This window comes from Leuresthes tenuis, unplaced genomic scaffold (genome assembly GCF_036924035.1).
Source record: "Leuresthes tenuis unplaced genomic scaffold, fLeuTen1.0.hap1 SCAF_4, whole genome shotgun sequence".
In the NCBI taxonomy this organism is placed as follows: domain Eukaryota; kingdom Metazoa; phylum Chordata; class Actinopteri; order Atheriniformes; family Atherinopsidae; genus Leuresthes; species Leuresthes tenuis.
In genome coordinates this window covers 13,684,585-13,748,261 of record NW_027325358.1, presented here as the reverse complement: position 1 = coordinate 13,748,261, position 63,677 = coordinate 13,684,585, and the positions used below count along the sequence as shown (strand labels likewise).

The following is a 63,677-nucleotide window of genomic DNA, read 5'->3' as shown; positions in this document are numbered from 1 at the left end:
AATTAATTGACTTATCGAAAATGGTGGAAAGAAAATGACATACTTACATGTATCCCTTAGATTTCCTAGCTCCTCAAGGTTTTATCCTGGGTCCTCTGTTTTTTCCCTCACACCAACTGAGATTTCATCTTAGAAGTTCAGTGTAAGCCACACTGTGTGACATGAATCTAATAAACTTGAATGCGACATCTTGTTTGATCCATATAGACTGTCAAATAAAAATACCCTCTTAATTGTATGCTGTGATGCATGGCTGACATTCCTCAACTTTTTTCCTCTTGTCTTACTTGGCATGGTTATGACTACAGCTGGAGGAGATAAGAGTGGACACAAGTCCACTACATTTTGTGGATCTATAATCCCACAATCATTTACAGTAACCACATATGGGTTTGTTCTGTTGTTGACCAATCTATCATTTCATGCTGCCTAAATATTGATTGGTTTGTAAATGTTGCACCACTTACACTGCCAGATGATCATCCTCAAATTTGGACACTGTCAAGACTTTCTCTTAGCTAATATTTAGACACAAAAGAATTGCAGCGTTGTAAGGATCACCATTTTGGAGCCACAACCAAAGATATCACTGCATTTCTTTCATGCTTTGACATCTCCAAACAGTTTATGCCCGACTTGAAATATAATTCTGCTGGACTGTAAACAGAATTATTTTATACTGCTTAGTGTGCAGACATAAACCAGTGGCCAGACGTATAAAACGGTGCACAGATTTACAACTAAAGTCGTGTGTAGCATAGAAAGAGGTTCATACTCATTTTGTGAGATTTACAAATCTGTGCATGAGCATAATAGTCTTTATAAATCTCCGTCTTCATGAAATGTACACTTACATTCTTATCTTTAGCTGTGAATGAAATGAAAAGTGGACACTTGCCAAATTAATTGAAATCACTAAAATTACTGTTATAATTGGCAAATGAAACAATATTAAACATGACAATAAAAACAGCAGCAATGAAAAACTGCCCAGGGTGTAACGTGTCTTATGCCTGATGGCTGCTGGGATAGGTTCAAGGCCCCCCACGACTGAAAAAGTAATAGAGGTTATCGACTTAGTCATGGGTATAGCCAGAGGTTAGAAAGAAATGTTCATGATCTCCAAAATCCTTCAGCAACCACAGAGCAGCAATCCTTATACTAAACATTATGCGTGCCAGAGGACAGAAAAATTGATGGCCTGATGAAATGAAGTACACTCTCAATACTTTTCAGTCGAGTTTATGAGTAGGAAATTAGGTTTGTGTGTAAAATCAATTTTAAAAGAAAAGTTAAAAGATTATTTTCATATTATATATGCATGCTTGTTGAACCTGGTTGTTTTGGTGTGTAGTAGGTTTGAGGTTCTTACATTCTCCTCCCAACTTCTTCCTTTATGATACCGTTTTGTGTGTAGGAACACAGGGCATACATTTGGTTTATGTGTTTTGTATTGTTCATGCATCTGGCTCCAGATGTTTGAGGAAATACTGGTGCAGAATATTGATTTGAGCAGCTATGCTATAATTTACTTGCATGACTTAGCACAACCTATATGAATGATGTTTTTCAAGGGTTCAGCAAGCTCCAGGCTAACATTTAACCAGAGCCTGGCTTAAGGTACGAGGGAGGAAAGTACTCTGAAGAATTCTAATAACTCTACAGGTCTTGTGGAGGAGGTAGAGGGAGGAGATGGATGTACAAAGAGCTGGACTGGTTTTCATCAAAAAATTACCAAAACTCATTTAGTTACTTTACTGTAAAGCTTGTAAGTGCTTATTGTAGTGGTCTGGATGCCAGATTAGGAAATAGTTGGGAATATCTTCCCAATATCTTGGGAAATTTTAGCAAGCAATCTTATTCTATGTTAATATATTAGGATGACTCCAGCTTCCACCCAAAAACATACATGTTAGGTTAATTGGCGAATTAACTTGTCCCTAGAAGTGAGTGTGAGTGTGCATGGTTGTGTGTCTCATTTGTCTTTGTTTGACCCTGTGATGGACTGGAGACATGATAAAGGTGTACCCTGCCTCTCGCCCAATGACAGTTGAGATAGGCCCTCTAAATTGGATTAAGCGGGTATAGAAAATGGATGGATGGATGGACATTAGGACGACTCAGTAATATTGAAACCAGTTTTATAATGCAAAATGTGACCTCAGTGTGTTAGTATGTTGTATAATTTACAAGGCTAATTTACAAGACTACAAGGCTACCAAGCTACCTACTACAGTGTATGGCAAATCCAAAATTTATCCCGAAAGTTTATTATCCTATAAGTGGTCCCAGTAGAGTGCTTGCGTAGAAATCCCTGCGTTAGCTCTCCTATAGCCACAAGTAGCCACATAACAGCACCTATGAGCTAACAGAGCTATAGTACACGTTCGTTCATTCATTCTTCTTAAAGTATTGGTGAAATAAAGACAATGCCTTATTTAGAGGCTGTATCATCCCTGTATCATCACTGCGAGTTATCTAAATAGCTTCCGAAGGACGTCGACTTTCGCCAAACTGTTCTCGGTGAGTAGATAAACGTATTTCATGCCAGAAATAAGGTCTAGGTTTAAAAATACCGGAGTTCCCCTTTAAGCAACACCTATGAAAAAACCCACTAGGAGCAAGGTAGACACAAACCCATTAAGTCCAAGAAATAATCCTCCACCCCTCTGACACAGTCGTGACTCCTCATCTTCCCGAAAAGATGATACACCTCTCTAACTAAAATACATCCGGCAGTACTTATTCTAAAACTCTCCCTTCAGCTTAAAATGCTCAGGTTCCCAAAAGACTCGGTGGTTGTTGGAGTGACCTATTGTGTCAGCCCCACAGAATTCCCCAAACTAAGTTTTCTGATATGCAACATTAAGATTTTTTTTTTTTAGCTTCTCATGTGAGTCCAGCAATATGCAGGTTGCTGCCTTGTTGCATCATGCTGATCTCTCAAGGTTGGGCAGATGCTTTTGGATGGATTTTAGAAAAAGCCCAGAGCCAAGCAAACTCCTCTCCAGTCGTTGATGCATCTGTCTTGCAGCCCATTCCACCCACACTGTCTGATATACAGGATGGGAATGCTGCTCATACATATGGGATCTGTCTGTGTTCCTGTATGTGTCTGAGTTAATATAAATGTGTAGAAAGAAAAGAGAGTGGGAGAAAAGCAAATAGTGATACTGTAAGAATGTGTCAAGAAGAAGGGTAAAGAAAAACAAATGAAGCAAAGAATGTAAGAAAGAAGGAATGAAAGGAAGGAGGAGGAAGGCAGATTAATGTAAATGAAAAAGGAAACAGAAAGAGAAAAAAGTAAAACAAGAAAGGAAAGGGAGAGCGGTCTCAACAAAGTTAGATAAAAGCAAAGGAAGGAAAACATTTTGCAAGTGAGAGAAAAAGGAACGTAATTAATGTAAAAAGAATTCAAGCAGAAACATAAATCAGAAAGTGAAATTTGAAGGAAACAAAATGGGGTAAGCCATATAAAAAAAAGGAAGTAAACAATACCAGAGAGAGCAGATATAAATGCAAAAAGATCAAGAAAGATAAGGACACTAACAATGGTGGAAAGTTGGAGTGAAAGCCAAAAAATGTCAGAATGAGAGATCAGAGAATGTAACAAAACAAAAGAGAAGGTGATGAACAGCTGAAAAAGCCCTGAGGGTAGGCCTACTCCTCCATCACTCTCCTCCTCCTTGTGCATCCAATGGTCCCTAACCTGGAACCTCCTATGGAAGCCCCCAGTGAGGCTGCTGGCCTCGACCCTCTGTTGTCTCCATACTTTCCCTGATGTTTGTACATCATGGGTTCAGTGGGTTCAGCCCAGCTATAAAAGCACCACTCCCCCTTTTTCTCCCCCTGCGGCACAAGCAGGAGTTAGCAGGCCTTGTGTGTCAGGAGGGTGGTGTTGGAGGAGGCCTTCCTGGTTCTCCTCTTCTACATAACTCTGTGTTTTCCACTCCTCTCCTCTCCTGGCTCGTTGGCTGGCTGTGGTAGCGTTTTCGGGCCCAGCCCTGTACCAGACATTCATTTTTCTCCTCTTAGTTTCAAACCACTAACTAACCACTGGCTCCCTGTATCCCCCTCCCCTTCTCCTCCATCTTAGGAATGTCTTATTCACCTCCTCTCTGTGTCTCCACTCTCATTCTTACATGCTAAGAGCTCCCATGCGTTTGGGCCAACATCTGCAAATAAGCAGACAAATGCGCAAACATGCTTGCGGCACACATACCTTTGCCAACATGCCGCCCAATTCACTAAACACACACACAGTTTGACACACAAAAAGCCCCCCATCAGTTTGTGCCGACCACCTGTGAGGGCGCACACACATCCATAAACCTCTCTTTCTTCTCCCTTTCTTTTCCATTATCCTCCTGAGAGCCCAGCGCCGGGGCCTTCGCTTCCAAACCAAACACAGACCAAATTCCAAAAACCCCAGCTCGACAACCCCCCTCTTCGTCTCTCCTTCCCACCCCCTCCATATTCGCCTCTCCCAGTCTCTCTTCTTCTTCTTTTAGGTCTGTGTTTGAGGAAGGAGAAAAATGAAATGCTGACTTCAATGAAAAAGGCTTGGGGTGAGCTGTGAGAGGAAGAAGAGAAGAAAAGGGATAAATTATGATTGTATAGGGGGATCAAGTGCCACGACAGATGAGTGGGGGATCAGAAACTGGGCGTCTTTTCTGTACCAGTGGCCCAAAGATGTGGACTACAATGGAAAGACTGTTTGTTCTTTTTTCTTTCTTTTTAATTTGATGATGTCAAATTTGTGCCAACATAAACATATATATTTTTTACACCTTCAGATCCACAAAATTTAATTTGTGAGCTCCAGAAGTGCTAATTATTAACACCTCCTTATATAAAGACAGCTGGAATGTGTTTTTTAGTTAAACCTCTGACATCTTTGGTCTTCCCTTTGCTATTGCAGTGTATCATCGTGTCATTGTTTACTGAGATCTCCAAGATGTTTGGAAAAAAAGACAGTGGAGCCATATGGATATTGCAAGCAATTCCAAATTATGTGACACAAATCATTAAGCTTTCAGCGGAATTGTCAAACAACAACTGGGGTAGATTTCATGATGGCCAGTTCCTCCATGACTGACAATTGCAATTCAATCAGACTGAAAGCCAGCAAAGTCTCATCAGAAAAGGTGTAGAACATATGTTTTTCTAGATTTAAACATAGCCATTTTACAATCCATGGTTAGAAAGTGGGAGAGGACAGTGTTTCAGTTGACAGTTATTTTATGTAGGGACATGTTGAGTTAAGTGATGGGAGCCACAACCATTGAGATTTAAACTGTCTAGTAAGTGACAGTGTATAGTTTTTCTAACCCTAACCATGTATTTTGTAACATGCAAACCTAAATATGTACATTCATTTTTATCCCTAAGCATTAGCTTTTAACTTCTAATCTTAACCATTTTGGGTTGGAGTAAGTAGTAAGTAATTTATGGGGAAGTACACCCTTAACTAGAATGAGGAACTCCCATTAAAGGCGAAATTGGACACATGGATCCAAACCACAACTTGAATGGCTGGCAGCGGCATACATTCGAGAGGCGGTGATGCTAATCTACCTTTAAAGGAGATATGTTCTGCCCTTTTATCACAAGGTGACACAATTTCCTGAGGTCTTGAAATAATGTCTATGACATGCGGTGGTCAAAATGACACAGAGAGACACTACAACAGCTCCTTTTTCTTCCATTGATTTTGGGGTGGTGGAGTAACCCCCTTAACTCCACTCTGTAAAAAGCAAGATCAAAAGATAATCAATTTCCCAATGAATGCAGCATAACCTGAAATTGAAGGGAGATGGATATAAGTAGGGAGGAGGTTGGGTAATATTTCAGAGTGATGACAGTTTCCCCAAACCTTACTGAATGACACTTTTTCAGTTTTTTTTGTGTGTGGAGGACAATCAAGTGATAAATTAGTTTGGAGTTTATTTACGTCTGCAGCGGTTTCTCTAAGAAGTGCTTGTTGGCTGGGTGGAAAAGTCTAAAGGTGGCTTTACTCTAAAGATCCCCATTGAAATATGTACAAGTTTTTTCAATTGACAACAGAGCTCAAAATGTCTGTTAGTGTTAAATCATTAATAATTCTTCCTGCTTAACTCTCAGCTGACTTTTTTTCCAGCTCATTACTCTGATATTTGATGGAGCTTTTTCCCTTACCCTCCCTCAATGTTTCCCCACTGAAATTGAGAGGAACGGCCTACAGTACAGCTGGGATTGGTTATTATTTACTGGCTTGGAACACACACATAAGCACGCACGCACGCACACACACACACACACACACACACAGTGGAAACAAATTAGGTGAATCTGCTCTGCACATAGGAATGTGAGGCACATGTGTTTGTGTGTTTTAGGTCTGGATGACAGCAGGAATGAAAAAGGGATGCTGAGAAATAAAGAATGAAAATGGAAAAAGAGAATAGAGAAAAAGAGGCAAAACTAACAAAGAAAAAGGAAACAAAAAAGGTACTGATTTAATGGATTTGGGCTACTTTTTGCCTTGTTTGTCTCACCTGACAAGTCAAAAAGCAAATTTGTCCCTTAGCCTCTACGCATCCCTCCACTAACTTCCTCCTTCCTCTCTCTGTCTTTCATTTCCTAAAGTCCCTTCCCATTTTTCATCCTTCCTCTCTACATATTTTTCGGGAAAAGACAAAATGCCTGTGCTCTCTTTTTTTCAGCATGTTTGCACTTCTTTCCCCTCTCTCTCTTCTCCATCTTTAGTCTTCCTCATTCTCTTGCACCTCAGAGGGCGGCTGTGGATGAAAGTGTTGATGGGGTGGGCGGAACCTTTTGCTTCACTGTTGGCGAGGAATTATTGTGAGAGAAAGCAGAGAGAAGAAGTGAAAAGGTCTGCGTTGACCTTCACTGCCAAATGGTGAGATGGTGGTGTTGGAAGGGATTCTGGGTGGAGGTTACAAGTCTAAGTGAGGAGAAGGGGCAGATGTAGATAAATGAAGAGAGAAAGGGAGGAGACTGGGGATGGTCTACTGGTGTGGAATGAATATGAAAGCAATATGATAATCAGAACTATGCTTCTTTTTGTGTAGAGTTTATATTTATGTCCCATTCAAATTAACAACTTATAACCAAAAGTGCAGTGGGAAGCTCTCCTGTGCGTCATTACAATGCCATGTTACTATGGCAGCCCATAAGTAACAAACCAAACTATGGCTCCAGAGAGGGCCTTTGTCTTTATCGTGGTCACTGTATTTTGGAAGTATGTAGGGATATTCAGTTAGTTTTAAGTTTTACACGCTGGACTGTTAATTTGTCTCTCGTGGCTGGGTTGTGCTGCTCCATTGTGATTTGAGGAGGTTAGAAGTCATAAAATGGATTTATAAAGCAGTTTTTTTCAGGATTGTATCCAATATCAGGTTTATACCTTTTCTATGATTAAACTACAATTGATAAAACTTAAAGAAACAAACATCTTGCTCATGTGCTGCCACTTACTTTAAAGTGACATAAACCGAAGGCCTGTGTAAAAATACCTGCTTTTGATTGGCTTGCAGTTAGGGACTCTATAAGGGGTTTTCTCCTGCTCACCATATACGATGCTCATATTTTACTTGTCAGTTTCAATTATTTTAAATGGATTTTGAATTATTACTCGTATATTTGCAAAAAACAAAAACAAACAAACAAACAAATCTACTACCCAATGAGCAAATACAACTTCTTACTGTCAAAAAAAATGGAGCTCAGTCTCCTACTGAGAATGAGGCATTAACACTATTCTACATTGTTTGACAGGCAAACAATGTATTAGTTGTACGGTATATTCTTTTTGTTAAATTTGTAAAAGTTACCAGTTTAAGGGCAGCTGGTGCTACTGGAAAATGGCAGCTGATACATTACTGTGCAGAGAAGAGAACAGTAGACATACCTTCAAAGAAAGAGTGTTAGTGTGTGTGTGGCTGTGCCACTACATATATGACACATTCAGCTATGAAATTCAGCTAACTCTGGTCACCTCCCAAGTAATCACTGCATCCATATTTATCTAACTGGTGTCATATGATAATTTCAACAAATTCCCTGCTACCACCATGTCATGTTGTGATTGTTGTACTTATTTGTCTGATGCTAGATGCCAATGTTGCCTGGCTTTCACACTGTATTGTCCGTTTAAGTTTAGTGTAAGTAGCCTATTCAAATGTTTGCAATGGTCCGACTCCACACCAAGAAACTTTGCTGTTGAGTGTTTTGGTGTAATAGTAAGTGGCTGCTCCAACCCTTTAAAGTTACTTTACTTTTCTCACTTTAGAGACTTTAGTGGCTGTATACAGTCAGGATAAAACGTTTTTCAAGTGCAAAACTAGTCCTTGTCTTGAGAGGTTACTCCCCTGCTCCTCTGCCCCTTACAGCCGCCGACCCTCCCTTTCTAAGTGGTGAAGACGCCAGTGTCAGCGCGAGAGACACTACAGGCTCCACTGGTGGCTATTGCAGACTTACCCTGCAAAGTTGCATCACTTAGCACTGTCGAGACGCAAGAGAGACAGAGAGAGGGAGGGAGGGTAATACTGAGACGAATAATGGGAAAAGTGTGAGAGGAAAGGGTGGGAGCCCATGTCTGACTCCCACAGTTTCTGATTTCTACTTGAGGTTTTCACCCCCTCCTCACTCTCAGTCTTCATGCACCAAACCATTTTTTATGTCCTGAGGGAAGTTCACTGTCCTGAATAATACCACAGAGAGCTTGCTTTGAGTCAGAGCTGACATAATATAAAACAGTAGTTCAACACATTCAGAGGCTGTGAGCAGTCATTACGGTTACATGCACAGTTGAGTTGAGTTCCTGTTACAGCTCAACCTTGCCATTTCACTGGACTGCTGTCCTTGTCGTACACATGCACGGGAGCAGAATCGAATAGTTGTCCAACGCTACGATGCAGTGCACTGTATAAGAAAATATTTAAGACATTTTGTGGGTGTAGCTGAGCTTATACATGTAGGAGTGATTCGATCTCCAACCGCGTTCTCTGGGTGTGTTAATCCTTTTTCTCTGCCATTGTGGCAAAAACCCACCAAATGTCATAATGGCCAATTTTGTTACAATATAAAATGTAGAACATTTTCTTCCTGTCTTCCTGCTTTGCAAAACTTTTTGCCTCACATGATGTTTTTCTTCCATCTCACCTCAGTTTGTGGGGGTTTTGGAGCTCACTGTTAATTCCACCCTGCTTCTCAGCCTCTCTCAATGTCCTCGGAATCTGCTTTTCTGCTCAGCACTAACCATTGTGTCATTTTGTTTTTGTTCACCGCTCCTCAACAGGTGTCCAGTTTCAGCCCAGTCCAGCATTTCTAATGAATACACCTCATCCTTTATGACCAGTTTCCAGTCAGTCTACTTCTCTCTGCCTATGCATGCCTCCAACCCGTGAAAACAAAGCCTCCTGTCATCTTTGCTGTTGCAGCCGCGTTGCGTAATACCTTAAAAGGATGTGGGCTGGAATGATCAAAGGATATAACCCCCCAAAAATATGAACTGATGTCTTTACTAGAAATATATGCTTTTGTACATCTCACCTTCCTCCCTCTGTGTCGTTGCTTGAACAAAACACTCAAATGGACTGCTCCTCCTCAACACCCCTCTCCTCCCTGGAAAATCTCAGCTTTTGCAGATTTCTTACAGCAACTTGTGATAATTTGCCAATTTCTTTTCAATTATTTGTCTAGGGAGACAGAAAAACAGACTGTTAAACACGATGCATCGTTGTGTAAAGTGAGAAGGACTATACACAACACTGCAACTGTGCATGGTCCCAATAATGAGACCAGAAAACTGGAGAGAAATGAAAGAGGGGAGCTCAAAAATGCACTGGAGAATAAAAATGTGAGAGAGAAAAAAGGAGTGGGAGGAGCAGGGAACAGGAGAGGTATGCTCTGCTGGAGGACTAGGAGAGGAAAACCACAGGAAGGAGTGAGAGGGAGGGATGAAGAGAGAGGGGAGTAAAAAAATGACTAGGAGGGAGAGGCCAGATCAGGGCACCATGGAAGCAAATGTTTCCTGTGAGAGGAGGAAAGACTCCATGGTGTGTGTGTGTATGTGTGTGTTTCTGTACGTTGTACCTGGGGGGTAAAAAATGCACTTTAACTTTGTGTATGTGAGTCTGTCAAGAGTGATTTGGTGGCATCATGCGTGTTTTAAGTTTATTAGCACCACTGTATGAAAGTCTCCAGTGCTCAGTAACACACTGTATTTCAATGGGGACTCATGGTCATTTGTGTAGTTTTGAATACTGCTAAAAAAACACAGTTTTAAGAATACGGGTGTGGCCACATCTACAGGGCAATATATTTACTGTGAGAGTACTGACTTTGTATTGCCCTTAATTCACTTGAAAACATTGTAATGAGGACGTTTCTGACTTAAGAAGACAATTTTGCTAATTGTCACTTCTTCAGAGATGCAACTCGAGATAAACAGTCATTAGCGGCTCTTACAAGTATAAAAGGACAATTGTTTGTGACTCTCTTCGAGTGAAGAAGTCCTACTCTTAACATCTGCTTGGAAAATGCACTCTGTGTGACTGTATGTGCACGCCCATGTGCACACTCTCATGCACAAGCACATATGTTTGAGTGCAAGACTGTAAATAGTCAAAGTATGTGTTTTGTTAGGCAGGGGGGGATCCATAAGAGGGTCTGGGCATGTTGCCAAATCACAGGTCATTGAGGAAAAAAAAAGGGGAGGAGCTGCTGCAGGGTTAGGACTCAAGTTGATGTTTGCTGGTGTGACCCTAGTTTGCATGTGTGCCTGGATACATAAGGTCCTGTATGTCCGTGCCTTCACAATTCCTCCAAATAGCTGCATGTATGGGAGCGTGTGTGAGAGAAGTTAGCGAGGTTGCCGTGGAATGAGAAACCAGTGCGGTGAGGTAGCTGGCAGGCCAGCAGCAAGACCTAAACACTGACTTCATTGTGGTTTAGCCTCTGCCTTATATTATGTCGGGGAATTGTGTCAGTGATTGTGGAAGAATTTGTGGCGACAGCGAGTTTAGAAGTTAAAGAGGTGTACATGTAGCTGGAAGGTTGCCGGTTTGAATCCAGCCAGTGAAAGTAAATAAAGGATGCACTCACTGCCAGATGTCATTAAAGAGCTATACAGTGAGACACCCAATTGAGGTTTTGCAGTTGTGTCACAAAACTACTTGCAACCCACGTCTGGCGCCATTTAAGAGTTCCCCCACAGGCAAACACTGAGAGAAAACTACTGTCCAGAAAAACAGATGTCTGAAAAACAGTTTTGGGTGCAAGGTTTTAAGTAAAAAATAAAACTTTTGCAAGATAGGTTTGTCTTTTGGCTGAATAAAACTAGATTCACCTTCTTGTTGGAGATTAGTTAATAAAAGCTATACCTATATCCTGTTTGTGTTTTCAGACATGTGTTGGAGTCAAGTGGGAGTCTTGCACCAATGTACCCAGAACAGCACCTTGCTGTGTGTAATGTAGAACTGACATGGTGCGTCATGCTACTCTTGAAAGCAACAATGTTGTCACACTTATAAAGCCAGAAAACTTACAGTAAGCAATGGTGGTGTTATGAGATTTTACTCTCCAGTAGGCATGGTTCTTTTTTTACTTTTGCTTTTGTTACTTGTCATTAAGGAAAATCCATGTATGTGTGTGGTAAATTGGATCTGCTGGAGGGCTTCTAGTCCTCTGTGATTTGTTTTGTTTGCTAAACAGCTGTGAGTGGTTATTCTGCCATCAACATGGGCTGCTGACATCACATTCCCACCTGTTTCCAGCAAGTGCTCCCTCTCTTCAGTCTGTTTTTAATGTTCAGTAAAAGTCCAAATGTGGTTTCATATGAGGAATCACTGTTTTCTTTTAGGCAGAACCAGCTTAAGCCTTAACCCTTGTGAGGTAGAGGAGGACCCAAAATGCAGGAGCTCAGGAAGAGGCAGGATGAAGGTCAACTGAACAGGAGAAACTGAGGGACACTGCAGGTGCAGGGAGAAGAAAATACACAGTTCAACACTCAAAACTCAAATCCAAAACTTAACTAGAAAAGGAGTCACAAAGAAACCTGTGCTGATTATAAACAAAGGGACAAATGACAAATGAACAACAGGTGAAAGTATTCACCAAGAGAAACCAAGGGTGACTAGTAAAGCTAAAAGCAAACAAGTGAAGTGAACTAGGATCAGATTCTACAGAATAACACAGGAAATGAAAAAACCAGAGGACACAGAATATGGAAACAGGACACCGAACAGGAGTAAAGCAAAGCAATAATAACACTGACACCCAGATAAACTTGAGTAAACTAGAACATATTACCACAGCATGACATTAAGAGACTTAAAAACCACAAGACAAAGTCCAAACCTGTACCCAAAACCCCACAAAACATGATGCTAATAACCCTGCCCTACCAAATTGGTAAAGCAATTTTAATTTTTTTAGACAATTTGGAACTACCTTAACCATCTCTTCCACTTGGCTGAGGTAAGAAAGGATAGAAGAAAGTATATGTTATGCCATTACTTTTGAATTTTTTGGTATATTTACCATAAAGTGTCTCTCCGATCAAGTTTGAAAAAGAAAAAGATGTTGATCTAATTGTTATTGCCTCAAAGAAATGGAAATATGAGTGGCTGAGAGGTGTTTGGAGAAAGAAGCAAAGAAGGACATGGATGTGTAAGGCATAAGCTTCTTGGTGCCGCTGAGAAAAATGTGGAGACATAGAAGTGCTAATTGTCATCTGTCGATTCACTCTTGGATGCAAACTGTGCTGGAGGTTACCCCTTAATGAAGCTTCTTGGCTGCACTTAGAAAATCTGTTCATGAGGTAAAATTCACGTGGATATGTTGTTTTAATGCTCGATGGTGGGCGTGCCCAATGTTTTGGATTGAAGCAAACAAAAATACTTATTTTTTTATAGGATTAAGGATTAAGGATTAAGGTTAATCGGGCAATTTCATTGGCCAACACCTTGGCTTCTGCTTGAGAAGTTGAAATATTCTCAATATTACACCGTAAGTTACACATGCAAAGTGAAGCAAAGGACACAGAATTCAGTCCTGCAACACCTTGTTGAGAGTGAATGAGAAGCGAGACCATTGATGCCTGAAATGTGTACATTTGAGTCCTGCCTTGAATTTATGAATAGAATTGTTGACAAAAGCCATGCCTAATGTAGACCAACCCCACCTGTGGGAATGGGTCTGACATACTGCAGGCAATGCAAAGCAAACTCTTGTTCGTTTTATATGTGGATCAGATGGGGCATAGCAGCAGGTAGAATTCCCTATACTCCCTGACAACACCTCATCAGACATGGTCATAGGCCTTCTCCGAAACCACACTCCTACTTGTCCCCCAGTATCCTTAAAAGCTCACAAATAGAGAAGTCCTGAATAGCTGATGCACCAAGAGTGCAGTTGGCTGCTGGGTTAATGACAATCCCTGTGTTAGCACCAAGTAATTTGATTACAGCGAGATGTTGCTCCACAACAAGATAACAAGCAATGCCTGATAAGACAAAATGCCCTCAATATGGAGCTCGCTACAAAACGAAACATCAGATGAAAACTGACTTAACAGATAAAACTAAGTATATGAGTCACATCAACACAGAGGGACATTATAAAGTATTTCAACAAGACAATAGGCTCAATTATAAGGTTACTTAAAGAGGCTACATGTACTAAACCTCTTTGCTGGAGTTCATTCAATAGCCATGCATGTGTTCTCAGTTTTTGATGATATTTACTCGGGTTTGATCTCTTGATAATCTCTTCTAAAGGAAAGTCGTGAATTTACTTTTGCAAAAGGTGAAACTATACTTTTTAGTTCTGTTTCAGCTTTATGTTATCTGCTCCCAAGTAGCAAAGTGCAACATCCTCACAGTACATAACAGAGGAAATAACTTTAATCAGATTGCTAACGAAACAGATGTTAAGTGATCGGAGCTTTTTGACAAAACTGTGCTCTGTCAACCCTGGCCTTGTGCTAGCTGCCACATTTTGATTTTCAGTCCTGAAAACATCGCCTGTGTTCTTGTAAAGACTAAATGTGTAAGGTCAAAAACGGTGGTTGCTAGACTTGCAGAAACGATATCAAAGTAAACATGACTGTGGGTTTGCAGGGCAGCTCTTAAGTGTGAAACCTCTCGGGTTTTGTGTCAACTTTTCCCAGCAGCTGTCGAGAGTTTCCCAGCAGCAGGTTTTGTCCACTTCACTGCAGATTTTCCTCTCTTTGGTTTCATTCAGTGAGACTTTCTCTTTGAAGCAGATATCTGGGTCTTGAGTCATTTAGTCTAACAAGAACACATGAGATGAGTCACAGACTGGGATAGCTTTTTGTCTCATGCCTCATCCACTGTGTCAAACCATCAGACGTAAAACACCACTGTAAAATCCGACCACCGAAATGCAGAGGAACACAGAAACAAACCAACACCAGGTGACTTCTCTTGAGTTTTTTTTTTTTATCCTTTCAGAAACTGAGCTACAGCTGAAAATGCCAGCAGTGGAGCAAACAGTGCTACATTTTAAGCGTATTAAGAATATGTGTACTAGGACAATACATTGAATTTAGATGATTGTAGAATTATTTTAAAATACTATTTGTATATCTAAACTTTTTGAACATCCACTCTTGAGAGTGTGGTATAATTTTAGATGGGTAGTAGCTCCTAGTTAAGAAAATTGGAAGCTGCATGCTGTTTAACACAGTGAGGTTGTCTCTAACGCAACAAAAACCAACCTCATGTTGCCCAGTTTGACAATGAAACATAATTAGACTAAGAGGTCTGACTGACCCTTTCAGCACCGATACCAGTTGAGAAGGGGTACAAAAACATTGTCATCCCCTGACTGGTCAACGTTCCACTTCTCAAAGTTGTTTTGATAGCTGGTAGCCAGACATATGATTTGATTTGTGAATCAGAACAGCCTCACCTCACTGTGGGGTCAGGGAAATAACTCCTATAGCAGTTAACACCCACGTAAGGCCTGTGGAACCCTGTCAGAGGGAGAGAGAAGAAGGAGTAAGAGGTGCACTTTGCACTGAGTACATTCGTCAAGCCAGAGGATATTCAATTTTTAGTCTTAAAAATCTCCAAAATCCTTAAATAACCTGTCTGATTAAACTAGTGAGCGTTAACCTAGTATGTTAAATGAGTTTAGTTGCTTTATTTTTTAGGTTTTCATGTTTTCTTATGTAGAAAAACAAGAAAAATAAATAAATAAATTGTACCAGTTGGTTAGCCTTGCACTAGAATAGGATTTTCCATTTATCTTAAACAGTGAGCCATTGGGAGGACAAAAATGCAAGACACAGACAGATAAGTCCAAACATAAAAAGAAAACAAAAAGACAAAAATTAAAGTCTAAGCAGTCCAAACAACCAGGTACAACAGGAATGTTCAAGGGTGGGCAAAAGGCTAAAACCAGGAGTGAGCAAGATATACATCATATTTGAAACTAAAAGCATAAAGAATAATTTCAAGCGTTTGACTATGATTAGTAATGTGAGAAAATAAGCAGAAAGAATCAAGTGAAGAGTGTATGGAGGGGTTATGAACTAGCAGGACATGGATGTGGAGCAAAAACAACACAAGAAGAAGAAACTAACAGAGGTGCACAAAATAATTAGAAAACAAAACAGGAAATAAATGATAATCCAAGATCATGACAACATCAAAATCAATTATATTCGGATGCCATCTCACACCTGAATGTGAAAAAGAAATTGCAAAACAGAAATTATAAAATGACTACACAAAAACTGTGATATTGCAAAGATATTGCTTAGTCAAAGACGTCCTTAGAGTGACGCTTTTTGGATATATGGCCCAACGTACCTGTTGTACAGTTTCCTGTGAGACTGGGCTGAAAAAAATAGTACAAGTTGAATTAAGATATCACACTTTTTATCACTCGCTTTAAAAACTAGCTGAACATATTTTGCATGAAACTGTTGGTTGTGTTGTGATGCTATAATGTGTTTTGTTTCTGATATTTTTCCTTATATTGAACCAGACACTGATTTACTCGGTTGGTTAACTTGTTGTTGTCTTCTCAGGTGGGTAATAAGAAGCAGCCACTATGCTGTCACTGGACGAGCCGCTGGACTTAAAGCTTCCCTCCGGACGAACAGGTGGTCCTGTGATATTAGGAAAGAGGTCTTGCTCCTCCTTAATCTGTGGCCCTCTGAGCGCCACACGACCGCGGCTACAGTGTACAACCTTTCCATCACCTCCCCCCTCGCCAGGTAAGAGTTAACCAGGAAACATAGTGTTGTTAGCTGCTGACATATGGACAAGGTCTACTCAGATTCACACATGGCAGTGATAATGCCATGTTGCTTAGATTAAGCCCATCACCATGATAATTCAATAGTGTAATAAGTTGATTCTCTGTTCTCACTTTCCCAGTAACCTAATATTGTAAATCCGATAAATGGAAGGCCTTTTCTCTTCTCAAACAGACATAGATTGTCCCCAGATTAGTCAGTGTTGCCCATAACTAGAGGAGCGTGACACTGACATGAAGTGACCCCAAGGAAAACCACAGCCTACACAGACAGAATGAACAGTTTGACTCCATACTTGACTTAGTTTATGTACTGAGAAATGTCTCACAGTTGTGTTTATGTCAGTCTTCTTCTTTACAGCATGTGTTGCTACATTCCCAGATAATTTCCCCTTTCAGCGATTTTCTTCTGTGTCTGGTAGATGCGCAATATTTTTACTTCATGATGTGATGCTATGTTAGTGTTGAGTGTACATCTCCAGTTAAAAAAAAAGTTAATCCCATAGCTAATATAATTTGAAAAACCTTTTCTTGCACCCTTTCCTTCTGTGAATACTTAAATGACCTGCTATTGCCTCTTGTACAGTTCCTCCCATAATATACACTGCAGACACACCAAGGTATACTTTCCCTATTTTAAAAACGTACCTTAGAAAAATGCACAAATATCTGACATGGGCAGAATGTACCTTCAAACCAAATTAGGAATAGTAATAAAAGTGCCTCCACCTTTGTACACAGTTCTGAGGGAAGTAAGAGAGAAAATCGAGTTTTCTTTAAAAAAAGAAAAAAAAACATTTTAAACCACAATTCCAATTAATTGATAAAGTTGATTTATAATCCAGTGCTCTAACAGGCGTCTGAAGCTCTCTGCAGCCATGTGAGAACCTGCCAGATAGTCGACCATCTAAGCAACTCTTCATTTTATACTGTATGAATCCTACTGGTGGCAGCATCATGCTAAATGGGGGCTTCTCAGCATTAGTAACAGGAGAGCAGCTTCCAGAATGTCACAAACTGGCCATATCCGTGTTTTCAAAGTCCAGAGAGACCTACGCAAGAGGACTCAAAGCTGTATTGGCTGCTGAGGGAAATTTCAAAATACTGAATCAAAGGTTCGAGTGCTTTGGTTATTTAGAGATTTCAGTTCTTATCTTTTTTAAAATAAAAGTTGCGAATATATATATAAAACGATCTTATATTACATTTATGGGAGGTTGGGATAGACTGGTAGCAGAAATGCCATTCTTACTGAACTTCATTACAATGTAAATGTAAGGAAGTTTGCAAAATGTGACAGCATTGGAAGTAACTGTCAATGTATTTAAGATAGATGTATTTAAGAGAGAAAAGGAGAGTATAAAAACACCGGAGAAAGGAAATATTTGAACAACACACATTTGAAGGACAATTAAAGCAAAAAGGATGCACTTGATGCACTAAATGCAAGAATGATGGAAGAATATCAGAACAGCTTCCGGAGAACACTAACCTAATGAAACGAAAAGTAACATCATCACGTTTTTCACTCTAATCTTCAATCTAGATTCCCAGTCTTCCTCTCAAGAACAACCCGGGTCCTGCTTCACTCCTCCAGCTATGGACCTCAGCCTGTCACCCTCCTCCCGCCATGCCTCTTCCCTGTCCCCATCTTCCTCCTCCCCCTCCTCCCCCCTCTCCCTCCTCACCCCTGGAGTCCCCTCACAGCAGCAGCAGCCCTCAACCACATCTCTTCTCCCGGGTGAGTCGACACAGTTAGATTACACTGACACTGAGCTACTTTTCCAATCTGCAACAGTCTGCAGTTGGTGTGGAAATACAACAGTTGCTTGTCATTTTAGACAGGATTTTGATCTTTGACTCTAAATGTTTAATTCCCATTGCACCATGTGATTCCATGAAGCATAAAGTTTTATCACCTATCTGTCTGGTTCAAAGGTCTTGTGAAAAAGAGGCCTACATATTGTTTATAGAAGTTTGTGAGTACTGTTCACGCAGATTGCACTGATGGTAGTCGACTGTTGCAGGGATAGTGAGACGTTTGTTTCGAGGAGTAAAACAAGGCAAAATGTTAGGAAAGTGAGTCATTATTTGTAAATCATAAACTTGCATCATTTCACATTTGCAAAATCAAGCATCTGCTTTGGAATTTCAGTTCAGTCAGTTGGCATGACAACCGGAAATGTTCAGGGCCGACAATGTGGGCTTACATTAACTAATAAAATCCAGTGACACGCTTTGATAAAATTATGATCAATGATCATTTTAGAGAATTAGTTTGAAGACTATAAAATTAGAAAACCTTAATACCTTAATTTTGCTATCCCAAAATAAAGGTATGGTTGACACGTTTTGAACCTTTGTACCTTTTTTGCAAAGAATGTGATAAATGATTACATCACATTGATTCAGCAGATGCTTTTAGTGAAGAAGTGAAGAAGTGGTGACAATGTGCAGTTCATTATCTTGCCCAAGAATATTTTGGCATTTAGACTGAAGAAGTTCAGGGTGGGACCAGCAAGTTTCCAACTGAAGGACAACCCCAGTTTATGTGTTTATGCATATGGCAGATGCTTTTATCCAAAGCGACTTCCATACATATTCCAGTTGGCAGGTAGCGCAAGGGGGTCTTGACTAAGGACCCCGACTGGAGGTAGTACCTTTCATTCAGGATTCAAACCGCGGTCACCCACATGAAAGGTGGCAATCTTACCACTACACTGTCCAGCCGAATGCTAACAAAAATGAACACACAACTTGACGTGCAAAGCCTACAAGAATGAGATTTGAAGTCATGCATGCAAAGCACAACGGATTAACAGGCCTTTGCCTTAACCTACTCTATAAATTGATGCCAAAGTTACATCACACAGCTGGTTGACTTAGTGTACTGCAAAGACTAAAAGCAGGAGAAAGAGCAGCCTGCTGTGTAGCACCTGTAAAACTCACAATGAACATTATACAGTATGAGGTAATTGACTGCAGGCTATACCATAGCTTTGTATTTACACTACAGAGTGTCAAATCTAACTCACAGCAAGAAAAGAGATGGGTATGTTTCTAAAGATATCAAATCATTCCCCTAATGTGTGTCAAACTGTCCTCATATTTCCTTACTGGTGCATCACTGCCACCTCAACCTCACCCAGCCTTTCGCCATCATGTCACGACTCATGTTAAATGGGATAGTAAGATTAAGCTGTTTCATAAAATGCACCTACCTCTCTGTAGGTGTGTCATCATGTAATCAGTTAATCTGGTAAATCTGCGTGACCACAGTCTTCTCAGAGTAATCCAGCCAGGGACTAATTGTGACTGAATGTGCTCACTCTTCTTCAGGGCTGAATTGAATTGGGATCCTGGGAGTGAATCTAATTTGTCTGCTCACAGCCATACAGAGACAGTCTAAATCGAATTCCAGCCTTGCTTATAAGGCAAAACATCAAACACACACTTTAAATCTCAATCTCGATCAAGATGATTCATTTAGCTCTCAAAGTCCCCTTTTTCTAAAATTGTCACAGTCCTTAAACGTTGCCCTGACACCTTTATCAGGTTTAAAGATATATTTTAGACACTTTTTGTCTGTACTAACTCACTTACTGACTAGTGTGAATGAGGATATGTGAATTTGAGCAATTTATCTGTAACTTTTTTTTTTCTTTTTTAGTAAAGACAGTGCTAGGTCAAGCTACATGGTATTAAATAGGGATGCAAAGATGTATCTGACTAATATTGGCCAATATTCTACTAAATGACCAAATAGCATAACCTCAACTGACGGCTGACCAATATTTATCTGATGTGGTCTGGTTGTGTTACATTTAATTTAGTGCAAATTTTGCTGGGAAATGTAAGTACTAGAAAGTTGTTATTTTTTACACAGTAGATCTTTTTATATTAAAGGATATATTACCGGTTGGTATGAAAGAATTAGTCCTCATTCAAAGATATTGTGATGATAGGCTGAAACACAATAAAACTGTTATTTAGTTGATCCTGCACATCTTATTATTTGCCTGACAACATTAAAGGGAAAATAAATGACAAAAACAATCAGTATTGCTCATCAGCCATATTATTAACTTTAAAATTGGTATCAGTATATCCCCAGAATTCACAGTCCAGTATCGAAACAATTTTCAGTAAATCAACAGGTTTAAAATAGGTCTAAGGTCTGACAACATTGACAGCCATCAGATACAACGCGAGACCATAGATTCCACAGAATAATCCATCCCTTTTTATTCTATCATCTTCTCCTGTTACCAGTCATAAGTTATTCTTCTTTTCAGAAAGGTAAAAGCTGAGATGTAAAGGAGTTGCATGTAGTTTTGCCTCTTTTCCTGCCGTTCAGGTATAACTTTGAGCTGTAAACTTAATTTGTTTTTCATGCAAAAAGCTAGTAGATTTACATCCAAACGCGTGTTGTTCTCTGTAACTTCTGGAAATGTTTGAGTTTTAAACAACCCTGTGTCTGACATAAATCCCGATCCTCCTTTACTGAATGTATTCCGCAGTCAAAGTTCCACACTCCATAGTAATGTATTTGCTAAAATTAACCTTTTTACTAAAAAAAGTACAAACTGGTACAACTTCAAACATTTTTATTCATCTCTGTTGATATTTAGGCTAAAGTTCACGTCACTGATAGTTTTCTTTCCTATGCAGAATCACTCTCTGAATGATCTGATATGACCGTAGTGCTGGATTATCTGGCTGTGACCTCTGAAACTCATCTCTTCATCCTCCTCTCTTTTAGGAAGTGGCTCATCATTGGGGTGTTGAAGGTGGAGCTTCCCAACACGTCTACCCGTTTTATCTCCCACTTAGAAGCCCACCAAGGGGCTACAGCTTCCCGTCTTCCATGATCATTAGTCACCATAAAGAGAAGCCAGTTTCCCCTGAGCCCTCCATTGATGGACAGCTGGCCTGCCGTTGGATGAAGGTAAATACAGTTATGAAGGTTCAATGTTTTTTTTTCAAAATGCTGGACAAGTTTTTGCTTGAATGTTGCTTTCTGTCACAAGTTAGTTAAAGTTTAGAGTTATTTTGGAGAGAAGATCTGTAAACGACCTGTCAGGCATCCAACCCATAAACTGTAAAGCTTATGATCCAACACCAACATTTCATTTCTGCTCTGAGAAAATGAGTGTTTGTGGAAAAAGGTTGCAGCTTTTCCATTGACCACTAGGTGGAGGGTTAGGGCAAAGAAACACAGTTAAAGAAAAAGAGACAATTTCATTAGAAACAGGAGCTGCAGTGAATATTATTATTCATTTTTTTATTGTGAATTATTATTTATAATTATTATAATATTATTTTTGTAAATTATATTTGCATCGTATGCTGGATTAAATAAATCTAGATATTTAAATGTGAATAACTCATTGTTTGGAATAAGTAGCACCTGTAATAAGACTGAAAAATGAAGGCTCTGTACATATTCAAGCATTTGCGTGATTATGATCCTGTTTGAAACTAAGGAGACATGGGAGTCCTTTATTATGGCACTGAGCTGTAAGGAAAACAAATGTTCTATTGTCAATGAACTACACCAGCATAGTCACACTTGTAAAGGTTGTTTTTTTTTGTCATCATATCATGTGTCTGCATGCTCACATTCCTGTTATGCAGAGTTTCGAGGGCAGATGAACACCTCACGTTATTTTGTAAAGCTCTTTTACAACAGACCTTCCCAACATATCATAAGATGAGCGGTGTTACTTGCTTTACTTGTTGGTGTATGTCGCATCATTTATACATTGACATTTCAAAGAACAAAATTCAAGTGACGCAAAATGATATACAGTAATTGTTAAAACCCTCATGTTGGCTGTGAGGAATTAAGAAGGGCAGGGCTTCACTGGTGGACAGTGAATGTTAGGAGTTGAGATATGTGTCCTCTTTTTATCATCTCTACCATTTTGTTTTAAGTGTAGTTAATCAAATCAAAGGCTCATTAACAACAGCCTTTGTTCTGATTTACTGTTCAGTGAGATTATGAAGTGAAAAATGATGGACTGTAAAAACTTTGATCAAAAGAAAAGCGTTATGTGTGAAGTTCAATAAACAGTAAAGTTAGTCATTGTATTCATGTAGTTTAATTCAGTGGTTTCAGTTCTCTCTGTGTCTGTTCTCCAGTGCCACCTGCTGTTCGACTCGCTGCAGGATTTGGTCGATCACATCAACGACTTCCACGTCAAGCCAGAGAAGGATTCTGGGTACTGCTGCCAGTGGGAAGGCTGTGCTCGAAACGGAAGGGGGTTCAACGCCAGGTACTGTGTGCACACAATCACTAAAAAATCTAGAGACTTCATAATAAGCTATTTAGCTCTTAAGTACTTGATTTTTATACTTATTTTATATCTATATTTAATAGGCTTCTTAAACCGGGGCCTGAGTCCTAATTTCGAACCATAAACATGTAAATGTGAGCTGGAATGACAATAAAGTTCCTTGAGTCCTTGAATTCGTGTAATGTCCCTTTAGGGAGTTCTGTAAACTCTCCCCTTTTGTTTACACCTTGCAGACTGACTGGCTCCTGCCTTTGAAAGAATTCAGTGTTTTTATTAAGAAAAGTGGATGTTAAACAAAAAACATAACTGATTTATGCACACAATCCAACATGAAGAAAACATCTACTTTACAGTACAAAGAGCTGAACCTAAGAGTATGTTAATTTATTTCAGTAAAAGCTCTATCCTGGTAGTCTCGGGTAATAGTCCACCGTTTCGGTTTAGTAGCCCTGTATGTTAATCCACATTCAAACCTCTAACTATGTAACTAAGCTTATGGTGTGTGTCATTGTTCTCGGGTTTGTTTCATAGGTACAAAATGCTCATTCACATCCGCACACACACCAATGAGAAGCCGCACCATTGTCCCACCTGTAACAAGAGCTTCTCACGCCTGGAAAACCTGAAGATTCACACCCGCTCTCACACAGGTGAGTTCACCATTCAAGACTTCATCACACAGCTTTAACAGGAAACGTTTCATATTACATTCTTTTTCTCTTTAGAAAATTGACTACCTCCACCATATCAGTATCCAAGGCCTGATATGGTTTCTACCTTTTGGTCACAGACCTCCAGTCAAGGCCTATTAAAACACACCACTGAGCGACAAAACTTGAAATGAGCCCAGAAAATGCAACAAGTATTTTCACAAGCAGATCTCAGCTGCTGAAAAGTGATCTTAAAGAGTAAAGTTTGCCAGCTAACATAGCATTCTACAATTTCTATACCCGTTTAATTTGTGACAATAACAGGAAACCTGGGGCTTCAAGGCTCAGCTAGCTGCTTCCTCCCTTCAGCCCTTTTTATTGGCTCTTAGCGCAATGTTACAATGGCTTGAACTTTTGCAGCTGACATTACTGTACTGATGGGATTTGTCAGCCTTTGTTTATTCTAGAGGTATAAACACAACTGTTTCTAACACTGGATGTACAAATAGAAAATAGTGGATGAGTAGATGCAAAATCCTCATATTCATATTTTAATTATTAAGAAGTGTAGATAAGAGGTCAAGTGACTGTTTTGTTGTTGTCAATAATTAATGTTAAAAAGCTATTAAAACTGTACATTGGACCTAGAGTTTCTGGAGAAACAAATTATTTGTTGCTATTGTTAGCCCAATTCTTTCATTGGAAGTCCAAGAACAAGCTGGAGAAGTCTTAAGTTAAACAAAGTATTTATTAGTGGTCACATGTAAAGTATGGCAGCGCTGGACTCGGAGTGACAGAGCTCTCGCAGGAAATCCGTCAGCCTGAGCCCCGATATCCTGTAACATTTATGTTTATTTATGTTCACCTTGTAGGTTGTACTTACACGCGACTGAGTATAATTGGCCAGTTTTTAGTGACATGAGCAGGCCAACCACCGTGTTCGTCATGTTCTTTGGATGTGATCAATAACTTGTGTGTGAGTGAGTGTTGTTTTAGACGTGTATCTAATGTACCAGACCTATCTGACCTGATAGAGACGCTTTATATGACCCAGTTATTTAATCCCGTTATTCCATCATAAAGTCTTGGATCATTCAAGGACATACATTGCATACTATGAGCAGAGTGGAAAAGTACAAAATAGGAACATGGCTTATTTAGAAAAATACAGAATATTAATACATAATTTCTAAGAACAAAGCCAATTATAACACTATATCTGATTATAAACTTACATTTGAACCCTAAAAGCTCTCTTCATTATTAGCAGTGTCCATAATGACTTATTATCAGAGTATTTAATGTTGGTTATTTATGGATTTAAATTCTTGTAGTTATCTTTGTACTGTGTGAATAGGGTGACCAGATTCCAATTCACCAGATGTGAGACAAAGACATGGAGGTAGTCTAAAATAAACATCTCTATTCTGCCCCTTAGCTTGTACATTACTATGGTTTGCCATCTGGTTGATTCAGCGGCACATAACAGACTGCAAATAAAAACTTAACAAATATATCTTATTTAAATGCAACTTTCCCAAGTTATCTCACGTAAGAAAATATAGTTAGCATGGAGATTTCATACTATTTCACATTGCCTCTCAACTTAACACAACTGACTAAAATAGAATCAGGGCTCTCAAGTTTTGAATGAAGGCAAGAGTGAGAATGCTACCCCCCCCCCCCCCCCCCCATTGGAATATTATTATTATTTGTGTTGTTGTTAGTGTTGCTCTGCTCAGACTCATGGGAGATGTGCTTGTTTCCTGCCGTTTCCATAGCGATAGCGGCGCGCCACAGAAATGTTATTATATTTTATTTTATTATATTATATTTTTTTCAGCGTGAGAAATACCATGTGTGAGCGTGAGAACTTGTTGAAATGCGTGTGAGCCCTGATAGAATAGACAGTCACGACTACAATTGTTCTTTCAATTATAGTGCTTTAATAAGGATACGGCTTTCCTGTATTTTCTCTAACTTTACCAGACTCGCCTTGCACTGGTTTCAGGGGTAGATAGTTTCCCAGTCTTTGTTGTAGCTGCATTTTCTTTCCTTAGTTGTACGAGTCGTGCTTTCCTCCTTTTCCGTCCATGTCTCGTGCTGCATGCCAATGGCGTTCTGACCTGATTTGCATTGTTCTTTTGTTGGTGGGCGCGCCCTTAACCTGCGTCCGCGTTCCCATTTCATTGACATGATCAAACAGCCCGCCCCGTCCCCTGATGACAGCCCTCACTGCTTTCTCCACACAGCCATTTGATAAATGCCAAATTATAGAACCCGCATTTCAAAACTGGAGTTTGTCAATAAAAGTGCGGGAAAACGTATGAATTTGCGGGATATTTGAAAAGTAATGAAAACGCGTGACTGTTCCGCACAAAGCGGGACATCTGGTCACCCTAAGTGTGAAGAACACAGGGGAAGTTACAGAGCCTTGTGGGGCTCCAATAGAAATAGTTCAGACAGACCACGTTTATTATCAATTCTTTGTTAATCTCCCAATCGGAAATGAGATAATCTAAGTGATTAAGTGTTAAACAAACATTAACTTTAGGCTTATTCAGGTGCGGATAACTGGTATGACACAAAGTTGGAACAGCGATGTTAACCCGCAACAGAATATGTGAATGATGGGGAAAGAACATCTTTTTATCCCCAGAGATATTAGGTTCACACATTGATAGTCATTATCACACATAGTGTCACTCCCTCCAGGATATAAATGACGTCATAGTTATTTGTTTACTGATGAATTTATTGACTCAAATCTCAAATTCTCATACTTAACACACTTTTACAGCCCCACTAAAAATATGGTTTGCCGACAATTACACCTGCACACACTAACTTATGGCCTTGTGTTATTAGCATCGTGATCATGGTTGCTGTCTGTCAACGCGTGATGTTTGCTTGTTTGCCCTTTTTACTGTTTTTGGTGCACTTAATTAATTGGAACTGTCCACGACATAATAAACTAAAAAGAAATAAATGAAAATAAATAAATAAAATAAACATGCATAAAAATCCACAGGTCAAACTTGCTGGCTGCACACAACCAAGAGGGAATAAATCAGCTTGAACAAAAAAAAAAACTCCTTTGAGAGTCAGTGCAACCCATTTCAACACCTTCAAGTAGTACAAATGTGTTCTGCTTCACATGTATTCTAGGAAGCCACTGTGTCTACACGTGATTCCTACTTAATTTTATTACAGATAACATCAATTGTCTGCTACATAATCACAAAAAAACCCCCAAAAAGTTAAACAATGACCTAAATAATATTTATGGCATTTAAATGTAGGGTTGCCTCTTTTAGGCATTGAACAGATAATTAGGGATTTCCATTGAAGAGCAACTGCATATTCTACCTGTGAGTGTTTAAACATTTTCATTAAAACACCTGAGAGATGAGGACATCAGATCATCAAACGGCAACCACAGATCTGATCAATCTTTATTAAACAGCAACCCCCTGAGTTAAATTTTCAGGGCTTTCTGTCATGTGCAGTGGATAATTGCTTGCCATCTTCCAAACAAACAGTCCAACATGCCATTGTTCACAATGTGCTGTGAGTGCAGTGGTGTGCACATATTTAGATTTCTTTAAATCTCTACATTTTTTAAAAAAGGCAAACATCTTTTTCTGCCTCTCATTCATACATCATGCACATTTGAAACTTAAAAGGGGAAAAAAGGGCAAACAGAACATTTCTTTGTTTTTTTTTTCTCTGGACAAGCAGGATTCTTAAAACTAAGTAACCATGACATTTATGACAAACATTAGCCTGTGTTTGTCTTTTCATTGTGCTTAAATGTTCATGGCATCTTTGTTGATTTAAGCTCTATCAAATAGGTACTTGCTGAATCAGTTACCACTCCTTGAAAAGTCAGCAATAGTGCAACAGGATCTGTGTGACACGGAACAAGTAAATCTTTCCTGGTAACTAGTATACACCCAGTTTGTGCAAATAATTATTCTCTGTTGTGTTATTTAAACAGCAGGTAGCCTTTTAAAGTTTTTTTTTTGTGTGTGTGTGGTGAGCTGCAATTAATCATTTGAGGATTTCTTTTCTTTCATCTCTCTGTCCATCTGAATCTCATCAGCTGCCAATTACATGTTCTACTACAGTGACAGGCCTCATATTTCTCAGTGACTTTGGTTTCATTGGTCAGTCAATACAAGTCTATCTTATTTCTGCTGGTGATAAATCTCGTACGTGATAATTCTTGTATACATATTGGCAAGTTCGGTGTAGCTTGCGCAATCTGATTAAATTGGGAATGGAATTCCATCCTCATAGACGGATGACTTTTTATTCAGTCGATAATTAGTTGTTAGCTCAGTGTGAATAAACTTGTTTGATGTCTTGAGGAAATTGCTTTAATTGAGGAGACACACAACTATTAGGAGATTTGAGGGTAGTGCGGAGGGATACCATCCCCATTGTGAGCAAAATGGCCAACATGCTTGCCTTTTGTTAACCTTCAACCCTCCTGCTACACTATTTAGAAGTGGAGAGAGTGAAGCAGCAGAGAGGTTTGCTTGGTTTCTTATGTCTAATCTGCCTGGCTAATTGTCTCTCTGTCTTACTGAGGTTCGTGCAAGTTGGATTCTATGACCCTGACCCATGTCCCCTGTTGATAAATCCATGGCTAGTCTGTGTTGCTGAAATGTGTTGCTATGTCAAATCAGCAACAATAATGAAACAAACTACAGAAATGAAACAAACCAACAAGGTTTCAACATACTGTGAGAAAATATGCAACTAATTAAAGGCTGATTTGTGCTTAGTTAGCTTTATGACAATGAATAGGATTATTTGTAAAAGAAAATTTATTCATCTTTATAATTTCCCTTTTGATTCAGATTTAATCAGATTTTCAGTTCACTCCCAGTTGGTGCAATTTACCCACCGACTCTGATCAAATTACCCCAATGTCGGGGGCAAACAGAGCCATGAGAAAACTCATTTTGTAAGTCTTTAAGCTGGGAGACAAGGTGGGCATATCACAGCCATCCATCAGCTGTGGTTTCTGCCAGTCGTGGATGCAATAAATCATCATAATACATAAAGTCACAATCAAGAGGGGATATCATTCTATTGCTGGTCTTCCTAACACCATCGGTGCAATGGACTGCAACATGTGTGTGTTAAAGCCCCCTCGCCAGATTCATACCCATACCTCAACCGCAAGCAATATCGCTCCATAAATATCCAACTCATTTGCAACTCCCAGAACCACCAAGTGAGGGCAGTTCCCAGGAGGAGCACACAACTCCTTCATCTTACAGAACAGCTCTGTGGGCATGCGCCTCGAACAAGGAGCAGCTGGTGACGCATGGCTCATTGGTACATATAATTTAATGATCAAGATTTTCTACAACAGTGCCTTTTTATTATGATTTGTTTCATTAGGAGATCAAGGATATGCCCTGCTCCTCTTGTTAATAACATCACTGACCAAACCTCAGACTCACCAGGAGGTTTTATTTAATCAGATGAATGCAGGTAATCGCTCTGCAATCGAGCACACTATAGGGATCTTAAAAGGATGTGTTTGCACACGCCCCTTTGGTCTCATGTCCTTTTATGAGCATTTTGGAGCATTTACTTATGTAAATTAGGGACAGCTGGCACACCCTTTTAATTGACATTTGTCATTCATCAATCTCAAAGGAGCAAAGATACAACAATTCTCGCTTGTCTGAGAACAGGTTCATGAATCTGATGTAGAGTTTTCTTAAGAAACTTCTTAAGAACAACTTGCTTAAGAAGATATCGGTGAATGAGACCCAATGTTAGCATCAATGAAAATCAACCTTCTATGGCTTTGTCCTGTGTAAATTATTCAAATTTTCCTCCCACTGTTTTTATTTCCTTTGTTAACTTGTGTCAGTTTTTTTCTGACGTCACTTTTTGTCTTTTTCTCTAGGGGAAAAACCCTACATTTGCCCATATGAAGGCTGCAGCAAACGCTACTCCAATTCTAGCGACCGCTTCAAGCACACTCGCACCCACTACGTGGACAAGCCTTACTACTGCAAGATGGCAGGCTGCCTGAAGCGCTACACAGATCCCAGCTCATTACGCAAGCACATCAAGGCTCATGGGCACTTTGTTGCCCAGGAGCAAGGTACCTCCAGCAGGCAGGGGATAGGGTTGGGCTTCCCTGGGCACCGGAGTGCCAGTGAACTACCCTCTGTAGGAGGGACACACGTCATCATCCCCGGGGCTGCTGCAGCTCTCCTTGGGGGTCTTGGGAGCTCTTTGCCACTCTCTGCTCTCTGTCACGCCCGAGCCCTAAACCATCACACGGCACCACTCTTCATGGGAGGAGGCAGCATAAGGCCAATTGGCCTTTCAGACTCAACACTGTTACACTTTGGACTCTCAGCCGCCTCAATGGTAAGAGTAGGAGCTGTGGGAAGTCTGGGGCAAATGACAGGAAAGGAGCCAGAGGACGAGCAGGAAGAGGAGGAAGGAGAGGAGGGAAAAGCTTTGAACCTATCTGCAGGGGTAGGGCCCAGACAAAGTGATTCATTGTCTTGGGTGGTTCTTCCTTCAAGGCCACTCTTTCTCAAACCAGCTGTTGTCAGTTAAAAGGTACTGTTAGCAGTGCACGCAACCTGGGAGTGTCTGTGTTTTTACTATTTTCATTTGTGTTCTGTAAACAGGTTGAGCTTAGGTACCTGGTCTGAAATGTCAAGCCAGTGAGAGTTAATTGTACCAGTGCAATCGGAGAGTCTAGTCCTTCTGCTCAGTGTGCTGGTGACCCTTTTGGACAAAGTTACATAATTGAGTATGCACATAGAAGACCTCAGAAGAGGTGTAGGTCTGAAGCATCAACTTATTGGCACTCGTTACTTTTGCTTTCTTCTGGTTTTGGATGACCAAGATGTCATCAGCCAAATACTAAATTAAAAAGCTTCAGATTGGCAGTCCACAGACCAACAGTTGAAGTCACATTAGGCACAACTTCTTCTTTTACACATTCTGTGTTAATATAATGGTAGCATTTAGCTCAAAGCACTGCTACAGCTTAGCAGGACCCATGGCATGGCATTTTGCTCGAATAGAAAACAAAATGTGTGTTTTAAATTAAATGGCCTGTTAATATGCCATTTTTTAAATTTACACCGTGATTTTCCAAATATTTTTCAGTAGATATTTACCAGTAATACATTCGCCAGACCAGTTTATGACCAGTTTTTATGCTTGACAACCCCCACTGATTGCTGTGTGACACAAATTTTTTTTTTTTTCATCTGATAAGATGGGGTACAGCAATTTTGGGGAGCATTGAGTCCACACACAATGTAATTTGACAATGAAGTACACACTGTAGACTTTGTAAAGGTCTACCTTTGTTATCTACATATTTTTCTTTCTTGCAAAGTTAAGAGTTTGTTAAGGTGTGAACATTTGACACCCCCTCCCACCAATTATTGATGTCAAAAGAAAAAGGTATTTAAAATAAAACTGTTTACAAGATATTTATGAGTTTGAAAAGAAAAATGTAAAAGAATTTTGCACATTGTTTTGGATATAGTTTTGCCATGTAAATGAGATTTCTGTTCACCAACTGATGTATGTGATACAGTAAGTGATACACTCTGCTCAATTTCCAAGCCAACAGGAAACAAAGTAATGAGCCCCCTTGAGGAAAACCAAAGGCTGTCGTACATGACAGATTATGACGTAGTAAGCTCACTCATTTATTAGTGGAAGAGTGATCTTAGTGCGGCTCTGTTGTTTATTTTAGCGAAGATTGACTTAGATTTTAATCACTACATTTACAATATTATAACGTGTGATGACGGATAAGAATCCACACAGCTGTGTGGCTGACCATGTGATTTTCAAGTCGCAAGAAGAACAAAAAAGTAGGGCTAAAGTTTACTCTTTTGTTTGCAGTTTATACTTGCTTAATCTTAGCTAATCATCCATAGACAATGATCTCAACTGGATCAGCCCTGCCTTGATGAGTAATGAGTGAGAACAGACTTCAAGCAGGAACAGACAGGTAGACAAAGGTGTGTATTAGTACACATTTGCTTCAGATTGATGTTACAATGCAAATACGGTACAAAAGGAGTCAAATTATAGCTAACCTTCTGGGGTCTGTCAAAGTGACAAAAAAACTGATTTCTTATTTTGTTGACAACAAGTCTGATGAAACCCATTTGCATTGTTGCATGTTACTGTATGTAAGAAATTTTGATAATGCTTTTGGACTTACAATAGCACACCTAGTCAAATTGCTCAGGTTGTGCTGGTAAAATAATAGTTGTTTTGTTTAAGTTACTGTACTGAATGTGTAGATTTATTATTATCATTATTATTATTTCTGGCATATAAAGCAAGTGATTTATGGCACCGGCAGAACTAAAACTTTGTCTAAGACCTCCAGAGGCTTAAAAAGCAGTCTGGGTTATTTTTGAATGGTAAGTGTTTGACAATGGCCACATGTGACCAGTATCTGTGTTGATTTCACTTGTATTCTTGTTTGCACATTGACTTATCCTAACCAGTATTTCAGAGATGTTGAAGTGCCTTGTATTTCAACTGAAATGTATCACACAGTATATGAAAAATATGTATGCAAGTGTAAAGTGTGTAAGTGTACTTTTTGTAACATTTTAAAGTCTGTTAACAACTTGACAACGGATGTTATTTGTACATCAAGGCCACAGCACCTCTTCACAGACATCAGTATTGTTGGTATGACTTTGACGTTTTGTCAATAAACACATGAGAGGAAAATCAACCTCTTCTACCGGCCATTGTATTTGACATCTGAGTGTGTGTGTGTGCTAGTGTGTGGGTAAAATTGATATTTTCAGCTCTTATGGCAGATTTTTTTCTTTTTGTTTATTATTTATTGCAACATTTTTTATAGGATTGTCTGTAATATGAGCAATTTTGTTTCTTTGTGAAAGACCTTCTTAACTTTACATTTGAATTCCGTCTGAGTTCTCTCTAAGTCTTGTCTGTTTCACCCAAACTCTTTGATCCGTTATTAACCAAGTCCTGGTTGGGAGTAACAGCAATGAAAAGAAGAAAACAAGAACAAAAGTCTGCTAAGCAAAAAAAAAAAAAAAAAAACGACCATTTACTTATTTCACTTTCAATGAGAAGCTTGGAGAGCTACCAGCTCGAGGTCAGTGACAGCACACCTCTGCTGACTGAAGACCGCAATCTGAAGATTTTATATTCCCTACACTTTTCACTGAATAGTTTCTGTGCAGAAATGTAAAGGAAAGTCTGGAAAATTGCAACGCACTCTGCTCACAATAAAAAAGACATTTCACTGACCGTAATACCTTCATATGCTTTGTTCACTGTTGCTGTAGCACAAATGAGGCACAAGAGGCCGTCTGCGGATGACACTTCCCTTTGCGTTTCCATATTGCTTCATGATATGGTTACAGGGTGTAACTCTCTTCCTTACATGCCTCTAAGTGAGGCAACGAGTAAGAGTTTTGACTTGTGTGTTGACTTGAAGAAGAAAAAAAGAGGGGAAGAGACGGATTGGTTCAGTTTCTGAGCACACCTGTATATTACTTCAAATCTAAATGTACACTGACGCAATATCTTTTTTCAGTTTTAAGAACAATTTAGCCGATACATTCCCTTTAATTGTGTGATTTAAGCAGAGTTGTTTGTTTGTCACTCTCTGCCCCGCAAGCGTGACACCAAGTATGCGCGAGACTCGCATCATAACTAATGCAACAGAAGGTGTAAGGCCATTATACTCCAGCAGCCTCCTCCCTCTACCGCGTGTCTTAACCCTCGACACATTCTGGGACCATTTCATCTTCCAAATTAAGAGATGCGATTCGTGAAAGTTTGTAATGATTAACCTACGGGGTGATAAACCTGTGATTTCCCGGGACGAGCGAGGAAGAATTAAAAAACAAAACGAAACAGAAGAAAACAAACAAGGAAGGACGGGTCGTAGCAGTCATGGAGGAAACGGTCTCAGGTGGAAATGCTCCGAAAAGGTAAGGATTTGGAATCACTCTATACTTACAAGCCAACTGATCTTTAATCTTTCACCAAACATCTACTTGTTGTGTGGGTGAAGTTCGGCGTCACACCCACGACGCCTCGTTTGTTGTGCTACTTCAATTAAACTAGAACTCCTTATTTCTTTCTTTCTTTCTTACTTTATCGCTTAGGCTACTGTTGCCGATATTCTGTAAAAGTCACAGAGTGAACTTGTGTGATCCCTGTGACGGTTAGAGTTAGCTGAGGGCACACACGAGAGGCTCATGTAACATTTCCGCGTGAACCCGCAACATCATTTTACAATTCTTTCAAAGATCCGCCGAAATTTTGCACGAAAAGGGAGTCCGTTTAACTCCCAAGTTTAATCTACTTGATCAATTATTAGATCAATTTGATCTCATTTGTTTGATTTTTTTATTTTTTATTTTTTATTTTTTTTAAATGTATGTATTTTTACAAGATGTGATTAAAACGATCCATACATGGGTGGAAATAATGTAATTAATTCAAGTTGAACAAGAATAAATAAGTAATAGAATAAATAATAATAATATTAGATCGATTTTAATCCCAGCTGAACACATTATGAGGGCTGGAGTTGTATCCGTTGAAGATGAAGCCCATATTTAGTATAAATGCAGTGGCCGGTGCGTCCCTTCCCATGACGTCTGCTTAGTCTGGCATATGTCCAGCGGGTGGTGGTGGGTTGGGATGATAGTGGTTGCGCTCAGAACGCACTCAACAGGCCCAGGTAGGAGCAGAAAAGAGTGAGTGAACATACTCGGGAGAGCTACTGAGAGTTATTTGTTCACAGTCACTCTTAGACTTTTTTTTTTTTGTTGTTAAATGTTGGTGCATCACACGGGTCTGCTCACAAACCGTGCCATTCAAAATGAGGCTATATCAAAATAATATATATCAATGGAGGAAATCAGATGTTGACATTGAATCAAACTGTTTAACCTGCTCTTTTTTTCAGTGAGCACATAGAATGGAAAATGTGTATTTGGCAAACATTTATTTTTGTGCACAAAAAAAACAACAAAAATCGTTATCTGAGACGTTGGCGAAGAACGAACAATTGACGGTGGAGTGGATTTTGATCAAACATTTATTTTCGTGCGGTTGTCTGAGACGCGGGCGCGTCTCCAGGACGAGCGTTGTGGCTGTTGCATGTTTCTGACGCGTCGCACCTGTTCCCCTCTTCTGATAACATGCGAAAACCGACACAGAGAAGCAGACACTGTCACACTGTGCACAAATCAGAAAGGTGAAAAAAAAAAAACCCAAAAAATAGGTGTGTGCACACGTGCTCTTCAACGAAAACTATAGTGATTGTCTGATTAGAACAGTAACTAGTTTTCCCTGAGAACTAGTGACACTGTCATAAACGCATCATGTTTTTTTAGTCAGCCAGAATTCAGGAATGCAGTCACACCAGATGCACTCGCTCCCCACCTGAAGTTGGTATCTATGTCATGACGCACGGTTGAGGATGTGGCATTCAGTGGCGCCTCGTAAACTTACGCCCCTTTACAGAAATTGCGTTGTTCCTCTCTTGCCATTTTCTATCAATATTTTGATATTCGAGTATGTAAATTCTAAGAAGACCATATTCGTGTATAAAGGACTGGTGTGGGTAGAAAAAGTGAACATTTTGTAGCTTATGATGACTTTTATCCAGTGTTTTACATTGGATGACTTGCTTTTGATTATTAGAGGAGCCAAAGTGGCTAGAAACTGAATTGAACTAAAAAGTATTACTAAACTGAGAAGAAGCAACAACTAAGAAATCTAACTTTAGACTCTCAGGAATGGAAACCTCAGACTTGAATGATTCTTGATTAAATTCCTTTAAGTTCCGGAAGTTCATCACCAAAGACGACTGCGGATCGAGAGTTCAGAGTGGCTGTGGATTTCAGAAATATCCAGATTGCATGTATATTTAATGATTAAGCCCTCTGTCGATCATTGCAGAATCTATGTGAGGCTTGCAGCTGTGACACAGACTGTGTCTTACCTTTGTACAAATCTTACGTCTAATTTGAACTGACTTAGTTTTACTGTTAGTGATTGATTGATCCCACAATCCCATTGATTGGAAATATATGGAAAAGAATCTGATTTTGGGACACGATGAACATATGATGAAGTCAGCTGATTTGATAAAAACTTGGCAACTTTCTGTTCAAATAAAGAACATTTGAGAACAAATCCTTTATAAAAAAAAAAAAGTAAATGTGGATATCATGATTTCAACACCTAATTGCAGAAATGAATGAAAAAGAAGGGGGGGGAGTAAGAATGAAGTAAGAATGAAAACTCAACCTGCGTGCCATTCGAGAAGATTTCTGAGTTTTCTCTGGGTGCACCGTGGTGATGAAGACGCGCGATAGTTTTTGAGGTGGAGAAAGTGCCACTTTGCTCCACTTTCCTCCTCACATATTTAAGGTCTATGCCCCACACGCCGTGACGTTTGTCTGTTGCATCCCTGCTCACTGTGGCGCTCTATTTAAACGGATGTTCACACATCTTTTCCAAGAAATGACCGATACACTTTGTAAGTATAGGGCCATCGCTATGCTGCCAAAAAAAACCCAACTAAATGCTGAAACTTTCACAAGCAAACGCGACGACGAACAGCTCATCTCATGGTGTTTAAAGACGGAGTCGTGCCCTTATACTGCAGCAGCTGTTAATGGGACGGCCGCTCCAGAACGTACGACAAAGGTTGGCCTGTTATCAGGTCAGTGTCCGACAAATTTGCTGTGGATCTTCCTTCTCATGAGGGGACACATGGACAAATATGAAATCCAATTAGATATCTTATTTTTGGAGAATGTCAAGGGAGGTGCACACCTGCTTGGGTTGTTTCTTCTCTCTAATCCAACAAAATAGAATTAAACAAACTAATGTTCTCAAATCCCTGCTCAGTCTGACCGATAACATTACATCCCTTATGGAATTCACAAGAGCAGAAAGCCCTCCCGTCCACCACAAACTTATCCAACAACTTATTATCAAAGTAGTTTAATTCTATGTCGAACTAGCTACTTAATTTAACTTGGACTTGGTTTGAAAGCTATACTGCAGCGCTGAATACCTTTCTCAGACTAACATCATTGACGGTATGTCACAGAAAGAAAAACAAGATGACATAAAACAGTTTGCTTTCTGTTTTCTGGAAAAATCAATGTCCCATAAATAAAGCTGGTGAAAGCATTGCCTCAATATCCTCTCCAAACATACATGCTCACTGTACGCTTCAGTCTTGTCCACTTTCTCTATCTCTCTCTCTCTCTCTCTTGAAGAAGAAGAATTGCACAGAATAGAATGCTCTTTATTGCCTTTGACGCAGAGTGAAAACTAGGAGCTCTGCTCCACCACTGACATGATAAATGTAATGAATTAGCAACCTAAGAAAATGAGCATCTGTTAAAATGCATTCTGTACAGTGCAATGTCGTGTTAAACATTGATAAAGTGATTCAGTGACTATTACGGCATGTAAGAGTTTAAGGTTATGATGGCTTGGGGAAGGAAACTCTGGGTCTGGGTGTGTGGCATTTAGCAGTCCTGTAGCACTTACCTGATGGTAGCAAGTGGAGATCATTGTGGTCATCATGTATTATGGTCCTTTATGATGTACTGAGGTAGCAGGATTTGGAAATATCATCCAATGTGGGCAGTGAACAGCCAGTGATGTTATCAGCAGAATGGATGACACAATGTAAGTTTGTTCTGCCGTACATCCTGGATGAAATATGGTCGGGAGTACGTTTGGATAATCTCAGAGCAGTTAAAGGCTACCAACAGTGTCTTCAAGAGATTGTTTCTATTCAGCAACCTCAATAAGTTGAGATGCTGAGATGTCTTTTTTATAATGACAATGGTGTTGACAGCAGACATCATCAGAGATGTGGACCCCCAGGAACTGACCTAAGAGGAGTGAATTTCTCCTTAAATGTTTAAATTCTAAGTTGGCTTTAAAGCGCCTCTTACTTCAGGACTCATCCCTTAAACGTGCAGAAGTAATCAACAGCTGCCGCATAGCTAACATGTATGAAGCTGCTGTGTTTTGGTGCCTAAGAATTGACCTTCTCCTTCGACAAAGAATGTTTCATAATTAAAATCGGCTCCTTAAATGGTTTGAAACAGATTTCTTAGTGATGGACTTGGTAAGACGGCTGATGTTTAAGCCATAAGCGTCAGCCACGTTCTGGTTCCACTTGTAGATGTTCACATAGGGTGTGCCAAACTGCACACGCAGAACTGTTAAAAGACAGGCCTGAAGTTTGATGGGCAGGCCTGAAATAATCTGTAATTAGTGCCATGAGCACACAGTAATGTATTTTGAGCATAGGGCGGAACCATAACAGTTGTTCTATGTCATGTTAGCATATATCAACAGGAATGATATACTCGCTAATTTTTTTTTCTTCTTCTCTTTGTAGACAACTTGTGGAAATCCAAAGGTGTCAAAAGAAGCCTGCGTTCCACTTCTGGTTCAAGCTCCTGCTTTTGCTTAGTCTGATTTTCCTGGTATTGGGTTTAGCCCTGTCCGACAACGCTTTGTCATGGTGGGAGCGATTTAAACTGCAGGGGGACTACAGATGGTTTTCTAACACGACCTATAGAGCTGATATACCCGGTTATAGAGCCCATCCAAAACACACAGTTGTACAAAATGAAATTCACGAAACCACTGAACCTCCTCCTGTGCGACTCAAAGGTATCCAGTACCACCAAGCCTATCCCCGTAACTATCAGTTTATCATGGATAACACAGAGGTTTGCAAAAAAGAGACCCCTTTCCTGGTGTTGATGGTTCCAGTGGCTCCAAATAATGTTGCGGCCCGAGATGCAATCCGGCAGACATGGGCCAAAAACAGCACTGTTCAGGGGGAGCTGGTACGTACTCTGTTCGTGCTGGGGCTCTCTGGAGGAGTTGATGCTGACAAGCTCAAACAAGAGAATTCACTGCACCACGACCTGATCCAAAGTGACTTCTCGGACACATATCTCAATCTGACCATTAAAACTATGGTGATAATGGACTGGCTGACCACACGCTGCCCCACAGCAGCCTACGCTATGAAGATAGACTCTGACATGTTCCTGAACATTGACAATCTGGTGATCATGCTAAAAAAACCAGGGATCCCCAAACTGAACTACTTGACAGGAATGCTTATGTGGGACAGACCAGTCATCCGTTCCAAGGACTCGAAGTGGTATGTTCCGGAGGAGATGTTCCCCGATCCCAATTATCCGACATACACTCTGGGCATGGGATATGTCTTTTCCAACGATCTTCCAACAAAATTTGTGAATGTGTCAAAATCTATCAAACCCTTTAACATAGAGGATGCTTACATTGGAATGTGCATGAAAAAGCTGGGACTCTCACCCACTTCACCGCCAGATCCTTCCCAGTTCAAAGCCTATAATACAAACTATAACCGCTGTGAGTACTCCAAGATCATCACGTACATTCTCGCCTCCTCGCAAGAGTTGGTGAACTATTGGACAGACTTAAAGAAGCCTGGAAAAGCCTGTTAAGACACCATCTTGTACAGATGCACAGAAAATCACTTGGGTGGCAGGGGTTTAACTTATTTTTAGATTTTACTGTGAGGGAACTTTATTTACTGGGGCTCCTCATTTTTGAAGGAAGGTGTTCGACAATGCAATGTGTAAAGTTCTTTATATTCTGCTTTATATATGCTTCATTTTGTTGGGGAAGCATTGGGGGGTGCAAGTTTGTTTTGTTCTTTTTATTTTGAAGATGACGTTTATTACATTAAACACATAATACACTATTTTGAATACTTTAGTGCTTTCTTGCTCATAATGCTTTAGAGAACGTGTCTTAGGTGTTTTACACACAGTCATGGTGGACATGAATGGCTTTCAGAAGTTTCTTTCATGTTCTTTTTCTGAAGCTGACATGTGTACAACCAACATCTATTTTCAGTAGAAAACAGAACAAAGAATTTGGTGTACAAGTTTTAATAGATTAGAGGTTGTCTGAGATCAATACAAATATACTGGGGTAAGTATAGCTCACCTAACACTGCAGTCAACATCTTAAGCCATCTTTATGCAGTATTTATTTTTTTTTCTCAAATTCAGGATGATTGTTTGACCACCCCTCTTGAAATAATTAGTTCATTTAAATTATTAGGTTTCCAGGCACAGGAGAGGGTTGTGGTCAGAACGTTTAGATTTTTTTTTCTTTCAATAAAGCATGCTTTGTGTATCCATCCATCTATTCCTGTACTCGCTTAATCCAACTCAGGGTTGGATCTATCCCAGCAGCCCCTGGGTGAAAGGCGGAGTACACCTTCACACAAAGACAAGTGAGACAATCATGACTGCTAACACTCACTCTTTGGGTTCATTTAAAATGGCCAATTACCCTAACCTGCATGCTTTTGGATGGTGTTAGGAAGCTGGAGTACCTGGTGTAAACCCACACTCCCTTGATAATATACACAGGAAGCACCCGGCTGAGATATGAACCAGAATCACACTTTCTATGTAAAGCATATTGAGTTTAGTTGGAATAAGATATGCTAAATAGATGTGGTTGCCTTTGCCAACTTTAGCCAACTGACAGCAAGAGGTGAAGAGGTAAGTTATATTGTTACAAAGTTATTCACAATGAACGCTCAGGTCCCCAGAGGCCCATGTAGAAAATGTTCAGATATTAATTATGTATCTGGTCACAATGCAATCCTCATGTATACATATAGACCAAATAGTTTTGAGCCACTGAATTAATTAATCCTTTCCATACTGCCTGTGAAGTGAACCCTATTACACTGAAAGAAAATTCAGTGTAAAAAAAAAAAAAGGTTTTTGTGTTGCTCTTCCTGCCCTGTTGCTCAGAAAGGAAATGAGTGGGAACAACAAGATAGGGTTTTTTTTTTCTTGCTCAGCACTAGGTAAAGAGTATGTATTTATATTTGTACGAAAAACTTTGGAAGTATTATCTGAAGCTCTGTCCTGCCATTATCCTGTTTTATACTCTTTGTGGCATTACTGTTAACTGAGGGGAGGCTAAATAACAGATGGATTAAAATGTCTGGTAAGCACTAAAAGGTTTCCTGATCTTTATGGACCCATTGTCTGACATGATAAAGTTGTGGGACTTTCGCTCACTTGACTTTGCATGAACCTGCATTACTTCTGCATTTAAAAACTGATTTACTCATGCCATTGCAAAACAAGAAGGCAAAATTCCGAGAAATGTTCTGTATTTGACACTCCCTTTTCCGTTTATCTTGAGCTATTTTGGTTTCTCTTATAACAGAATCCGATGGGGTTATGCTCAGATGTTGATCTCTTCCCATACTTTTCCCTCTGGATTTGAGTTTGTTTGGACAGTAATTAAAGGCATTTCTGCAGGAAACCTTTTGTCCACAGCCTCAGGAAGGCAACCCATGGTACAAAGCATGGAGCTGTGATGAGGTTAACTTCTGGATAGTGTAGTGGTAAGACTACTACCCTTCATGTTGGTGACCAGAGTTCAAATCCTGACCACCTCCGTGCATGAAAGGTCCTACTTCCAGTAGAGGTCCTTAGGCAAGACCCCCATTACGCTACCTGCCTCCCTGGGATGTGAGTGTAAGATGAGTATAAGTCACTTTGGATAAAAGCGTCTGCCAAATTTATAAACTTCAACCTTCACCTGGAACATTGCTAAAATCAGCCTGGCTACAGCATTTTGTAGCATTTAGGTACTTACAAGTGAAAATGAGAAGGCAAACCCTCAATATGTCAGCTCCTTTAAAGTCTTGAAGGTTAATTTCAACCAGGGAAAAAATCTTAAAGAGAAAAAAGACACAACTGTGCCCTTTGAACATGGAGCAATCTCCAGTGTCAGAAAGAGTACAATAAAAAAGAGGGTATATGTTTTGACCTGGAAAGGTCAACCAAAGGTTAAATCTTTCTTTTTCGCTTTTTTGTCTTCCCCGGTCATCTTCTTTTTTGTTGTCATATCTCATGTCTTACTGCCAGGGCATAGGGATAGCTTTAGGAAATATCACAAGAAGTTACTTTTATTCAAGTTACCAACTGCAGCTTTAAAGCTACACAGAAAGGAACGTGACAGAGGGAGTAACCTGTAACAAAGCTGGGAAGCTGGTCCCAAGAATCTGTCTGACCAGATTTCCTGTCTGAAGGAATGCAGCAGATGACAAGTGAAGCCCAGTAAACAAGCACCAGAAGGGTTAGAGGAACACAGTAATGTAGTTTTTATTTCAATTGAATGAAGGATTTTTAAATGACAGCGAGTTGAACACACTTGAAGCTGTCTGCTGTGTCATACCAAACTTTCCATTGGAGTTAGTGAGAGAATTTGAAAGGCTTCTCTCCATTCAAGGCTCATAGCTGAAATGCTGTAAATGTGAGCGCTTTAGTAGTTACATTGGCTGAAAGGGGACAAATTTCCCTACATTTTAAGGTAAAACTGGTTTATGTAAGTTAAACTGTATGAAAGTTGGAGGAATTTGTTTGAATATCAGAAAAAGCTGAAAGTTGTCAGTGCTCAGTCTGCTGGCTGCTCATTCATAAAAACCAAAAAGGAGGAAAAAATTCTCATATTTTCAAAGCTGAACAATTTGGTAATAGCTAAATGTCTTGTGACCTGTTTAAAGTTTGAATGGTGTCTCTAGCTGAAAGTATGCAGAAGTGGTTAGGTTGAAAAGAGGAGGAAGAGTTTAAAGCATTTCCCATTAATTTGATGGGTAGGAAAATTTGAACAAAAGTTCAATATTTTAAAAAGTGTGAAAGTCAGAAATACCAAAAGTCATTGCACCCATCTCCTGAACGAGCGGAACGTTTTGAGACCAAAATTGTTGAAATCACTGAAAGTATGCAGGAATAATTACACAACAAAAAATGTATGGAACTAAGATGTTGGAATAATAATAATAAATAGAAGTCATCGTGAGAATGCTTAATCACAATAACTCACAATAATATGTGAGTAATCTTCAGTTTATTGAATTCAATAGAAACATGTTATCAACTCTGAGCGGAGGGTGACATCTGGTGGTGGAGACAGCTTATTGCAGGATAGATTGCAATGCTAAAGCCCATCAGTATACATGCTATTTAGAATATTTTCCTATTTCGTTTAGGCTGAGGTGTAGGTATCATTTCATAAACTTTGAGCAACTTACATGGGTCTTGTTAATTGACTGGGCCGTTATTAACCATTCGAAAAAAGAGTAGGCAAATATAGGCTTTTAAAAAAAAAATTTTAAGTAAAAGAAAGAACAAGTTTGAGGGAACGACGGACCATCCAAATACTAATTAATACAGCAAATGACAGGATGGTCTATCGAAATACAAATACAGTCTGATACAAAGCTGTTATTTATCATCGCAATAATTCAGCACAAAGCGTCTTGAGAAGTGGTTGGAAAAAACTTCTCTTAAATAATTAATTTACTTCTTTTTTGTTTTATTTATTTTGTTAGAATTGTTGTTTTTAGATTGAATGTTTTGGTCGACTTAACTCGCCGGTAAAGAATTTGGTTTAGCGCCACTACGTGATGAGCAAGACAACGAGGAAGTGAAGGAAGGAGTTTGTTGTGAAATATGTGGGTGGTGTTACTTTCCAGGCGCAGCTTTCAATGGCAGCTCGCGTTGCTTAAGGTGGGTTTTCTTTGGCTCACTTCTTCGCTAACACGACCCCCTGGTCTCCCGGGAGTTTACCTGTCTTGCAGAAAGGACAACATAAAGTCCGGGTATTTTTAAAAAACCTGCAAAAGAAGCAAGGTATGTGGTGGCGTTGTGATCCACGTGTGATCCGCTGCTGTTTCAAGGACTCGGTATGTTTGTTACTGCTCAGCTTCCATTAATCAAACGCTGTAATAAAAGCCAGAACTTTGATGGGTTTTTAATTGTTTTTAACTGAGGCGAAACACAGCCTGCATTCGCACAAAGACCAACTTCCGTAAATGATTAGCCTCTTGCCTTCTGTATTTTCTTTATTATTATGGTATGGCAAGTTTATTTGTAGAGCACAATTCGTACACAAAGCATTTCAAAGTGCTTTACAGCTACAGAAAATCACAAGAAGGCAAATAAAATCATTCCAGAAACATAAAAAAAATTGATTTATTAAATCAAAAGCGAAGATGATACGAAGATGTCATATGCACAGCGAAATTGAACTGTTTTCAGCCTAGATTTAAACATTGTCAGAGTTGGTTGTTATGGCTCTAACATGTCAGAGATGTACTTTGGCGCGAGACCATGAAGTATATATGTATATAGACTAGGGGTAGGATTTAATACGTTTTTTTTACTTCTTCCTTCTCCTTTTCGAACATGAAATTGAATGCATTTGACATTTATTTATATATATATATACGTTTTTTAAATTTCTTTTTTTTTCCTGTGTTCGAAATAAAATAAACCAATCAATCAATTGTTCAACAGCCCAAATAGATTAAACTCTTGCATACCTGAGGGAAAACTACTGCAAGGGGTTGCCTATTTTAAAAGCTACTATCAAAAAGGCAAAAGCCTATCTAAAACACCACTTAAAAGCCTATTAAAATGAAACAATATTATATAATAGTTTAACATTAATATGATGTGCTACGCTAATACACAAAAAACACTACAAACATGCAAACATTCATATTATATTTCTCCTGTCAGTTCAAATGAATGTGGTTTGGAAAAGGGGGCAACTATCAAACCTGGCAGCGCAGCACACTTTAGGCATCGTTTACAACTTGACCACAGTGCACGCCTGCAGGTTACGAGAGAGACGTACACAGGGCACAGAGTTAACATTCACATGATGACATTTTACGTTTAGAAGGACAGTCATAGAAGCACGTTAGCATTTTTCTGAAGTCACCTGACACAATATAATTCTGAAACTCTAGCTCTAAAAACTAGTTAGAGAGCTACTTACATTAATCTACAGCTACTTGGAAAACAGCACTCAAATTGTTTTTCATGCACCCGCCGACGTGGAGGTAAGCCAGTCACAGGCAGGCAGACAATGAAATGGTCCAGTCCACTGTACAGGGGTGTCTGACATTTTTACTTTACCTACCTCCCTTTGTGGGTGTGGACTTCATAGCTGTTTTTCGGTGAAGCAGGATGTTGGAACTGAGTGTCATTTGTGGCGGAACAGGTTGTGCTTCCTGTTAATGTCTTTGTTAAAGTCGGAGTGTTCTGCTTTTTCTGCAGTATACTGCTGTCACTGTCCCTCGGGCTGTGAGGTGCAGGATAAAGTGTGTAGTGAATGAAATTTGAGCAATGAAAAGCGACAGCTGTGACCAGCACAGACACGTCATGGTTTTGCTCCACTCTACATGTATGTATTGCTACCAGAGTTTTCAACAGATTTGAACCGTTTAGTGAAGATGTTGGAAGATGATCCCAAGGTACATTTGGGAAACAAATGTTGAAAAATCAAGCTCAAAAATCCGCTGCAGGTGGAGGGAATTTTGGGAGAAGTTACAAAGACGAAGGTGTTGATCAAACTTGTTCTGAAGCTCAAATGATGTAGTTTTCAAACTTTCAGAGTAGTTTTATTTAAATTTCCCCTGCCGTGTTTTGTTATTCTCAAATGAAATGAACGTTTTCTTTTACTTGCTGCTCTTTTAATTTGTCAGCCGTTATTCTTTTCCTGAAACTTCAACTGCTGAAAGTTCGTGGCTCAAGACATGATCAAACTTCCTGTTGTTGTTTGCGAGAAGAAACGTGAGTGTTGACAGCCGCTCAAATTGTAGGTAGTAGCTCTCACAAAAAGAAAAATTGGCCTCTTCTAATGCTCCTGCCATTTGTGTTTTTTTTTTTTTTTTTAATTAATGAATTTCTTTTAGCAGCGTAAGAATGAACTGTTTAATCTCTGCTTGGAACTCCTTTAACTGCATGTTGTGGGTTCATACCAACAGCTTCCAAATGCATATGCTGTAATCGATATATTAATGACACTGGAGAAAAGGCCCACTTCTCTCAATTCAAACTTTGAGCTCATTCATTATCTAAAAGGATATGGCGTTTAATAACTTCTTTAATTGTGTGTTTGTGCCTGTGAAATTGAGGTACTAAAACCTCAGCATTTAATCCATAGGTTGTCAGAAATCCTGAAAGCTTTATTGAGCACTTATAGTTACTGTAGTCCTCAGAAAGTTTTTCATTTGTGCTAACATGAGTCTTTTCTTTCAGTATAGTTTTAATGGAGAACAGACGACATCTGAAACGCATCTTTATCTGCAGTTTGACAGCGGTGTCCGTCGTCATTATCTATCTAAGTACTGAAAGATCAGAGCACTGGACTGCTCTGCTAGCCAGAACATTCCCAACATCAAAATCATTAGTTTCCTCATCAGCAGTACCACAGTGGGAGGATCCAGGACCTTATCATGTGGCCTATCCACGGAATTACAAATTCATCATGGATGAAACTCCAACATGCAAGACCACAACTCCTTTCCTGATCGTTATTGTTCCTGTTGCACCCAGTGAAGAGGCTACCCGGAATGCCATTCGGAATACATGGGGAAAGGAGAAAGTGGTTCTTGATCAGCTCGTTGAAACTCTCTTCATAATTGGTTTACCAGGAGGACACAATGCTGAGCAGCAGCAGGAGAAACTCGAACAGGAGAATGAGCAGCATCATGACCTCATTCAGAGCAATTTCCAAGACAGCTATCACAATTTGACCATCAAAACCATGGTCATGCTGGAGTGGCTGGTTCAGCACTGTGCCAAGGCGTCCTTTGTCATAAAGGTTGATTCAGATGTGTTATTTAATGTCCAGAATTTAGTTAAATTGTTATTGGATCCCAACACAGCTAAACAAAACTACATGACGGGTTTGGTATGGTGGCACAGCCCGGTCATAAGAAACCCCTTTAACAAGTTTTACATGCCGAGACACGTGATTCCTGAGTCAGAGTATCCTCCATATCCCTTGGGCATGGCCTATGCCATGTCTCTGGACCTCCCTAGGAAAATCTTGGATGTGTCACCTCAGATCAAACCAATCTTCATTGAAGACGCCTACCTGGGCATGTGCCTAAAACGGTTAGGGATTTCTCCAACTCAGGCTCCTGAAGAAACTATGTTTCTTGTAAAGCCTCAACATCCACTAAGCGACTGCAATCTCTCAAAAGTCATTGCCGCGATGACGACAGAGATTTCCCATATGCAACTGTACTGGCTGAGGATCAGACGAGGAGCTCATTGCCCGTCAGATTAACAAGAACATTTTTATCATATGGTGAGCCTTTTGTCTATATTTAGATCATGAAAGGAGAAAGATGTTACTTTATTAATCCCCCTACAGAAAAGTTCTCTTTTATTTTTCTGTTAAAAATGAAACTCACTCACCAAAGTGTGAACAGGTACAGTATAATAATTGACAGTAATATTTATTTTTTTTATTTTGCATCCAACCTAAAATGCTGCTGGGAAAATAGACCTACATCATATTAAATCATGCACATATCAACTCAGTAGTTACCTGTTGACACAGTGTCAGTTTAACTGGATTTACATTAGCTATTGGGCCTATGTCTTCAATGCCTTGAGAATTTAATGTGTCTGCAACGTCGGATGTTTTTTCTTATGTTCCGTCATGGCTGCAAACTAAGTTTCACACACGCGAGAGTTGGTTTTCAACAGACAAGGTGGTTGGTGTGTGTGTACCGCTTATCTTATTCAACGTGGAATGTGAATATAAAAAAAATTGGAAATAGAAATAAATATGGGGGAAAAGTATTAAGTAAAAAATGTGATTAATACATGGAAAAACACATGTTCTTAATGATTTATTTATTAATTTTTGATTATGGCAGTCTTGGTCCTTGATACAAAACGAGGTTTCATGTTGTTGTTGTTATTTATTAATTTTCCCATCTTTTCTGATTAAATTCATCAGCCTTTAAAAATCATCGGTCTTGCATTTTTGATTCCCTCCCTTTAGTGGGGATATTAACCTACAATGGTAGGTCTTACCTCCCTTTTATGATAAATGTATAGAGTATCGGCCTGTTCCCAACAGGATTTTAGTCCCCAGCTGGGTGTCGCTATTCATTTTTCTTCCTTAGTGCACCAACCTCTTCACTCAATTCAACTCAAACTTTATTTAAATGGACAGAACATTTCAAACAACCAGGGTTGACCAAAGTGCTGCACAAACTAAAAGCAGCAAGGATGATAAAAGTGAAATATTCACAATGATTGATTGAGGTGTTGAAAACATATTATACAGATAGATAGACTATTCACAGGTTCACATGATTTACAATAAAGGAAATAGGCATATGATAAGTTAGGTGATATAAATACAGATGGGGTGAGGATTAAATAGTACATATATAATAAACAGTGGCTACCTTAGAGATAGGAGGTCCCTTGGGTCTAATAGATAACTTGTGAACCTACATTTTTTACAGGAAGAGGTGGAGTGGCCGAGGTTGACTTATGCTTTGTTATCACATATGGTTGTAACCAAAAAGACCACGTGTAGTCTGAGAAGTACATATGTGAAACATATGTTGGTACAAGATTTCTGAGGGATTGCCGGTGTGGCAGTTGGAATTTTGTAATGATAATAATTTTGTAATAGTGGTCCATATCCTTGGAATTATAAACCCCTGAGGGCATCAGCAGGCACTGACACCCTTATTGACCTTCTATCCATAATTAAAGGACAATTTAAACCAAGTTGTAAACTGAACGGATGCAATCCTCTTTTAATTACCTAAAGACACCGAGGTCTAGTGACACAGGTCTTTACATGGTTGGCTCACATGAAACAGGTTTAAGCAATCACTCTGACCCAACTGCTTTACAATGTGCATTACAATTGTATAATGAATCGTTTGTACCTAAGACAAAGCAATGTAAAATTCTTTCTTTGTTGTTCCCCGCTGTTAAGAAAATAGATGTAGCGCCCTCAGCGTTGGCTTATAAGGGTAAATATACATGTTTCATCCACAGGGGTACAGGTAAGAAGGTGGGCACAATCATATCAGATTATTGTCAAGAATCCATCAGTGTCACTCAGGATCTCAGGCATCTTGGTTTTGGAACCAGACTTCCATGAGAGCAGACCTCTGGTGGCTGTGTGGGGATATGAAACTGAGGCCCGCCCTTCCACCTAACTGGCAGGGCAGCTGTGCACAAACCTAATGCCTTTCCATCTATTCCCTGTGAGGAACTTTAAGGCCATGGGTCACAAATTCTCTCCAGAGAAGCTGCAACGTCTCAAGCGTTCAACTTTGCATGGGGGTTCATTCGACAACAGGGTGTACGTGGATAGCATAGGGGTTCCGAGAGGAGTTCCAGATGAGTTTAAAACTAGAAATCAAGTTGCTTCAGGGTTTGAATCTTTACTTTTCTGGTGGGCAACAATAAATAATAATGTTGATTGGATAAATTACATCTATTACAACCAACAGCGCTGTGTGACACTACATTAGAGATACTGTTAGAGGCATTGCTGAACAATTAGGTCCAACTTCCCTAATGGCATGGCAAAATAGAATGGCTTTGGGCATGTTGCTGGCAGAGAAAGTGGTTTGGCCGGTGGAGCGAACTAGTTGCTTCAGTACTGCTTTCTCTTTCTGTTGTAGCAGCCATACTAGTCCCCTGTGGTTGTTGTTGTATCCCATGCCTGAGAGGACTGTTCCAAAGACAGATTAAGACCACACTTGCCCGCACAATGTATCAACAGGTAGAGAGTGACGATGAACTACACGAGGATCATGGAGACAAGGATGCAGATGACGTTTAAAGTATAAAACAGTGCTTTGCATGACCCCCGAGTGAATTCCCAATTCACTCAAATCTCCCTGAAGTGTTAAACAACGATGTAGAAGTTGTACAAAGTTATGCAAAGATTGTAAAAAAGAAAAACATGTATTTATGAATCTACTGTGAATTGCGATTTACACCCTCTTCTAGTATAAACAGCAGGAAAATTTTATGAGAAAAGCAAGTACCATGTGTGGATGTTTTATGTTGCAGGGTCAAGGGACACTTTGTACTGGAGAAGGCCTCCTATCTATTTTATTTCAGCCTCTGTCTGAACCTTGCTTTACTGAATTTCTCATAACCTTGTGTGGCCAGTGATTAGACATAAATAACGATAGTATAATTATTTTTTAACTCTGACAGCTGTGGGCCTGCTTTGTGATATGTTGTGCAGACTTGTCTCCTTGCTGCAAGAATAAATGTTTTGTGTTCATTCTCTCCAGCAAACCTGAGCAACCCTCATTAAGAGAGAATTTTCTTGACAAAAAGTAAGCTTTTTATTGTAGTTTGATGTCTATCTACAAGTGCACCACTGTAAGGAAGTCTTCATCTGTACTGTTGTAGTTTGTCATCAGGCCAGAAGGGGTCAGGACAACATCTGATAAAACCCAACTCCTGGACCCAGGCTGACTGAAATTCTCAGGGATATAATAATCATTATACTGACACAGACACATGTTGGGCAAATTACATTTTTTACTACTTCAGCTCAGACAATGTGTACTGCACCGATTCCAAAAAAGTTGGGACACAATGAAACAGAATGCAAATTATTTTCAAATTTCATTAACCAATATTTTATTCACAATGGAAACATATCAGATGTTGAAAGTAAGACATTTTATTACTTCCTGACAAATATTAGCTCATCTTGAATTTGATGGCAGCATAAAGTATGTCGGGACAGGATTGCCTCTTCTTTTGAAAGCAGTCCATTCTTTTCTGATATTGAATTCTAGCTGCCCAACACTCTTTGGTCTTTTTTTGTCGTATTTTGTGTTTCCCAAAGCATTATATGTTTTCAGTAGGTGAAAGGTTTGGACTGCAGGCAGGTCAGTCCAGCACCTGCATGCACCTGGATTAGTCATGCCATTGTAATTGATGCAGTATGTGGTCTTGGGGAAATATGCAAGACCTTCCCTGAATAAGTCATCATCTGGATGGGAACATATGTTGGTTGCTGTAAAACCTGTATATACGTCTCAAGCTTGATGGTGTTCTTCCAGTTGTTCAAGGTGCCAGTGTAAATGGGTACTAATGCACCCTCACCATCAGAGATGCAGGCTTTTGAATTGAGAGCTGATAATGAGCTGGATGGCCCCTCACCTCTTTAGTCCAGAGGATGCGGTCCATAATTTCCAAAAAGAATTTTGATTATTCTGACCCCAGAATAGTTTTACACTTTACCCCAGTCAATTTTTTTTAAAAATGGCATAGTGAGCTGGGAAAACAAGAGGAAAGGGGTTCTTGAAGTGTTCCTGAGTCCATGCAGTAATTTCCATGATAGAACCAGGCCTGTGCCACCTGGTGGCCAAAGATCATGGACGTCTAGTGTTGACTTTCGTCCATGCCCCATGCACACACAGATATCACAGATTCTCTAAATCTTCTTTAAATCTTTTGATGATACTGTGCACTATAGATGATGGACTAATATAAATGATAAAAATATATAATATAAAATATAAAATTTTATGTAGAGGAACTTTATTCTGATAATTACTCCAGAATTTGTAGACACAGTTTTGTGGCAGATTGCTGAACCTTTGCCCATCTTTTTTCTGAGAGACTCTACCTCTCCATGTTCCTCCTTTTATACCAATCATATTACTGACCTATTGCCAATTAAATTAATTAGATGCAATATGTCCCTCCAGCTTTTTATTTTAGGTACCACTTACTTTTTCAGGCTTATGTTGCCCCCATCCCAACTTTTTTGAGACATGATGCTGCCCTCAAATTCAAGGTGAACTAATAGTTTTCGTGAAATAGTTAAAAAGCCTCACTTTCAACACATGTTTTCTGTGTTCTGTTCGCAAAATATTGGTTGGTGAGATTTGCAAATCATTGCATTAAGATTTTATTTTCTGTTTCACACAGCGTTCCCACTGTTTTGGAATTGGGGGGTGCAAAACGTGTCAAAGCTGCTGGAGAAAAATCCTCTGTGACAAGAGCAAACGCTCTTCATGGTTTTCTCTTTACACATCAATCACAAAAATTCAGTTAATCACCAGGGTCAGATATGGCACAACTAATGAGGCTACACAGGAAAATGGGCCACCGCAAACACAGATTGATTTTTCTCTGCTAACGGTGGGGATACGTGCAGGAATTATAGTAGCCTACTGTGACCTGGTTGAGAAATGCCTTTAAAAAAACAAAACAGGGTAATGTTCCCTTTCAGTGTGAGTCCGGACTTCACAAACATTACCATCTAGTCTACTCTAAGGTTTCTAAAGATTCTAGTGTGCGAGTTGCATCAGTTAATAAAGGTTAATAACAAAATGAAGGGGAGCTGTTTGTGAGGATAATTACAGAAATTAATACTTCCTACTTGGCCAGTTTATTTTTCTCTTTGGCTCCCTTGACAATCTCTATGTGAGGTCAGCAAAAATACAACCATACACATGAATTTTTTGACTAGGCTCAAGGACGCCATCGAAAGCTCACAACAAATTAGCGACTGCAAAGCAAAACGTTGTGGTATGGGGCTGGAAGTTGTGAACTGCACTTTCTCTGGACAGTTTTAGGTAATAAGCATAAAAAAGCTCAACGTGCTTCAAAACAAGTCAGAAGCACATAGCTTTAGGGTTCACAAACTTCTCTAGTGTTACTTTAAATATTTTGTTTTAGTCCTCTCAACGACACATTATAGTCTAGTGTGTATTTCATGGATATTTTAGAGTTTTGTGTCTTGTTCTGGTACAAAAGTACAAAAGTATGTAATTCCTGCCCATTAGGCTGCTTGTATGGATGTGGATCTGCTGAGCGTGCATGTTTTTTTGGCCCGTTAATTGTCTCTCACAGAGCCCTCACAGAGATGAGACAGACTTTCTCATTTGTACACACAACAGAGGAAATTACTCATCTTGTCCCCTTCCTTTGATGCTTTTAGCTGGGATTGAGTTGATCCATTCCACGGTAACTCTTTGTGTGTGTGGCTTGTTAGGGATGGGATGTTATTCATTTTCTTTTCTCTACCCTAACATTAAGACACCTCTTTAAGTTTGTCGGCAGCTGAAGTTAATGAGACAAAGTTCAACATACAAATAGAAAGACAAACATACTGTGTTGTTTTTAAACTGGCAACTTCTTTTGCAAATAGAAATGGATTTTAAAATGAGAGAGAAGACACACACGCATACAATATATTCTTGTTCCATTGTGTGACATTTCAGAAGTTTCTCTCAGTTATTCCTTTACCTTTACCTTGATTATAACCATGTCTCACATTAAAAACCATGGATTAAACTTAATTTCAAGGACTGGCCAAAGTCACTCAGGTTAATTTTCACACTTGCTCTGAAGCATTTTAAAGCAGAAGACATACACAGATATTACACAGTTTTGCTCACAAACCTGGGGCCTTAGGGGTGTACTACAAGGTGAAATTAGAGGCTTACTGAGCTCTGTTGAGCTGAAAGATCTTTCAGGCTGAACTCTTAACCTGCTCCAGAACATGCTATGAGTTTGCATATGGAGATCTATGTTTAGCTCTTAAAACAGTTTTGTTACCATGGGAACCATGCATTCAGTTGATGAATCGCAATGGGTCACATATGTTTCTATATCATGGCCTGATTTGCCAACATGTCTATTCCATAGCATATTCCTAATATAGTATCTAACTGTCACTAGAAAATAAATGACTCTAGGCCTACATAAATTTACTTTGATTTGGCCAGTGATGGTAACCATGGTTGGTTTCAAGATAAGAGATCAGCACGTATAAAAGCACTGCTGCCTGACTAATCAATTGTCTTAGAAAATGAAAAAAAAGTCCAGTTCTGCTGGTTCAGGGCCTGTGGTGGCTGGGGGGCTGCTGGCCCCCTGGTGTGCCCGCAGCGCCACACCCCAGCGGAGTTAAGGGAGGGGGGACGTGCGGATGTATGTGATGTGCTCGTGTGTTTGGTGATGACTGGGCCAGGGTCTGAGACTTGCTGTCCTCTGGCCTGCTTGTGCTGTTCCCGATGGGGGGAGTGTTGCCTCTCCCAGCTTCACCCACCTGTGGGCACATCTTGACTCCCTTGGGGCACTCGGGCTCCTGGGGCACGGGTCTGAGTGGCTGGGGCCTGGTGGGGTTGGTGGGCTGTTGCCCCTGGTTCCCGGGGGCCTCTACCCTATGCTTATGGGGGCTCTTTCCGGGGGCTTCCTCTGCGGTCTTCTGGGTGGGGGAGGGGATTGTGGCTCTGTACATTTATACACTCATAACTAAGCACTGTTATCATGTCAGACCTGTGCCATCTGTAATGCATGTTTATGCACACACACACACATGCATTCATTAGCCCAGTAGAAGGCTCGCTAAGCAGTTGATGTGTGATCCTGTGGTTTCAGGTCATCTATCCACAGTTGTGTTGTAGGCGATTGCCGCTACTTGTGCTTGTTTTTGTGTTTGTTTTTTTCACACTTTCAGGTGCTCCCGGTGGTGCTAAGGCTGGATTCCCTTCTGTTTTGTTTTTACAGGAGTAGCAGCTGGTTGTCTGGTTTTTCTTTCTATTTTTGTTCTGTTTCTTCTTCTTTGCTCTTCCTCTTTCCTTGTTCCCCGGTCCAGTTCGGCACTATTACATGTTAAATATTGTAACAAAAATAAATGAATAAATAAGCAGTTGATGGGCGTCAAGGAGAGCTTTACATTTATAAAGCTTCCCTTGGCAAAGCAAAGCAAATCTTGCAAAATTTGAAAGTAACACTGATTACTCTTATCAGAGCCATCACTGAAATATAGAAGATTTTCTGTCATTTTTTGATATAATATATAAGTGTGTAGTCTATCACATTAGCAAAATTTCAATGATGTCTGTATTTTCATATTGTATGAAGTGTTTAAAAAGAAATCTGAATTAATTAATTAAAATCACCAGACAACTAAAAACGTTTTTGTTCTTCATATTTGAGCCTTCATGACAGAAAATTAATTAAAACATTTACTATTAAGTCCCCTGATTTTTTTTAATGGCTATTGCTTGTTTATTTATTTGTTTTGGTGCAGAGACGTTTAAAACAGACGTTGTTGCATCTGTCAGGATAAAACTTTTTCACAGACTTTAAGAATACACTTCCTGTACATTCACTTAATAAAATTAACGATCAGAAATCAGTCAGATCATCTCTTGTTTTAATGGAATGGCAGTGAAATAGATCTGACTGTCTAATGCCACCTGCAGCAGAGTCATAAGCTCTGGGTTGACTTACTGAGTTGACGGCCAGCATCTTAGCACAATCTCCCTTGTTAGGTTTAGTTATGCCAGAGCACCTGAAAATAGCCTGGATATGTTGAACCTGTTTCATAGTACAAGAACCAGGTGTTAGTGTAATGTAACTTCCCCTTCTTCTGCACCCTGCAGATGGGCTGGCTTCTCTTTCACCCTGAGAAAACAGATTGCCCTGCAGGGCCATAAACTTAAGCTGGTCCTCAGGAACACACACACAGACACATTTCACCTCATTTCAAAGACCCATCCTCATGTCCATGTTGAGTTTACAGAGCCACTATTTGTCTAAAATTATAACTTATTGTTTCAGGCCATACAGTTACATATTGATTTACATAAATGTGTAATAAGTTATTTCAATTATAAAGCATTTTGACTTTGAACAAAGTGTACGCACAAGCAACTGTGCTTTCTATGAAAAACCACTCCTGGATCATAATGAAACAAGACTGAATCGAACTGAAACAGATTTATCCGAATTGATTGAGAAAAGATCAAGTTTAGAGTCTGAATTGTGTTGCAATCTGTGGGAAAGCATGTTGGAAGTCTAAATGTAAGGCTTAAAAGCCACACACTCAAACCATGATGTAAAATGGTCACATTGATCCATAGCAAAAAATGTAGCTGTTTTGCAGTGTAGGTTAAAAAATGTGTAAATTTACTTCACTTTCTGGCCTGAGAAATCAATGAATGTCTACATCTGCCTTTCAAAGCTCTAATAAGCCCACTTTTTGCAATATTTGCACAATTACCACATTTCCAAGGCTCCCCAGCATTACATGACTTTGTTTTCCGTTGCACATTGACACATTCATCTTTTTCATTCAATAATATTGTCAGAAATGTTAATTTGTTTGCACATGTGGGCAAACATATTTATCTCTCATTTTCCTGTGAGGCGGGGTGTTTAAAAGATGCAGAAATTATGTTTTATTTCTTCTGTCAGCATCTGTCACACACCGTTTTTGTCTCTAACTCGCTCTCTCTCTCTCTCTCTCTCACACACACACACACACACACACACACACACACACACACACAAATATGAACACCATGAATGTGAAAGTTAGCCAGACTCAGGGGTGATTTAGGGGTAGCAGACAGTAGGAGGGTAGAGGCCAAGCTCTGGGTCTCATGCTGTCTCTCTCCATTCACCAGCCTATAAATAATCACACAGACATTGACACTATAAGGAAGCTGCCGTTTGAAAAGCATGAGAGGAAAAAGGCAGGGAGGAGATGAGGTTTTGTGACGAACAGAGACAAAGAGCACCCCAGAGAAGGAAGGCAGGTGTGGAAACTTGAGAGAAATTCAGGCGTCCTGCTGCTTCTCGACCGGGGTCAGACAGAGGGGAGGGACGTGGAGCAATCGGATAGTTCAGACATTGTTTAAGCAGTGAGCAAAAAAATCTAAATCTTTGACTGAAAATATTGTCATAGTCAATTTCCTTTAGTTAATAACTGAGCTGCATAATCGTTTTCATACACACACAATCTTTCAAAATCCGAAAATGCTCCACAGGCACATGGGACGTGTCAAGAAATATGTTCATAGTAGCTTTCGTAGCTTCGTCAAATGAAGTATATTCACAACATGTTGTTCTTTTGACACCAATGAACACAGCTGTTTTTCTTCTCTTTACATTTTTGTCAAATTCCTCTTCACCACGAGGATCCCTGCCACTCAGGTTCTCACGATCCCTGTCAAAGAGTCACTCTGTGGGCTGTGAGAACCGACGGCTACCCCGGCTGCTGGAGGCCCCACGCTGTGAGTCGCTCCCCAAGTGCACGCACACAGACAAAAACAAAAACACATAGAAACAAGTCATAGGTCATTTTATGTTGTATATATACAGAATCAAACAACTCTACATAAATGCACTCATCACATCGTTCTCCTGATTTTTCTCCAGCATCCTTTTTCCTCTTTCATTCATGGAACTACAGTATTGTACAATAATGTCATTTACTGTAACTCTGTTCAGGTTTCCATTCTAAAAGAGCTCTTAATCAACTCATACACTGGAAGTGCTATTGCTGGGATCACCAATATGCGCAAGCTTAAATACACCATTTTCTTAACTACCGATGCTCCTTCCAATTGCAACCAGACTAAACTCATCTCTTTCTCTATGCTTTTGCTTTAAAGACAACAGTGTCACCACTATTTTTACCAAGGATTCATGACTTCAACTACGTTTCCTTTTAAATCAACTGCCACAATGAACAAAAAGCACAACAAACACTTTTAGCATCTGTAGTGGAGCAACCTTGCCTCTTGTGAACAATGCTTTTGAGCAGAGTTTGCAGCTAAAAGACTACGGAGTCTCCTTCAATGTTCAGCATAGCTACAACAGCTACATTGTACGCTAAATGTAAAAAGAAAATGCACTAGTAACTCCTAGAATCACAAGTCACATGATATAGACTTAAATCCATTCAGTAACACCAGTTTCATAAATTTTAAATTCTTTTTGAAGCAGTTTTGAAGCTAATTCCACTCAAATTCTTTTTAATCATTTTATCAATATATCATTTTCCAGATTCAGCATCTCGGAACAAATAGCAAGAATAAATCTTGGGTATAAAGACAATAACTTCCCAAGACTCTTTGAAAAATAAAAGTCTGTAAATATAGAGGAAGCAGACCAAGATTAGCCTTTTAAATAAGAACATACCACTGACTGAGTCTGCATGTAGACAATGCTGACCTGCTAAAAAAAACTGCAACAAAAAGTGTCGAGTAAGAAATGCAGAATTTCTGATAAAACAAAGAACTTCATGGTGGACTATATCCGGTGCATGTAAGCATTTCAAAGATGCATGTGTGTAAATAGCGTCGCCATTGCACCATTGAGAGTGCATACTTTCGCTTTTTTTCTTGACTGGAAAACACAACTAATATCTTAAATAAAAACTTTGAGTATAAGTCTTCTTTTTCTCTACAAGTTTTTGGATACGACTTATAACTCCAAGATATTTAAAGAAATACTCAATACCAGAGCCATGAAAAGTGGTAATAAATGGAGGATGACTCAGTGAGAGACTGGATTAGTGTAAACTCAGGGTAGTATATCACTGTACCATCAGCATAAAAGTGTAGAATGAGATTAGAAACACTTTGCCCTACTGCTACCCATCCCAGTAGCCCCATATAAGCCTTTCTGAAATGACGCTGGTGTTTATTTCTAACATCAAAAACAGCCACTGTGTCCGTATAAAGGGGGATGGAAGGCCGGTAGAGGGAGGAGGTAAAAAGCAGGAGACTTGATATTAACACCACTTTGTGGTCACTGTAGTTCATTCTATTTTTGGACCTTGCTTAGGGTGTGAAAAGATCATTTTCATAATGTTTACTGCAGATTAGACACTATGTTCTAGATTGGCTCCTTTAAGAGAATCAGTGTGCAGAGCTCTGAAGTTAGAGGGACTCCTTGTAATAACCCAACACATTACTAAGGCCCTTCTCTCTTTTTCACCTGTCTATAATTGTAATTCGTGGGACTATTTCAGGACTGTTAACTATGTCTTTTGTGGGATAACCGTTACCATAGACAGGCTGAGTGGAACATGTTCCCACCTGTTACCATGCTGTCTATCAGCTGAGACTTACATGTGTGTGAACTGCTTGATGTGCAGGCTTTACTCTGACTTGTATACTAATTCTTTTAGCCATTTCATTAAAATAAAATCATCTTTTTGATAGCATTTGCAATGAAACTTTTCTGGATTTTCTTTTCCATGTTCTCGTATCTTCAGTTTTTCCAGAATTATGCTTCCTCTGCAATGGCGTCCATCCTCACACAGTGTCTCACTACAGCTCATTACATGCAGTAGAACTGATGACTCTGAGCAGAGACTGCAGTGCGAAACGTCATTAACATCTGTTTGTGGTCCACAAAGCAAGGTTAAAGGCTATGTGAAAACAAAACAACACGGACGAGGCTAACAACTGCAGAGTCTGGAGCAGGGACCAAACATGGGTTCCCATGACTGTGTGATACCCCTCCCTCTTCTCAATGTCAGCTTCTTTCTCCCCCATTGTTTTCCTTCCTCCCAACTTCCCACTCGTTGTCCATCATTAAATCTCACTGTTTCTTCCCTTTCTCTTTCTTCTCTTGTCTTTTACCTTCCTACTGCCTATCAGAATTTTTTTGCCTCCCTCTCTTTCTCACCCCGTCTGCTTCTTTTCTCTTATGATCTCTTATGGTCGTAGCATCAGTTCTCTGATAAGTAAAGGGTTAGTCAAGCAGCTAGGTGGTGACACAACGTAGAGCAGGCCTTGATATTAAGCTTTTTCGTACAAGTGGCTGATATGCCCGTAAAAGGTTAATCCTGATGTTTGACCTTGTAGCCAAACTCACTTCACTGAAATAGAAAATGACTTACACAGTTACTATAATCTGTTATCTTTGTCAAGAATGTTGATATGAAACTGTTCTTTGACAAAATTAATCATTTTTCTGCGGCCTACTTATACCCAGCTTATGCAGGGTATATATTCTATTTGATTTGCACTATAACATGAAAAGAAAAAGGTTCTATATGCTGAGCAAGAACAGATGTTACAGATGTCAGTTACATGGAGACCACTGATGAATACTTGACTAAATTAATATTGCACGACAGACCCATCTGTTCTTTTTTGTAACTGTGAAACTTCAAGCTTGTAGAACTTATTTCTGTGCGGACACAGAAATGCACACTTTAATGCACACTACCATAACATCAACTTCACAATAATCATTCAACTGATAGGTCCCTAAATAAGTTGGGAACTTAATTTTATGTCTGTTTTCTTGTGGAGCTCCTGACTCATCCTGTGTGTTAAGACTGGAAATATCACAGCACGAGAACAACGGAGACTGATTGGTCAATAAGCCACAAATGCAATCTATGATTGGTAGACACACTGAACAAGAAGCATCACGAATGGCTTGTTGATGGCAAACAAAAACGCACAAGTTTTGAAAATAATAATAATAATTAAATATAATTTTTTTTTTTTACTTGCTGATGGGACAACTGTATGAGACTTTCTGCATGTCTAAACAGAGCTTAGTTGCCCAGCTTTTAGTTGGCAAGCGGGCAACTGTTAATGTCAAACCCTGAGGATGTTTCCGACTTTCTACATCAGAGAGGATATGTTCTGCCAGAGTGCTTAAAAGCAAGATAATAAGATCAAGCAACCTTTATTACCTTTTTCCCCTCTCGTTAGCTGGGGCATTTAGGCATCTGATGAAGGAGGGAAGAAGAGGAGAATGAATGAACTGTAGTCTGCTGTTTTGCTTACAATACAGTGTAGGGTGCAACGGGTGACTCTGGGCAGTGTGCATGAGAGTTTGCATATATGTAACCTGTTCACAATTTTGTCAGTGCAATCAGGGTTTTTTGCTGTTCCTTGAACTTGGCCGAAGAGTTTTCATTTCTCCCAACCCGTTCTCTCAGAAAAAACTGAAATCGTCACATGCTGTTGAACATGAATTCTGTCATTTTTTTGTGCTTCTCTGGATGACCTCTAAAGTATTGTATATCAGTAAACATCTGGCAGTCAATTCTCTGTAGACCTCTTTATTAACTGAACTTTGGTTCGGTTAATCAGAGCTGGAAGTGTAAAGTCTGCTGTCTGGAGCCACTGATTCACATGTCTGTGCTCTGACATGCAGCTCTTTCAGCTGCGTCTTCAGTTTTTCAGTGCTGCAGCACATGTGTCTCAGCTGCCAGTCACAGCACAAACAAACGTTATTTTGATAACAGCAGATTTTTCTATGCATTTGTGCCTGTGATCCACATGGTTTGGGAGCCTGAAACCAGGCTTTTTGGAAAAAACTTTTCGAGATGCACTTTGCATGCCCAGCCTCCTATGAGGTATATAGAATATTAATACTGCAAAACTAGGATCTCTGGAAGAAAAGGTTGTTTTTTGTACATGCAGTGTCTTCACAGTTATCTTCATTTGCCAGGTGTGTAGCTTGTTTTCTTTATTTAACCCAAAGCACTTTCTGTCTACTTGTTAAAGTGCATCAATGTGAGTGTGTTTTATGTCAAGACCTTTGAGAAGTTACACACGATCCATTTCAAATTTCGTGAATTGAAATTAAGGAAGAATCTAATGTTTTTTAGGAGAAGAATACTAATGTAAAGGTGTGTCTTCTTGGGACTGCATAACTGTCTCAAAGATATACAAAATGAATTGCATTTACTGGCACTGTCATGGAATATCATTAAGGTAATATTACTGGAGAGCTGCCCCCCCATACAGCACACAGACAGAAACACACAAGTGTGCATGTGTATAGTGTGACAGGGTACACAGGTTGCTGCTTCATCTGCTATTAATATACCATGAGAGACGCACACACACACACAAACCTACACACACAGGAGAAATTCTATGTCAACAAATAAGAAATCTGTCATGATATTATTCTCCATTGTACTAGATTCTCACAGAATCAGAGGGAAGCAGCCCATCAGAGTAGCTCAGAGACAGAGAATCAGGAATTTTAAAAAGCACTGATGCTGTTTTCTTCCTCCTTTAGTGTTCCTGGCTCAGACCCAAACACCGAATCTGACCACCTCCCATGGGGAGAGTAACTCCAGGCTTGGATTCCTGTGTGTTATTTCATGTTTTCCTTTCTGCCGCAACATTTTTTCCCCGAGACACAGTCTGTGCACCAGCCCTCATTAAAGGAATTTAACCAAAGTCTACAATGTTGTAAAAAAGAAAAAGTACAGACAGCTAATGTGCGGTATGAAAGCACACGCAGACTAGCTTCCATGCACACAAATCAGCACAGGTAAGCATGCTGTCTTGTTTACGCTTTGCAAACTCATGCTTCGTCCACTTTGTTTTTTCTTATTTACATGCCTTTCAAATATACAAATTGGGAGGGAAGGAAGGGGAAAATAGAAGGCTGTACATAGGAAGAATTCATTTCCGCTTTGTTGGGGAGGTCTGTGAAGGGTCAAGTCTTCCACAGCCCCGGCTGTGTGAATCACATAAACACTGACTGAAACACTCCCACTCTCTGCAGCTCTCCTCTGCTGCTCTCTCACAGAAGGAGCCACACTTGGCCAATTACACACCACTTTGTACTGAAGTAAGAGTGTTTTGTAGTTGTTGTATTGTATCTTATGCTCATTAAAAGTTAAATCTGGCCACACGTATGCATTTTTCACCCTTTATGAATTTGAAAGGATTTTGAAAAGCCATGATGTCTGAAATATTCAAGATAAGGACATTACATTAAAGAAAGCTCCATCAAAACCATAGAAGATCATATTCAACATTTTCCATATGAAAAATCATATTTGTTTATATATAAAACTGTGAGATAGCTCTGAATATTTTTGTGAATTTTATCTCTGAATATAGATTTAAACCCTTTTCACAGAGCTAGGTGAAGCCTTTCTTCTTGTATTTGATCTGGAAGAGCATTAGAAAGTAGTTTTTATTTTGGTGTATTGATTTCTTCCCATGAGAAAATTACACTTTAGCGTTTCATTGTCAAACAGCAGATCAAACATAGCTGTGAAGGATCTGGATGGCTGTGTTTGTTTTCTCGCACCCCTGTTAAAATCTCTTCCTCTTTCTCACACACACACACACACACGCCCGATGCAAAGTGAACAAGCCCAGCTGACCTTGATGACAAGGTTGAGGCCACTGATTGCAGCTACAGACAGTAGATCAAGTGTGGAGGTTGAATTAGTGAATATGTACATGCCTGCTTACTTAAAATTTATTAGTGTGAAAATGTGTTTGCAGCTCACTGTTTGTCTCTACCCTGTACTGGGAATCATCAATTTAATTTGGACCAATAAGATTGCTTCTTACATTCGTTTTATCATTTAAAAAGAACAACAACGCAAAAACGCTGGCCATTTTCTGGAATTCAGTTGAATTACTTTAAATTCAACATTACTTTATCAGTCACCTCAAATATCATTGTCTTCCTGGTATTGCCGTTCCACTTCAGGGCTTTATTTTTCACGTGCCACCGATCTCACATTTCTCATGATGATCAAGGGAAGAAGTGGTTTAAACTTCCTCTTCTCCTTCTTCAGTTTTGTTCCTCCTCTTTCCTTGACATTTCCAAAGTGGCTGCTCCCAGATGCAAAAAACTTTCCAGTTAGCCTGGTTACACATCATAACAGATCTAAAAAGAAAAAAAAAACCCACAGCATCCAAACCAGCATATAGAAGGTTTAAAAGAATCAGCAATTTCACAGAAAACACACATGTCCAGAGCTACTGAGGCTACTGCCACTTGTGCAGTAACATCCAAGAGCAAATTCAAACTGTTACTCAAAATGCACTACAACAAATTTAATTGAGTTAAGTTTAGAAAAAAAATTGCAGCCAATTTATGAACTTTTTTCTACGAAATCAGACCTTTAATAAACTGTTACCTCCTGAGTTCGTATCTCTATTTTTAGTCCTTTTTTCAGTTCATCTGGACAGTGAACATACGTGTCCTGGGTTGTTTGACTGATCTTCTCATTTTAGACTTTCAGATCTCATATAAGTGTGTTTATATGAGTGTCGGCATGTGTGAGCAGGCTGATGCAGCCACACAAGTTTGTATTTGAAAATAAAAATGTACATAAATTTGTTTGGTTATCCCTATGTTTGGTGGATCGTTAATGCCTGTGGAACAGTGTTTGTGTATGGATGATACCGGTGCATATGGGTAGCTGTCAGTGATGCTGTTGAATCCATGTTGTCAGACCAAGGGTAGGTGCAAATGATGAGGGTTTCAGGCTTTCACTGTTACTGCACACACACACAGCACGGACGCTTGAATTAAGCATATCCATCTGCATCACATTTACAGCTTAGATAAAAGAAGACAGCATTTGGTTAGTGGTGCACCTGCAGCTACTTCTCCATCACTGTGTATAAATAAACATACTGAAAATGGAAATTCAAAGTATGATTAGTCTGTGGTATGGATATGTTAGGAGTGAGCAGGTTCACTGTTTCACGTGTTTGACAGTGAAGTCTCACAAAGCATTATAGCTGTTCATCTAAAGAGCAAAATGTATTACTTTTGAAAAGGTGTAAAATTACGACCATGCAGTACATGGTTTAATTTGGATTTAGAGAAGTGTACATAGAGCTTTTTGTTACATATGTTAAACAGGTCTACAAGAATCACCCTCATCTGACAAA

The 63,677-nt window shown here is 39.6% G+C and overlaps 2 protein-coding genes and 1 pseudogene across 2 annotated transcripts; all 3 read left to right on the top strand.

Moving 5' to 3' along the window:
- The first annotated feature begins 16,065 nt into the window (after positions 1-16,065).
- LOC140305712 (zinc finger protein GLIS2-like) lies at positions 16,066-32,004 on the top strand (annotated as a pseudogene).
- Positions 32,005-33,104: 1,100 nt separating this feature from the next.
- LOC140305711 (beta-1,3-galactosyltransferase 1-like) lies at positions 33,105-39,134 on the top strand. Its single transcript, XM_072384681.1, has 2 exons — positions 33,105-33,252; positions 37,713-39,134. Exons 1-2 carry the CDS (start codon positions 33,215-33,217, stop codon positions 38,818-38,820), a joined length of 1,146 nt encoding a protein of 381 aa, XP_072240782.1. The 5' UTR covers positions 33,105-33,214; the 3' UTR covers positions 38,821-39,134.
- Positions 39,135-44,479: 5,345 nt separating this feature from the next.
- LOC140305022 (beta-1,3-galactosyltransferase 5-like) lies at positions 44,480-47,040 on the top strand. The gene is made up of 2 exons (XM_072383803.1): positions 44,480-44,615; positions 45,474-47,040. Exon 2 carries the CDS (start codon positions 45,479-45,481, stop codon positions 46,502-46,504), a length of 1,026 nt encoding a protein of 341 aa, XP_072239904.1. The 5' UTR covers positions 44,480-44,615; positions 45,474-45,478; the 3' UTR covers positions 46,505-47,040.
- The last annotated feature ends 16,637 nt before the right edge of the window (positions 47,041-63,677 follow it).

Bases quoted from the DNA above. Each gene is read 5' to 3' on its own strand.
- LOC140305022 (XM_072383803.1), top strand. From the start codon at position 45,479: ATGGAGAACAGACGACATCTGAAACGCATCTTTATCTGCAGTTTGACA.
- LOC140305711 (XM_072384681.1), top strand. From the start codon at position 33,215: ATGGAGGAAACGGTCTCAGGTGGAAATGCTCCGAAAAG. The intron at 33,253-37,712 runs GTAAGGATTTGG...TTCTCTTTGTAG, and splicing joins GGTGGAAATGCTCCGAAAAG to ACAACTTGTGGAAATCCAAA.